The sequence below is a fragment of the Pogoniulus pusillus genome, chromosome 26, assembly GCF_015220805.1.
Source record: "Pogoniulus pusillus isolate bPogPus1 chromosome 26, bPogPus1.pri, whole genome shotgun sequence".
NCBI lineage: Eukaryota > Metazoa > Chordata > Aves > Piciformes > Lybiidae > Pogoniulus > Pogoniulus pusillus.
In genome coordinates this window covers 4,743,962-4,807,500 of record NC_087289.1, presented here as the reverse complement: position 1 = coordinate 4,807,500, position 63,539 = coordinate 4,743,962, and the positions used below count along the sequence as shown (strand labels likewise).

Here is a 63,539-nt window from a genome sequence, read left to right as displayed (position 1 = left end):
GTTTGCCCAAACTTGTTACCAGCTCGTTTGTCCCAGAGGAGGGCAGAGAGGACAGGTAAATCAGTGGCAGCCCATCTGACCTCACACCAGCCTCAAGTTCCATTTGAGCATGAAAGTGAGCACAAGCTGAGTATTTCTCTGCAGAAGGGGAGAACACTGCCTGTGCTGAAGGTGCAGACGGAAAAGCCTGTGCCATTTCAGGGGATCCAGAAAGAGGAGCAGACCTCAGGCTCTTTACACCCAGTGGAGTGCACAAAGCAAAGGAAACATGCAGGAAAGTAGAGCCATTAGAGACAGACATTTCCATTGTCTGAAACAGGCACTAAGGCCTGGCAAAGGTTTGTAGGTGTGCATTACAGGCATTGGAACTAACTCACATCTACACATGCAGCTGGTTTCAAAATCAGGGCTTGCTTTAGGTATGTTGGTGAGGAAATTGAAGCTGTATAATTAGATCATTTTTAACCTGTCTGTGTTCTTTCAAATCCAGGGTGGTAGATTTCTGGGGCTCATTTGTGTAGTGCTGTCACTTTCTCCATCTCTTCATCATAAAGCTAAGATAATAGGAGCTGAGAAATTTGGATCAATTTGTCTTTCAAGCAGAGTGAGGTTGAACATGTCCTTTTCTGTCAGCTTGTCTGAAACCTCAAAAATGTGTGAAGGGAAAATCTGTTTCTCCTGTTGTCAGAGTACATGTACGGGGCTGGATGCTCAGTTGGTGTAAATGGGTATCACCTCCTTGACTCGAACAGGCCATTTGCCAGTGCAACTCTCTGCTTTCCTTTTAAGTGTGGAAAGAAAACAACACCAAAACTTCTTTCCCATGCCAGGAATGTCTTGGCCTCATGTAAAAGTGATAAACGATGACGGTGTGCATAGAAAGCTGAAGCCCATGCGGCATGTCCAGCTTCTCTCGCACCTTTCGCCCATGCACCATGGCGGAGCACACGCCCAGGCTGCATGCCCATCACCCGGGGCTGCCGCTGGCTCTGCCGGGATTCCGGCACACAACCCGGGATGCCTGCACACAACCCGGGATGCCTGCACACAGCCCGGGATGCCTGCACACAACCCGGGATGCCTGCACACAAGCCGGGCTGCAGCACAAAGCCGAGCCGTGGGTGACGCCTCGTTTGCTTGCGGCTGGGGAAACCGAAGCCACGGCCATCAGAGGGAAACCTTCCCTAGCCAGATGGTCCCCATGCCCGGCTATGCCCCCAGCCCATCACGTGCGAGCCCCCGGGGCCAGCCCGTAGCGGAGGTACTCACCTCATGTTGCTGCTGGGAGGGTTTGACACAGAGAATCGCTGGCTGGTTTGCGAGGGACGGCTTTGCCTCCCTCCAAACGCTCCGCTGTCCGCCTTATCTCTGTCCGGAGCTCTGTGAGCGTGTGTGTGCCTATGTGTGTGTGCGTCTGGAGTTGTCTGGCATTTTCCATGCAGGTCACGCCTTCCGCTGCCTGCAACCGTTCCCCACAGCCCCGCAGGCACGCATGCAGACCTGCCCGCATCGGAGCCGTCCTCCCCGCCGCCGCCCGCCGCCGCTCCCGCCTCTCCCGCCGCTCCAGCAAACGCGGGGGCATTCAGGGAAGTTTTTGTCTTCCCTAATCTCCGGAGTTGTGTGTGTGTGCCCATGCACATTGTGTCTTCAGTCCCTTTCTTCCCCCCCCTCCACCTAGCCTGCTTTGCCAGATGGCTAAAATTTGCCTCTCAATAGGGTCGGAGGCTCCAGCAAAAACAGAAGGCAAGAAAGTGTGAAATAAAAAAAAACCCAACCCTGTGCAGGGATAAAGAGCTTTAGCGGCGGTGCTGCAGCTGGGAGTCGTGTTTGGGACTGGGTTGCAGCTCAGTGCCAGGCAGCGTCTGGGATGGGAATCTGGTTTCCAAGAAACTTTCGAGTTGTGACAGTTCAAAGACCTCGTTTGCAGCGTCCTGCAGAACTGAGTAGCTGCTGGGTTCATCCTTTTGTCCCAGGGGAAAAAACAAAGTAGGTTTAGATGTGGACTCTGCTCAGAAGGGAGAACTTTAAACGCTGAAGTTACAGGCTTTGAGCCTGACTTCCTCCTGTTGAAGAAACAGGTAAAAACATGAACACTTCTCACTAAGCCACAGGAGATTCCTCCCCTCTCTCTGTGCCAGGCACGAACCAACCCCAATCCCTCTTGTTTGCATAGCTAAGTGGGAAGAAGATCTATCTGAACTGCAAACAAGTTAAAAGATCTGTTTGGGTTGCCCATAGGAAGCCAAAGGGTGCAAGTGTCTCCCTTGTCCAGAAATGACAGCCTTAGAGACACATGAAGAACAAAACTTGAATAGCTGTTTACCAACTTCAGCTTGAGCTCGTTAATGTAAACCCTGCAGACATCCCCTGGCAGGCAGGGATACATGTGCGGCGTGTTAAAAGGCGCACACAAACAAGAGCGGGGAAGAGGCAGAGAGGCAGGGATGTGCTGGCAGCACTCCTGGAGCAGCAGCTCCCAGCCCTCCCCAGGCTCCCCAGCTCGCTGATGTCAGGCTGCGGCATTGCCGTTAAAGGGGCGATGTTAACTCAGCCTCTGCACCTCCAGCCACCCCCGAGGAGCTGGGAGGGGATAGATGGAAGAAAATAGGGTTTTCCTCCTTTCCAATTGCTCATCTTTTGGCTCTGGGTGCTGACGGTTCCTTGGCTTCCAGAGTAGAAGCCACTTTTTTTTTGCTCCTGTGGGTCTCTGGTTCTGCACTGGGGAATAAATGGTACCTAGGAGACTTAATCAAGTAAAAGAGGAAAAAAATATAAGTGGAAAAGCACTAGGAAAAGAGCAGAAACTCTCTAGGCAAGGGGCAGATCTCAGTGTGCCATTATTTGCAGCTCCATTTGTGAAGTTTTAACAGCTCATCACTGTACAAGCTCTCACTCATGCTAACACACCCAGGCAAGCTGATCAAACTAATTAATATGTAAGCAATGTGTCAAAAAAAAAGGCTTTATTTTTGCAGACAAGTGTGGTCTTGTCTGAGCCTGGAATATATTGTGATCTATTTTTTCCCTGCCTGTTCTGCAGGTTGGGTCCTTCATACACTCATTTTTCCATCACAACATCTTTCTATAGCCTTTTTGGAACAGCTCTTCTAAGTGAGGGGCACCTTTCATTCTGAATTGACATTTTCTTTGCCTGCTGATGTCTCCTTCAAGCCAGATCACTGGTGAAGGTCTCAGTTTACACTGTGAGGCTGGACTGGACTCTTGTAAAGTAGCAACACAAGCTCAACATGATTGAGACCACGTTGCTATGTGTAGCATGGTTTTAAAGCATGCACTCTGATCCTGTAGGCTCTGAAGGGCAAGAGAGGGTGCCCAAAAGGTATCACTGTAAATCCCACCAGCAGCTCCCTGAGATGATTCCACTGTTAGACAGACATATCCTGGGAAGTTTCCTTGGCCTGGTGGTTGCCCCCATCCACTAGCTTCCAAAACACCTTGGTGAGCAGAACTGTAGCTCCCTGCATGCTTACTCTGACCAGCCCAGGGATCAGGATTCTTCTGGCCCAGTCTAACCTGAAGAGATTATGGGCTCCTACAGAAGGTTAGAGGCACTAGCTGAGTGGTCACAACTCCATTTCTGCTGTCCCAAGTGTGTAAAGCTATCTACAGCTCCGTGCACACCCATTCCCTCCTGCTTCAAATCCCTGTGCTAGCATCTGCAGTCCTCTGCTAAGTGGCATAGTTCTCTATGCCTAATTAGCCAGTTTGGGTAATTGCTCTGCTTTCTTCAGTCACAACAGATCAGCCTCGGTGGACTCTGGGCCTCTCTGCTGCTGTCCATCTGGGGCTGTTGGGCAGGGCTCTACCCACTAAGCCACAGTGCCATGCAGCAGCCACGTAGATTTGTTACTCCAGGTTGTCTCCAGCCCCTGTGTAGCAATATAAACACAGTGCTGCAGAGTTTGCTGCAGAGGAAAAGAGGTTGCAAAGGGAAGGTGGTGGAGAATCTGCTTTGGCTCTAACACCTTCTGCAGCATCATTCCCACCTGTCCCAGAGGAGGGTCTGCTGTGGCCAGATCTGGCAGTGTGACGTGCTCATCAATGGTAAAGGAGAAGAAAGGTCACCAAGAAGGAGACCCAGTATTGGCAGGGCAGAATGCTGGGCAAGGATAGCTTTGTCCATTTACGTTGTTAGTTGCCTTTTGCCTCAAACATCCAGCTAACACAGAGCTGTATCAGTCATGCCAGAGGTGTTGACTCTTGTCCCCACCTTATTGGAAGACTTGTGAAAATGTTATCCGAGGTCTCACCATACAGGAACAGGAGTGGGCATGATGAGTCTTTCATGTGGAGTGTTTTCTTCCCCAGGTACAGATGGGACAGTGGAGTTTGATTGTGACAAACCAGCAGAGACAGACTTGGACCTACCTTCTCACCAGTGTCTCCCATGTTTAAAAAGGTCATCTCTGGAGTTCTGTTTGTCCGTGATGCTCACCAAGAACTGAGCTCAGCAGTGTTATCCAAAACGTTTCTTTAATGATGGTGTAGCAGTAATCTCCTGGAAACATTATCCTTACAATTGGTGAAGTTAGACAAGGATGGAATAGTTCTGAGGGATGAACGGAGACCTGGAGGGATAGAAGTATGGAGTGAATCCACAGTATAAATGGTCCTATACTGGGCACCAGTGTCCCACAAGAGCTTGTGGCCCTGCTTCCCACTGGATTGGTCCAGCACAGCCTGGACTACAGTCTCTGTCAATCCCAGGTATTGCTTACATTGAGACATATGTGCTGCTTGCTCCTGAGCATGATGTATGTGACAAGAACAAAAGTTTTGGCAGATCCAGCTCCTTGACGGAGCTGTGCCATCTCTCCTGTCCTCCACCCTCTGAGAGATGTGAGCAGTGCTCTTAGCATCTCCTCCCTCCTCTGGGAAATGAACGCTTTGCTCCTGGCATCTCTCCTCCGGCTGAGATGGGTTCCTGGAGCCCCCTCGTGGCCCTTACCATTGACGAGGTCCTACCAAAGCCATGCTTGCCCTTCTTCCCCGCCCTGCAACAGCGTCCTGATGAAAGACTCTCTTTGCAACCCCTGTGCCAGGGTGGCAGCAAAATCCACCTCGCGGATGTCAGTGGGGGACAGGGAACAGAGGTGACAGCAGAGACACTCAGGGTTCTGAACGGGGCCCGTAGTCCCACTGCAAAGCCATCTCCCTGCTTAGGGAGCTAGGGATGAGACAGGTCCTTTGGAGGCTTTGCTGTTATGGGTCTCTGGAATCTACTGCACGGTCCCAAGCGAAGGTGTCCCAGACCTGGAAGCATGGAGAAAGATGTACGGGCGTGGAGCGGGGATAGATGACGTTGGAGCAAAGAAGGCAGACGGGGAAGCGAGGGTACACAGAGGCTGGACCAGGAGGCACAGGGGGGCTCTGTGGAGAAGAGGGGGCTGACGCCTGGAGGCAGCCCTCACGGGCGGGCAGGGAAGGACTCCCGGCCGAGAGGCGGTGACTCCTGTGTGCCCCCGCACGCCACTAGATGGCGCTCGGATCTCCGCCTCGGCAGCGGCGGGGCCGCGGCAGGAGCGCGGTGCCGCACGGGGCGCTCCCGGGGCAGCTTCGGGCAGCGCCGGGTGCCAGGGAGCTTCCCCAGCTGCTCCGGGCAGGCAGCCCTCAAGGACAGCTCCAAGTGCCGGGTGTAATAGCTCCAAGTGCCAGGTGCTGCACTTTGGCCACAACAACCCCATGCAGAGATACAGGCTGGGGTCGGAGTGGCTGGAGAGCAGCCAGACAGAGAGGGATCTGGGGGTGCTGATTGATACCTGCCTGAACATGAGCCAGCAGTGTGCCCAGGTGGCCAAGAGAGCCAGTGGCATCCTGGCCTGCATCAGGAATGGTGTGGTCAGCAGGAGCAGGGAGGTCATTCTGCCCCTGTACTCTGCACTGGTTAGACCACACCTTGAGTACTGTGTTCAGTTCTGGGCCCCCCAGTTTAGGAGGGACATTGAGATGCTTGAGCGTGTCCAGAGAAGGGCAACGAGGCTGGTGAGAGGCCTTGAGCACAGCCCTACGAGGAGAGGCTGAGGGAGCTGGGATTGGTTAGCCTGGAGAAGAGGAGGCTCAGGGGAGACCTTATTGCTGTCTACAACTACCTGAAGGGTGGTTGTGGCCAGGAGGAGGTTGCTCTCTTCTCTCAGGTGGCCAGTGCCAGAACAAGAGGACACAGCCTCAAGCTGTGCCAGGGGAAATTTAGGCTGGAGGTGAGGAGAAAGTTCTTCACTGAGAGAGTCATTGGACACTGGAATGGGCTGCCCGGGGAGGTGGTGGAGTCGCCGTCCCTGGGGCAGTTCAAGGCAGGACTGGACGTGGCACTTGGTGCCATGGTCTAGCCTTGAGCTCTGTGGTAAAGGGTTGGACTTGATGGTCTATGAGGTCTCTTCCAACCTTGTTGATACTGTGATACTGTGATACCGTGATACTGTGACAGCTCTGCCCAGCAGGCTGGATAAGGAGATGTGTTAGGGGTGAGATAGCTTTCTGGGACAGATGAATTGTGCCTAGGTTTTCATCCCTGCCCCTGTCTCCTCTGGCATCTTGCCTGTGGTATGGCTCATGCCACAGTCCTTTGCAGAGCTGCCTTGCCGAGGGAGCACACAGCATCGACTAGATGGTACCTGGAAAAATAATTTAGTGCACTGTCAGCACAGCCCAGTGGCTGTTTGCAATAAATCAATGCTTTGCTTGGCTGCAAGAGAAAATCAGATCCATAACACTGGATGGAAATATCGAGCCCTCTTTTCCCTCTTCTCAGCCCCCTCCTCTGCCTCTGTGTGCACACCATGAGACACAGGTCATGAGATGCACCCTGACTATCTGAGCAGGTTCACAACGACACGAGATGGTTGTGATTGTTTCATCAGCCTGGCATTTCCTCCTCTGCTGAGACTAGGGAGCTCCTGAGGGAGCCCAAAAGGGTTTACAGGGGGAAAATAATGCATGTAACACTGAGAGAAACCAGAAAAATCAGACTGTTGTGTCATATATTGGCCCAGCCAAATATATCTTCCATTACTGCTGGGTCCCAGACACTACATCACACCTGACAGCTGGCAGAGCTGTGAGTTTGTGTCAGCATTTAACCATGTGTGTTGGCTCTGATTTAGATTTTTTTCCCCCCTCATTGCTCCTTTTTATACTTCCCTGGAAGAGAAGCCCCTAAATGCATCATCTACCATGATGGGATACAGGCTTGGATGTGCCCAGGCTGCTGCTGGAGGTCAGGCACAAGACTTGTGAAGGATTTTGGTGTTCCTTGGACACCTTTTAGAGGAAAAGTCCTCTGAAACTTTTTTTGCTTAGGGTTAGAGTTAGGGTTAAAGGTTAGGAGTTAGGGTTAGGGATAGAGCTAGGGATTAGGTTTAGGGTCACAGGGTTAGGATTAGGGTTAGGGTCTGTTTCAGGGTTAGAGCTAGGGATTAGGTTTAGGGTCACAGGGTTAGGATTAGGGATAGAGCTAGGGATTAGTTTTAGGGTCACAGGGTTAGGATTAGGGTTAGGATCTGTTTCAGGGTTAGAGCTGGGGATTAGGTTTAGGGTCACAGGGTTAGGATTAGGGTTAGGGATAGAGCTAGGGGTTAGGTTTAAGGTCACAGTTAGGGTTATATTTAGTGTTAGGCTATTAGAATTAGGGTTAGGATTAGTGGTACAGTTAGGATTTGATTTAGACCATTAGGTTTAGGGTTATGCTGTTAGTGTTAGGTTTAGGATTAGAGGTAACTTTAGCATTAGAGTTAATGTTAGGATTAGGGCATTAGGGTTATTGTTAGGGTTGGGTTTGGGTGTTAGGATTAGGGCTAGGGTCAGACTAAGTTTTAGGTTTAGGGTTAGGGCTTGGGTTAGGGTCAGTGCTCCTGGGGCAGGAACAGCCTTCGAATTCTGCAGTCCTGCCTGATATTCCACATCCTCCCTAGCCCATGGGAGCTTTGGGCATGGAAAAGGATTTGTTTTCCATCCACAAACATCCAGACCCAGCACCATTAATTTGGCCAAACCCTTTGCTCAGTGTCGACTGCATCACTAGGGAGCTCTAGACCCTACAAGCTTCCTACTGTGGCAAGTCCCTCTCTGTGCAAACCAGCATCCACTGAAAAGGCACTGCACAGTTTTAATGCTTTCAGACAAGCCCAGATCACTGAGATTTCCCTCTGACTGAGCAGGCATGAAATTGCAGCAGGGGCAGAGCGTGGCGTGACTAAAGCGATTACGCGGGTGGCAGGGGATGATAGCGAAGCCGCAGGCTTGGAGGGGACTGCATGCCATGCTGCGCTCCCCAGCACAGATAACGTGAGCCAGCTGAGCTCCATCAACAGTTTGTTTGCAGGATCTTACTTCTCTGGGCAAAATAAAGCAGAAAATAGCCAGAAAAATATCATAACATTGTTTCCTTGTCCTGTTTAATTTCCAAAAGCTTGGTCTGGCTGAAGCTGGTGGGTGTTGGACCATGATGTGTGCTGTTGCTGGCCCTGACAGCAGCAGCCTCTGCCCAGGGTTCACTGTGGTTCCCTGTAGCTTGTAGCTCCCAGCATCTGAGTCTACAGCTCCTGTTCTAGGTGAATTACTCTGCCCTGACTGCAGCCTGTTTCTCAGAAGCTTTGGGAACCTAAGGCTGCCTCCTACTGAAGATCATAGAATCATAGAATCAGTCAGGGTTGGAAGGGGCCACAAGGATCATCTAGTTCCAATCCCCATGCCGTGGGATGGGACACCCTACCCTAGACACTGGCCACAGCCTCAGCCTGGCCTTAAACACCTCCAGGGATGGAGCCTCAACCACCTCCCCGGGCAACCCATTCCAGCCTCTCAACACTCTCATGCTGAACAAGTTCCTCCTCATGTCCAGGCTGAATCTCCTCATCTCCAGCTTTGCTCCATTCCCCCCAGTCCTGTCACTCCCTGATAGCCTAAAAAATCCCTTCCTAGCTTTTTTGTAGGCCCCCCTTCAGGTACTGGAAGGCCACAATTAGGTCATCTCAGATCCTCTTCTCCAGACTGAACAGCCTCAGGTAGACAGATGTTCACCTTCTCTTAGGATCAGTAGAAGTTTCCAGCCTCCACAAAAGGGAAGCCCTCTTTACTGAGCTTCTACAAGCATTTCTAGATGTGGTTGTGACAGATGCTGTGACAGATATGGGAGCCTGAATGTCTCTGCTAGCTCAGTGATGAACACTCCTATCCCTGCTGCTGCTGAGTTGGATCCACCTGCTTTCCGAGGTCTAGGTTATGGTGGTACCAGGAAGGATGGAGTTAGGGAGCATTTTACCATGATCAGGGGCCCCTCTTGTTGCATTTTTGTCCTTGGTGGAGCTGGGGCAGGCAGGCAGTTTGTTGTGTGTCACTGGATCTTGGGACAGGAACAGGACACAATCCAGAGGGATACCAGCCAGAGGGACCTGGAGACGCAGGAGAGGTGGGCTGAGGAGAAGCTCATGAAGTTCAATAAGGCAAAGTGCAAGGTCCTGCACATAGGCTGGGGCAGCCCTTGCTATCAATACAGGCTGGGAGATGATAGAAGTGGGAGCAGCCCTGGAGGAACAGAAGTGGGGGTATTGGTGGACAAGAAGTTGGCCATGGAGACAAAAATGCACCCTTGCAGCCCAGAAGGCAAATAGCATCCTGGGCTCTATTGAAAGAAGTATGGCCAGTGAGCTGCACGCAGCAGACATGGAGGGAGAGGACTGAGGACTGCAAGCAGCTTGCCTGCTGCTGTGCAGTACTGCAAGCCAGCCTAGCAGCAGTAGCTCTTCACGGGGACTGAGTGAGTCTCGCTGTAGAGCATTAGCGACCCACACCAGCTCTGCTCTCGTTAACAACCTGTTAATCATCTGCCACCTGCCGTTAGGAGGCGTGCAGAGACCCTGCTGTGATGTTTTGGGAGTTCCCCGCCGCCCCCACTCTTATGAAATCACCCAAACTAGACTCAGCTGGCTGCAGGTTAAGGAATGAAGCTTTATCTTTGCAGCTTAGCACAGTATACAAGCAGGCATTTACAATCTATTACAATTGTATACAGCTGCATACAGAAATACACAAGTTAAAAGTAATACAGAAACACAGTACCCCCCCCATAAACCAGAGTCCCCAGGAAGGGAACCCTTTCACCTTCTTCCCACCCCTCTACCTTATCCCAGAGCATGCCTTATGTGCAAGGTGATCAGAGGATCAGCAAAGGAGGTTAGAAGCAGAAGGATTAGTTACACAGAAGACCAGAGAGAAGCACAGACTAGGACAGAGACACATAATCTCCCTTATCTATGTTTGTGTTCTTGCTTTTATGCATCTCAGCAAGCCTGTGAGTGAGGCAGACATCACCATCGTTTTCTTTCCACAGCCTATAATCTAATTGTTCTCATTAAAATGTTCTAATTAGCCTCAAACTAGCACACCTGTGAATGGCAGGCAATGAGTAACATGTTCTGTAGGCTGGAGGGGGAGCACAGCTTATAGATCCTACAGCTGAAGACAGGAGTGATGGAGGTGTTTATGAGACCCAGCACTGGACCAAAATCTGCTGTGGCTTGTCTTTTTGTGCACAGCCACATTTATGTGCCATTCTAGTCACATTTTGGTTCTTACTCATGCCCCAACCAAGCCCTAAAACTGAGCTGATGATAAGCCATAGGTTTGGAAGAAGCAGAAGATTGTTATTCCTGAGGGCAGCAGTGGGCAGAGAGGGATGGTGCCCTGGGCTGTGTTTGTGGAGAGCAATTTCGGTATTACTCATTCATGAATGAGATCTTTGGGGGTGTATTTGAGCATGAAAATTGATACAACACAAAATGATTTGCACATGATTTCACTGTCAGGATGCAGCCAACTTCTGTGGCAGTATACAGGTGCTGAGAGCACACGACCAGTGCAAGAACAAAGTGAGGACATGAGGGTGAAGCCTGACACACCACCTGGCAGCACCTCAGAGGCCTTTGCATTCTTGCTTACAGACAGAAGGAATTTTAAACACCAGGCTTACACACTCAGACAGAGTCTTGGGACATGGCTCAGGACTGTGCTTCCACTACAGAGGTGGGTGCTGAGGGTAGCTGGAAACCAGGGGTTAATGCTGCTCATTGGTCTGACTCAGGTGGATTGAATTTGTCTTGGGGCCAGTTAGAGAAAGTTTGAGAATTGTATAAATAGCTGTGGAGCAGCCATGGCTTGTGTTGTTATGCTGAGCCTGGGGAGGGCTTTCTTTCTCCATGATACCTCTGCTCTTTTGTTCTCCTCTGTTGTTCCACCAGGGTCAGAGCACGCAAGAGAGTGAGTAGCTGCTGGGAAAATGGAGGGGTGCAGTCTGGGTGAAGTGTGATGTGCCTGGTCCTTAGGAAAACCTGGTGGTGTGGTCAGCATCACCTGGGACCTCCTGCAGGAGAAAGATGTAGGCTGATATTGATATGGAGGATTCTCTTGCAATCTACCTAGGTCTGTTTTCTCCTTTACAGTGCTTGTCAAGGCTGAGCTGGGACACACAGACCTTTGCCCATGAACCAGCTGCACACCACCCATGGGCCACATGCATGGCTTTGCTGGGCTGTACGAAGCAGGAGGTGCTGACCCTTTGAGTTTGCAGCAGGCAGTGAGGAGAGCAAGACTGGGCTGCGTGTGACACCATGAGAGCAGTCAGCCCTGCTGTAGTGCTGCCTCAGGCTTTGCCTCAGCTGGTGGAGCATTGAAATGGGCTGCTCAGAGGTTCCTATCCCTGGAGTCATTCAAAATCTGCCCTGATGCCTTTTTTTGTGCAACCTATTCTAGGGGAACCTGCTTGGGCAGGGGAGTTGGACTTGATGATCTCCAGAGGTCCTTTCCAACCCCTATCATTTTGTGATTCCAGCTGTATAACTTCATTTCTGAACTGCTGAAGCCTCAGCTGGGATGGAGTCCTGCCTTTCATTTGCTGTTTCTTCTCACATGAATATTGATAGAGTATTTATCTTTCTTTAATATTCATGATGATAAAGGACTTGGAGCTGTTCAATTTTAATTACACTCTTCTCCAGGAAGCAGTTAGTACAACCAGAGACCTTCCAGTCCATGAAAGAAAAACAAGCAAACTTTGTGCCTCCACTTCCAGCAGTGCCAAGTAGGGTTCCCAGGGGGTATCTTCTTCTCCTCTGTTGTGATGGGAATGGGAACTGTAACTTCTGTATTTCTGTGCACTGTGCCACCTACCTGCTGTGTTGATCAGAAGCCCAAGTCTGCAAAACTTAGTGACCATCTGCAGCCCTCTGATGTGCTCTTTTTGTACCACCAGGCCACAAATTGCTACACTACAGGCTTGGAGAAGAGTAGCTGGAAAGCTGCCTGGCAAAGAAGGACCTGAGAATGTCAGCAGCAGCCAGCTGGATTGTGTCAGGAATAGTGTGGCCAGGAGGACTAGGGCAGTGATGGTCCCTCTGTACTCCACACTGCTGAGGCCACATCTTGAATACAAGGTTCAGTTTTGGGCCCTTCATTACAAGAAGGATCTTGAGGTGTTGCAGCACAGTCAAAGAAGGGTAACAAAGGTGGTGAAGGGTCTAGAGCACAGGTCTTATGAGTAACAGATGAGGGAGCTGGAGTCATTTAGCCTATAGAAAAGGAAGTTGAGGGGACACCTTTTTGCTCTCTACAACTCTCTGAAAGGAGGTTGTAGTGAGGTAAGGGTCAGTTTGCTCTCTCAGGTAACAAGTGAAAGGATGAGAGGAAATCACCTCGAGGTGATTCACAGGCTGCTTAGGGAAGTGGTGGAGTCACTGTCCCTAGATGTGGCAGAATGATGAGATGTAGTACTTAGTAACATGGTTTAGTATTGGGCTCGCCTGTGTTGGGTTGATGATTGGACCTGGTTATCTTAAATGTCTTTTCCAACCTAAAAGATGTTCTGCTTCTATGAAATGCACAGGTCCAGCAGGTGAGGGTAGATGGCTTGGATAGGAAGGAAAAACAGTTGAGGTTCCCAAGTTGGGGGGGGGCTGTGAAATGGGATTTCTATTTCTACTCTCAGAACAGCCTCCCCCTGTGACTGTAAACAAATCACTGTCTCTCTGTGCCTCAGTTTCCTCAGCAATGATGAGGAATTGCACTTCTTGTGCTGCCTGTCCTCCTGTTTGAGTAGAAGCAGTCTTCCTGCCCTTAGAGAATCTGTCTGTTCTCCTGCAGCAGCAATTAACCATTTAAAGCCAATCTGGCAAAATGATCAGGGTGTGATGCTTTGATGGCAAGACAATGACCATTTCTCCTTTATAGCACTCAGGCAGTGCTGTTTCTCCCTTCCCTAACATTATCCACAAGAAAACAGTTACATTGAGCTGTTCAAATAGCCTAGGAACTTCTGCTGGCAGCCTGAACCTTCACTGACACATAAAACCAGCCTGTTTGATTGTGTCTGATCAAACTCTGTCTGGTGAGGGGATGAGATCTCCCTTATCAGCATCTTTTTTGCCTGCTAGGGCAGTGGTGACTGCTGCTCTTTCTGTGGTTGGTGACAGGAGGCAGCAAGCCTGGGGACTTGCCATGGATCACAACGACTCTCCTGCTGTCTCAGAGCTAGGTTGTCATGAGGCTTTGAAAATGGGACCCGTTAAGGGGCAGATGTCAGCACCCCACACAGAGACATCCCAAGTTTGCAAACTCTGTTTGGAGGCTCCTATGTCAACCAGCTTTCTGTTCTTGAGCTGCCTTTTGATGAGCATTGTTGGTGACACAGTGCTTAAAGAAAAGCTAAGTGCTGCTTGGGGCTTTCTCACATTCAGTGGTTGTTTACAGCAGTGATGTCCTTTGGCTGAGGCAACACCTTAGTGAGATGCTCTTTTAATGTCTCTGTTCTGCTCTGTGCGGCTAGGGCTGACTGGTGCAACAGGCAAAGCATTTTCATCTTGTGAAATATACATCATTCTATTTTACATAGGGGATGATCATTGCAGAAAAGAGCCTTTTCCCCCCCCCCCCATCCTTTTCCTGCTGTAATTACTGTCTGCCTGCACCAGTGTCTGTGTGTGATGAAATGAGTGAAAATTTAAACTGCCCTGGGTGATGGGACATAGACCTTTGTGAAAAATTTAAGTATCTCCCATCCAGAGGAGGCTGGCCCATAAATAAAGAATGAAGTCTCCACTGCAGCAGGGGGAGAGCTAGTACAGCTCCAGACTTAACACCTTCCTGCCCACCTCCAGCTGTGCCTAAGGCTGTGGTTCTGCCTTCTGGCATCTGGGAGAAGGTAGAAGCCTCAGGGTGTCAGGGGCTGGAGATCCAGGACTAGGAGCCTTGGCTGGCTCACTGTGTGTCAGAAGGAAGCCTTGAAGCTTTGATTGAATTGAAAGCAACCATCCTGATCCTAACTGGGGATGTGGATCCATTTAGTATAAGAGCTGAAGCCACTGGTAGCTGTGGAGCAGGGAGGCTTGGCTAGGGCAGAAGCGGGAGGTCAGTTTTCTGCATTGGAAAAGGTGGGTTGCAAGTAGTTAATCTCTTTGAAACAGAGGAGATGCTGGGGAGGAGAGATTATAACATGCTATGACCACTAGCATGAATAAACCACTACCCCTTAGAAGGTGAGAGACTTTAGTTTTCCTGTGGAGGACAGGAGCACAAATGTCAGACCCCACCTGGAGTACTGTGTGCAGTTCCACAGCCCCCAGCACAAGAAGGACATGGAACTGTTGGGATGAGTCCAGAGGAGGCCATGAAGATGCTCGGAGGGCTGCAGCAGCTCTGCTATGAGGACAGGCTATGAGAGTTTGGGCTCTGGAGAGGAGAAGCTTCGAGGAGACCTTGGAGTGACCTTTCAGTATCTGATGGGGACCTACAGGAAGGCTGGGGAGGGACTGTCTACAAGGTCTTGTAATGACAGGACAAGAGATAATGAGTTTAAACTGGAAGAGGGGAGATTTAAACTGGATGTTAGGAAGAAGTTCTTTACAGTGAGGGTGGTGAGACACTGGCACAGGTTGCCCAGGGAGGCTGTAGCTGCTCCCTCCCTGGAGGTGTTCAAAGCTGGGTTGGATGAGGCCTTGAGCAACCTGTTCTAGTGGAAGGTGTCCCTGCCTATGGTGGGGGGTTGAAACTGGATGATCCTTGAGGTCCCTTCCAACCTAAACCATTCTGTGTGGTGCCAGGGAACATGGTTTAGCACCAGACTTGGTAGAACTAAATTGGTAATGGCTGGACTCAGTCATAAAGGGTCTCTTCCAACTGAAACAATGCCTCCATAACGATTTCTATTCCCACATCTCTTTGGAAATATTTCACAGCCTTTTGCAGATCAGCCCAGAGAGTCACAGATGAAATGACAGCTTGAAAAATCTCTCCCAGTAGTAAGTTGCTATTTTGGTCTGTTACTGACTGTGCTGCTGAGTTCACTGTGGAGCACAGGGGTTAGAGACCTGTGGCATCATCAGCTCTGACTTGCTTTACTCACATCCACATCACAGATTTTGGGGATCTCTCCATTTTTCTGCTGGTGGCAAGGGCTTGTCCTGCATGCAAACAGGAGGCTCAGCCTCCCCCTGGACCTTTGCTCTCAGTCTGTGCTGATGTAAGTAGTTGCATGGAGGAAGGAATTGTGTGAGATGGACCACTGTTTTGGGATGAGGCAGTGCCACTTCTTGTTTCCTAGGTGGTAATTTTCTCTGGATGTGAAAGCTCTCATTTTCCAGCCTTATGTCCCAGGAATGAAATGTTGAGCTTGGCTCTTCATTTCTCACCCCAGCCCCAAGCATTTTGAGCCAATTGTCCCATTTTCAGCCAAATCTGTCGTGGTGCAGAGTCTCAAAGATGCTAAATTCCTTTTCAGTTAGACAAAAGAGGAGAAGAAAGACTGAAAGTGGTGTCTCTAAGGGATGAGCTTGCCAGAACAAACATGTGAGAATCTACTGGAAAAGCTCTTGAAAAATCACCTTTGTGGGCTCTGCTGCCTGTGGAAGAATGGATGTAAACAAGAGATGCAGATGTAGGCAGGTCAGAAGCTGCACTTAGCTCTGTGGCACCTTCGCGAGGGTAGAGAGAGAGAAGGATGGAGAATAGACTTCCATTAACATGGATAATTGCTTTGTGTTTCCCTTTTCACAGCTAGGTTCAGTGAGCTGTGCAGAGTAGATGGGAACTGCACTGGCACAATTTGGGGGTGATGTAGAAATTAGCAAAGCTGCCAGAGCATCCTTTGATGGGGTCCCATGGAGGTGGGTGCCTTCCTCTGCTGTGGGTGTGCAGCAAGAGCTAATGAACCCTCTGGAGGTTGCAGATTACGGGGTGGGATGGGGCAGCAATGATTGGAGGAGCTCATTCCTGGGGCTTGCTCCATAGGGAGATCTGTGTGGTTTCTTCCAATTAACCCGCTGTGCTTAATTAGCAGAAGCTCCCTGTGGAGGCAGATAACTAGGTAACAGACTTGAGGATTGGTCCTTATTAACTCTGTGTTAGGATATTGGATAGGGAAGCACAGAGTACTCTGAAATCTGCTGTCTGAACTACAGAGAAACTCAGCTCGCATCTCCTCAGCATCCCTGTCCCAGAGGTGGACGGTGTCATGCAAGCCCTGTGAGCACTGTGTTCTCACAGAAGTGTTCCCTTGAGTCGACCCATCTGCTTCCTGTGGGGCTGGGGGGGTCTGCAGGGTCACTTCATGGCAGCAGATGCCTGTTTGTAGGGCTTCTTTAGAGTGAAGCTCTCAGAGAACTGCCCTGAAGGTGCAACCAGCAAAACCTTCTGTTGTTGGCTTGGGGCCTCCGATGAGGAGATCTGCAGTAACAGCCTGGTGCAGATGGCCAGAGACCCTTGCCTGTCCCATAGAATCATAGAGCCAACCAGGTTGGAAGAGACCTCCAAGATCATCCAGGCCAACCTATCTCCCAGCCCTAGCCAATCAACCAGACCATGGCACTAAGTGCCTCATCCAGGCTTTTCTGCCATTAGCTGGAGAGCTCTGACTCACCAGTAAAACTGGGATGAGGCAGGGAGTGGGGATGTGCTGAGGTGAACCCAAGTAGCTCTTGGAGTCAGCCAGGGGGATTTTCTTGTCTCATATGGCTTGTCCTACTCATTATTATGTTCTGTGGGAGGAGAAGGTGAAGGTCTGTGACAGAGATGCAGGATAGCTGCAGAGCAAGAGCTTTTGATATGGGAGACAAAGGTTTGATGGCAGAGGTGCAGGCAAGACAGCAAAGGCTGAAGGGGAATGTAAAAGAGAGTTGGACCTACAGCACCATGCTCTGCAGTCCCCTTACCAGGGAGGTGGTGGAGTCACCATCCCTGGAGGTGTTCAAGAAGAGTGGATGAGGCACTTAGTGCCATGGTCTGGATGACTGGCCAGGGCTGGGTGCTAGGTTGGCCTGGATGCTCTTGGAGGTCTCTTCCAACCTGGTTGGTTCTATGATTCTATTCTAAGGTTTGCACCCTATCCAGCTCTACTTTGCCTGTAGCAAGTGGTCAGTGAGAGCTGCTGCAGCTAACAGCATCTAGCCTTCTAGTGCCTGTCCCCACCTCCCTCGGGGCTGGCCCATCCTCCTCCACGCACAGCGAGGCAAGCCTTTCATGTTGCAGCTGCATGGGGGAGGAAGAAGCAGCTCTGGGGTTTTTATTGAGTTTTGAAGAAACAGATATTTTGATTGTCAAGTCAATCCTGGCTTATTTTGGGCGAATGCAGTTTGACACATCATTACTTTGAAGGCACATGGATCATTTAACCAAGCCTAATTGCCTCTGTATCACAATTAGTCACTGGGGCTGAGAAGGAATTGGTGTCACCATCATTCTGGATTGGGAGCCAGTGACTAAAACTAATCAAAGTGTTTGAATCAGAACTTTGATGTAGGTGCATTCATTATACTGCTAAATTGGCCCCATCTCTTCGTGAGGCTGGGGGAGACTGAGAGACCAGGGCAGGTGTTGCATGGCTGACATGAAGTGTTGGAGGGTTGAGAGAGGCAGGAGGGGAGACTGAGATTTTCAAGTGCCTCCTTAACTGGACCAATGCAGGTCTGCTCACACAGGTATGGTGAGTAGTGATAAATGCAAGTCTTGTGAAGCCCTCTGAGATACAATTAACCTTCTGATGGGGGTGATAGGATCCTCTCTGCAGGACAAACCCAAGGCATGGAGTAAAGTACTCAAAGATCTGTAGAAGGAAAGGGTTCAGGATTGATTGGACTGCTCCATCACCTGGCAGAGTCACCTTGAAAAGGCTTCTACTCAGGATAGGGTTCAGGATTGCTTGGACTGCTCCATCCCCTGGCAAAGTCACCTTGAAAAGGCTTTTACTCAGGATGGGGTAAAAGAGTCCGTCCCCATTAATTTCCAGGGGGTATATGATGCAGTGGTCAGGATTACACAGCAGGAGGAAGGGCTCACACTCCTCCACTCATACCACCATAGCACAGGCTTGTGTGATGCTGAAGGTGGTTTATTTCCTAATTGCATTCAAGTGTCTGGGGTGAATGTTGCCAAAATTTCAGTGTGTCAGTCACCTGCTGTGCTGGGTTCAGAAATGGGAATCATAGAATCAACCAGGTTGGAAGAGACCTCCAAGATCATCAAGTCCATCCTAGCACCCAACCCTAGCCAGTCAACTAGACCATGGCACTAAGTGCCTCATCCAGTCCTGTCTTGAAGACCTCCAGGGATGGTGACTCCTCCACCTCCCTGGGCAGCCCATTCCAATGCCAATCACTCTCTCTGGCAGGAACTTCCTCCTAACATCCAGCCTAGACCTCCCCTGGCACAACTTGAGACTGTGTCCCCTTGTTCTGTTGCTGGTTGTCTGGGAGAAGAGACCAACCCCACCTGGCTACAACCTCCCTTCAAGTAGTTGTAGATAGCAATGAGGTCAGCCCTGAGCCTCCTCTTCTGCAGGCTGCACACCCCCAGCTCCCTCAGCCTCTCCTCACAGGGCTGTGCTCCAGGCCCCTCACCAGCTTCATTGCTCTTCTCTGGACACGTTCCAGTACCTCAACATCTCTCTTGAATTGAGGAGCCCTAAACTGAACTCAAGGTGTGGCCTGACCAGTGCTGAGTACAGGGGCAGAATAACCTCCCTTGTCCTACTGGCCACACTCTTCTCTGGGCTAAACACCCCCAGCTCCCTCAGCCTCTCCTCATAGGGCTTGTTGTGCTCCAGGTTATGAGAAGGAAAGCTGTGAGCCTAGTGCAAAGCCAGGAAAAAACCCTCCTGTGTTCTGAGTACTTCCAGGCACTGGGATGCCAATGCAAAACTGGAGCATGGCAGGAGAGGTATTGGGGATTTGCCCTCCTGGTCCAGCAGAGCCCAAAGCTTCCAACATCTTTCAACTCCTCAGAAAACACAGACACCGTCAGCTGAATGTCATGAGCAAGTGAAGGAGCCAGGAAATGAACTTTTCCATGAAACAAAAATCAAAGTGACTCATTTTGTTTTCAAGGTTTTCTACCCCAGCAAAATGAAAGCCATAATCATGCAGGGGAAACGGGAAGATAAAGTGGGTGTTATTTCGGGTACCGCTGGCTCGCATCGTTTCATTGTGATGTTTGGAAGAATGGGCATTTGTTCTGAAGCTTTGGATTCTGGAGTCAGATGGATTCTTGTGACTCTAGGCTTTTAGTCAAAAAGTGCTTCATAATCATGGAACAAAGCTTGAAAATCGTGGCCTGAGTTAAACTCCAGCAATTCAGTGACCGGAAAGTAAGGAGAAGACAGAGGATGCACTTCACTTGGTTTGGACTAGGAGCTCTTGGCTTGGAGCACCTCTGCCCACAGTGCAGTACAGACAATTAATGTGGAGCCAGTACAGACAATTAATGTGTGTCCAGAGAAGGGCAACGAGGCTGGTGAGAGGCCTTGAGCACAGCCCTACGAGGAGAGGCTGAGGGAGCTGGGATTGGTTAGCCTGGAGAAGAGGAGGCTCAGGGGTGACCTTATTGATGTCTACAACTACCTGAAGGGTGGTTGTGGCCAAGGGGAGGTTGCTCTCTTCTCTCAGGTGGCCAGCACCAGAACGAGAGGACACAGCCTCAAGCTATTCCAGGGGAAATTTAGGCTGGAGGTGAGGAGAAATTTCTTCACTGAGAGAGTCATTGGACACTGGAATGGGCTGCCCGGGGAGGTGGTGGAGTCGCCGTCCCTGGAGCTGTTCAAGGCAGGGTTGGACGTGGCACCTGGTGCCATGGTGTAGCCTTGAGCTCTGTGGTAAAGGGTTGGACTTGATGATCTGTGAGGTCTCTTCCAACCCTGATGATACTGTGAAATATGCTGTGTCCTGATGTCTAGAGATATCTAGTTATTGGATATGTGAATTGATTGTGACAGAACCAAGCTTCTGGGAAGCTTGTTTGCCTGCAGCATCTCTGCAGGTTGAGCTTACTGTGAATTGTGGAAAAGGGTGTTTGGGTGATTTGTTTCGCTGTTGAGAGGGGAAGAGTTGGCCCTGATAGCAGGGGGAGACATTGTGGGAGCTGCCAGACCCTATGACCATCAGCCTTCTGATTTTATTCTGCCCTGATGCTGTTGTCAGGTGGATAGAATGAGCTGGATGCAGCTTCTGCTCCTCTTCTGAACAGCTCTGACAGCATCTTGGATGAGAACAAAACTGTGTTGCTCTCTTTCCTATTTGGATCAAGATAAAATGTTCTGTACTTTCAAACAGCTGACCCCAGGCTTGGAAGGAGTGCAACTTTTGTATCACAGTATCATCAGGGTTGGAAGAGATCTCACAGATCATCAAGTCCAAGCCTTTACCACAGAGCTCAAGGCTAGACCATGGCACCAAGTGCCACGTCCAATCCTGCCTTGAACAGCTCCAGGGACGGCGACTCCACCACCTCCCCGGGCAGCCCATTCCAGTGTCCAATGACTCTCTCAGTGAAGAACTTTCTCCTCACCTCCAGCCTAAATTTCCCCTGGAATAGCTTGAGGCTGTGTCCTCTCGTTCTGGTGCTGGCCACCTGAGAGAAGAGAGCAACCTCCCCCTGGCCACAACCACCCCTCAGGTAGTTGTAGACATCAATAAGGTCACCCCTGAGAAGGATGATTGCTGGCTCCCTAGGTGCAAGGTAAGGTGAAGGATGTGGCTTCTTGCTCAGAGACCTCTTTGCTTAATTTCTTGCCCCACCTATTTTTCATTTTGGGATGCTCTAGAAGTAGAGCTGCTGCCTGAATTATTGACATAAACTGTGTTTAAATTGCTTGTATTGACAAAGCAGCAGCCAGAGGTCAGCCGTGCCCTTGTGCTGATGCTGTGCTGTGTTACTGGTCATTGCCCTGAAACACAGGGCAGGAAAAGATTGTACAACTCATGACAAGTAACCATCACACACCAGTGTTGAAAGAGCTCATCACCTGCTTTATCTGCTACCCAACTGACTTACATGTCTCTCTGTTTAGGCATCTGTCTCCTGTGTCCCACAAACAGACTGGTCTCTGGCTGCTTCTCTTACCTCCATGCTCAGCCATTAGCTGGAGAGCTCTGACTCACCAGTAAAACTGGGATGTGGCAGGGAGTGGGGATGTGCTGAGGTGAACCCAAGTAGCTCTTGGAGTCAGCCAGGGGGATTTTCTTGCCTCATATGGCTTGTCCTACTCATTATTATGTTCTGTGGGAGGGGAAGGTGAAGGTCTGTGACAGAGATGCAGGATAGCTGCAGAGCAAGAGCTTTTGATATGGGAGACAAAGGTTTGATGGCAGAGGTGCAGGCAAGACAGGAAAGGCTGAAGGGGAATGTAAAAGAGAGTTGGACCTACAGCACCATGCTCTGCAGTCCCCCTTACCAGGGAGGTGGTGGAGTCCCCATCCCTGGAGGTGTTCAAGAAAAGCCTGGATGAGGCACTTAGTGCCATGGTCTGGATGACTGGCCAGGGCTGGGTGCTAGGTTGGCCTGGATGATCTTGGAGGTCTCTTCCAACTGGGTTGATTCTATGATTCTAAGGAGGCGTTGGTGGTTGTGGCCATGGATGTGATGCTGGGAATAAGGCTAAGTTTCCAGTTCCTGACAGTCTCTTCCCAGGACAGGTCTGGGCAGCCTTCTTCTTCATGCAGTAGAGGCCACTGTGCATCTCTCAGAGCCAGAACACCCTGCAGCAGAAAAGGCTGTGCTTCTCCAGATGGGACATTAATACATTTGGATGGATCCACTGCCAATAGTCAGCTCCAGCAATTAGAGACTGCAGATCCAGTGGCTAACCACAGTCAGCTGCATGGACAATCTGTCCTGAGGCTGGACCCATTTTCAGGGCTGCTAAAGAGCCCCGAGACATGTGTCTCTTGGCACCTATGACTGCATGGGTAGAGCACAAGCCCACAGGCTCAGAGGTTTTTGGGTGAGCAAATGGAAGCAACGTGTGAGTGATGGCAGCAGCAGCAGCGAGGAGAGGATATAAACCAGGGAAGGGGAGTGCAAGGACTACAATGTTTATGGGCCGTGAGGCAAGGCAATAGCACACACGGGCTGTGCTTTATTCAGGCTGGCTGCTTGGAGCGAACGTTCCCTGAACGCTCTTTTGGGGACCAGCATTTCCTGGCTTGCAGCCACTAGAGGCTGCCCTGCTCCAGCACCTAAGCCTTTGCTGCTTGGGGCTGACAGCAGCTTGGCTGCCTGTGTTTTGGACACTGAGAGAAGGTAGCAGGGAGAGCCCCCTGAAGTCTTGCTTTCTTTTTTCTTCTGTGAGCGGATTGAGCAGGTCCCACAACAAAGCTCTTCAGGGATGTAATGATGCTCCCGCTCAGAGAAACTGAGGCACAAGGAGTTGGGTGGAAATGCCAGACCCAGCAGATCATGGGGAGGGGATTGTTAACACAGGGAGAGCACAGCACTTGGCTCTGGCTGCTGACACACAAGGAAACGGGAATAAAGCCTCTGTGTGTGTGTAGAATACGGGCAGAATCTGTGCAGCTGCTGGTTCTGGGGGCAGAATCTGTGCAGCTGCTGGTTCTGGGGGCAACTGGACAGACCTGATGACATGCAAACGGTTTGAAGTAGCAGAGCTCTGGGTAACTGTAGTGTCTCCTGGTACACATCTACCTTCAGTCCTGCATTCTTACACCTCTGCAAGCCCAAAGCCCATGTTGGTGTTTGCTGAGTTCCTCTGTGCTCGGGGGGAGCTTTGCTGCCTCTTAACTCGGTAGGTGCCCACTGCCAGTACACCAGCTGCAGCATCCTATTCAAGGGAGATCTTACCTGTATGGTGCTGAGCATTTGCTCCCCACACGGTGGCAGAGGTACAGATGTAGATGTGCAAAGGTAAGACTTTGGCTGTGCTGATCAGGCTGAATACATCCCTGACACAGTCCTGCTGCCCTGAGGTAATTGTGTGTTGTATTATCTGTCTATCTGCAACAGAACAAGGGGACACAGGCTCGAGTTGTGCCAGGGGAGGGTTAGGCTGGATATTAAGAGGAAGTTCTTCACAGAGAGAGTGATTGGCATTGGAATGGGCTGCCCAGGGAGGTGGTGGATTCTCTGTCCCTGGAGGTGTTGAAGAAAAGCCTGGATGAGGCACTTAGTGCCATGGTCTAGTTGACTGGCTAGGGCTGGGTGCTAGGCTGGACTGGATGACCTTGGAGGTCTCTTCCAATGTGGTTGATTCAATGATCTGTCTATTTTTTCTTCTCAGTTTATCTAACTCTTTATCTTAACTTGGAGGGGTTTTATGTTACTTTTCCCTGATTTCTGTATTGGAGGGAAATTGGAGGGTTAGCCTGTTATGTGGTGATGGAATAATGTATTACAGGCAGAGTGCAAGAGCTGATCCCATTGGGATGCTGGGTGCCAAAACAGGTTATCCTGATATTCCCTCACAGCCTTTACATGGCTCAAGTGCTTCTGAGCTGGCATCACCAAATGCTCAGCACCAAACCTTCTTCTCTGCTTTATTTCTTTCACAGAGAGGTGAGGATGGTGTCCAGCTCTGCTTGCCAGACCTGCTTTACATGATGCTACATGAGATACTGGGTTTGGCTCATAGGATAGACCTTGGCTTGTGGGATAGTGTCATGGAGGCAATGAATTAAGGTGGCTGAGTCAGGAATTTGGGGTACCCGAGGACAGGTAGACCTTGGCTCATTGGATTTGGAACGTTTCTTTGATGTCCCAGACAGCCCCAGCCAGAGCTGTTTTCAGATAGCTATGTGCATCACTGCTGTGGCAGCAGGCACGGCAGTCCTGGGCATGAGGCAGTACTTAGTGCATCAGCCAGGTTTGGTGGTGTTCATGGGTCAGAGGCCCCCTTTCTCCTCTGCTCCCACTCATTGCTGCTCTTCCCTTTCCTCCCTGTCTTACAGGGATGGTCATAAATATCTACTTCTTCCCTCTGCTAATGGGCTGCTTTGTCTGGAGCGACCCAAGGTCCTTGGGTGATGTAACTGCTCTGTGATCAGGGCCCTGGCACTGAAGTAGTCCGAGTCAGGATCTGTTCCCTGATCTCTATTTCATTGTTATCAAAGCCCAAGCATTGTTTCCAGGGTCTGGAAATCACTGCCTTCTGTCACATTTGGTCTTTGGCAGGCCAATGTGTTGGCAAAGATGTCTTCCTTTATCTTCTCAGTGCATCCACTGCAGCCAGATGCTTCTCTGACCCTCATGTTTTCAATAGTCTTTTCCCTTCTTCCCTCTGGCATTACAGAGCCTCTCATTCATTTGAGAGATAAGTATTTGTGCATGCATTGGGGAGAAAAACTTAATCAATAATGCCCATGAATAACATTTCTTTGTGGTCTAGATCCACCAACTCCTCCCCCCCTTTCCCCTGCCCCACACTGCCTTTGTTTCATTGGGGTTTTGTTGGAGCTTGGTTTTACCTTTTCAGACAGGATTCACATTCAGGGTTTGGCTTTATTTTTTTTGGTGTGTGTGGGGTTTTTTTTCCCCTCCCAAGTTGAACTGTAGAGAGAGAAAGTGAACTCCAAGCAAAGCTGTAATTTTGGAGAGACCTCAGTCTTACCCTTCCCCTCCAGCCACATTCTGCCTGTCCACAGGGTTTGCCCCAGCTTTGCTGTTGGGTAGATGCTTCTCAATTCTGCAAGTTCTGGAACTGAACAGTGTAATGCAGCTGCAAAATCTTTATGCACAGATTCTCTCTTTTTTTCCTCCTGGTGGAGTTGAAAAAGAAGGGACAAATGGTACCTTCCATTCCAGTGCAGGGCTCTCGTATGAGCCTTCAGTTGCTCTCTGTGCAAGTGATAGGTGTTGTGGCACTTGTATGCCTGAAATTAGCAAGCACTGACTGTGGTGGCCATCAGCATCCCATGGAATCCTGCTTTGTACCCCCCTGGATACAGGTGAGCTGCTTTTCCTCTGCCCCCAGAGCAAGTGTGACCACTACATGTGTAGTCTGCCCAGTGCCTCTGTGAGCAAAAGGGAAGCCCATACACCATGCTGATGTGTTTGTGTCTGGAAGGAGCTGCTGCAGCAAACTAATGGACCATGAAATTATCCAAGGGGAAAAAAGAGACTGATAGAGCAAACTCAACTGCATCCAGAACACTGCTCCCATCTCAGCCAGCTTAATGCAATGGAAGTAAGATAGAGCAGCTTTATGCTGAAGGCAGGGGGGGTGGCAAATGGCTCTTTCCAGGTTATCTGGGTGACCTAGTGAGAAGCTATGCTGGAAAGAGCAATTACCTTGGGGAAGCTACAGGGAAGTATTATTGAATTAAGCACAAATAAAATAGAAGAGGCTTTGGAAATTGCTAGCTTGGCTTTCAGGGGAGAACAGGATAGTCATTGGCAACCTTGTAATAGTAAAGTGCACTGATCCAGGAAGCTTTATCCCAAGGGATCCCAATGGGATGCCAAACTAGGTGTACAAAAGTTCCCCCCTGTTTTTTTCTGAAGCTCCACCTCCAGCAGGGAAAGCACACACAGGAGCAAAACGTGCTTGAAAATCAGTGCTGCAAGGAGAAATTGAGAGAGAGAAGCACCTCTGCTGTGAGCACAGACTGAAAGAGTTGGGGCTGTTCAGGCTGGAGAAGAGGCTCTGAGGTGACCTCATTGTGGCCTTCCAGTATCTGAAGGGGGCCTGCAAAAAAGCTGGGGAGGGACTTTTTAGGCTCTCAGGGAGGGACAGGACTGGGGGGAATGGAGCAAAGCTGGAGGTGGGGAGAGTCAGACTGGCTGTGAGGATGAAGTTGTTGAGCATGAGAGTGGTGAGAGCCTGGAATGGGTTGCCCAGGGAGATGGTTGAGGCCCCATCTCTGGGGATAAGGCCAGGCTGGATGAGGCTGTGGCCAGCCTGATGTAGGGTAGGGTGTCCCTGCCCATGGCAGGGAGGCTAGAAGGAGGACCTTGTGGTCCCTTCCAACCCTGCCTGAGTGGTGCAGCTACTTAGAGCAGAATTCAACAATGGGAGAGCATCCCTGGCTGAGGGGGAGAGGAGGCTGCTAACAGCCCCAGATAGGTAGAGAGAGATCAGTAGCAGCTTTTCATCACTCAGCTTCCTATCTTATCCAACCTGGTCTAATCGTTTCTGCTTTCTACATTCCTGCCACGGCAGTGTCTGAAGCAAAGTGGCTGGCAGTAGCTGGAGCTGTCTGGGAAATGGGTTATTTCCTGTCCAAAAGAGTCTGGTGAGAACATATGTTTGTGTTGAAGCAAGGGAAAACCCCTCTGATTTTTATTTATCTCTGTCTGCTCCAAGTCTGAAGCTCAGGGTTTCATGTTTCTGGAGTGTCTATTGGAATTGGCACATTGCTCCTAAAAAGGACGAGTCTGGGGAAGCATAATTGTCCATTGATCAAACCCCTGTCACTTCTGCACTGCTGGAGGAGCAGAGCACAACCAGTCTGGTTCTGCCAAATAAACAATCTGAGCTCACTCATCCATGCTGCTGCAGGCTCTCTGTGAAATCGTGGGCTGTTATGGCTGCACCTTTCTTCACACCTTCATGGAATCTTAGAATGCCAGCTTGGAAGGATCATCTGGTCCAACCTTTCCTTGCAAAAGCACAGTCTAGATGAGATGGCCCAGTAGCCTGTCCAGCAGGGTCTCACAAGTGTCTGGTGTTGGAGTATAAACCCTATGAGGAGAGGCTGAGGGAGCTGGGGGTGTGCAGCCTGGAGAAGAGGAGGCTCAGGGGCGACCTCATTGCTGTCTACAACTACCTGAAGGGAGGCTGTAGCCAGGTAGGGTTGGTCTCTTCTCTCAGGCAACCAGCAACAGAACAAGGGGACACAGTCTCAAGTTGTGCTGGGGGAGGTCTAGGCTGGATGTTAGGAGGAAGTTCTTCATCAACAGTGTGATTGGCCTTGGAATGGGCTGTCCAGGGAGGTGGTGGAGTCACCATCCCTGGAGATGTTCAAGAAAAGCCTGGATGAGGCACTTAGTGCCATGGTCTGGTTGATTGGCTAGGGCTGGGTGCTAGGTTGGCCTGGATGATCTTGGAGGTCTCTTCCAACCTGGTTGGTTCTATGATTCTCTGGGGAGATTATTCTAGTGGCTGATTTTTCTCACTGTAAAGTTTTCTTCTTGTGTCCAATAATCTTATTCCTCCCCTGTTGTTTTTGCATCACTCAGGACAGAGGCTGTAGCAAGGATCCAGCCCAGGGCTCAGCATCGAGCCCCAGCTCAGCTGCAATTCCTTATTGTCAGATCTGAAAAGGATTTCAGGGTCCCTCTGCTGAAGGAACTTTTTTAACCTGACAGAAACAACTGGAAGTGGAATTCTGAGTGATAAGAGAGCTGAGAGATGAAAAGGAAACTCCAGGGCTGTTTTGTTCTGCTTGAATCTGGGCAAGTTTTCCAGGGCAATGTTAGTTCTACACCCGCTGAGGATCTGAAGTGTGTTTGCCGAGTTAATTCGGGGGCAAACAAGAGATAAATGAAACCCACGCTGCAGCTGGAATGCTACGTGAGAGAATGGAAGCACATGTGAAAGGGCAAACACCCAGGCAGAATAGAGGATGGTGGCTGTGTGTTCTGCTAAACACAGCCCTGGCTGGGATGCAAAAAGGGGAAACGTGTAAATAGAGGGGTGGAATTGCCTGGCGTGGCTGCTTTGAGTTCTGCACAAAGGGCGCTGTGGGAGGTGGATGGGTGATCAGCACATGTGAGTTTCCCTCTACCTCTGCTCTGTTTTCTCCTGCAAAAGGTTTTGTGGCAAGAACAAAACCAGTCCAGAAGTGAAGCTGTGCTGGGGGTGTGTGGTCCTGCAGTTGGATGAATTTCTTCTAGAACACTTCTGCCTGATGCCCTCTCCTGTCCCCTGGCCAGGAATGGCACCTTGAGCCTGCAGAACCAGCCCAAAGGCTCCCAGCCTTGGCCACCTCCTCTGCCCTATTTATATGCCAGCCTGAAGGAGATGGCTCCAGCTGATCTGTCTGAAGGCAGCGATGCCTTGCAGATATCAGCTATGGCCACGTCCCTTGGGTGCAGATGAGCTCTCTTTGCCTAAGATTAGTCCTTGAATTTGAATAAGCAGTGGGTCCTGCTGTGCCACCAGGCTGGAAGCAGCCTGGAGCGATGCTGGGCGATACCAGCCCGGCACTGCTCAGCCAAGCGTGGAGCCCTGCTCTCTGCTCATGAAAAGAAAGTTACATTAGAAGAGCCTTTTACCCAGATACTTAATTAAAATAATATTGAAACAAGCAAGACACACTGTGTGCTAAGTGTATGGTCACAGCTTCCCACAGCTCATTTGCAAGAGTGCTCAATAATGGTTGTGGGTAATTATTTTTCAATCAGGCAGTGTAAAGAAGGACTGGCATCTTAACAAATGGGGCCTTTTCTCTCTTCTTTTCTTTTGTCCATCTTACTCTGATGGAGAAGATCACAGGCTGTGTGGTGTGAGCCAACAAGCATTCCCTGGCAAAGCAAAGTCCCTCCGTTTGCGGTGGCTGGTTCTTGTGTTTGGGGATGCAAAGACGTGGCTGGCATTTGGGAATAGCTGGAGGCAGGCAGGAGCAGGCTGTGAGTGTGGGACAGCCCCCAAACCACCCAGGTGCTCAGGAATGAAGCTTTTTGTGCAAAGACAGGGGAAGGACAGCTAGGCAATGGTGTCTTTGCAGCTCCTAGGCTCTTATCCTCCTTTCTGGTCAATATCTGGCCAGGACTAATACTTCAGTCTGGGAGAATTGGGTTGGTTTCCTCGTTAATTGGCTGAGATGTCACCAAAGCTCAGATGTGGTCTTGAGGGCAAGAGCAGAGTTGCCAGTCAGTGGTGAGTGCTGCCCCTTGTGAACACTTAGCCCTTCCTAATTGCCTGCTGTCCTGCTCCCTGGAAGCCTGGAGTAATCCAGCAGCAGAGCAGCCCTGAACTGGTGCAACTGGACAACTTCCTCCCTTTTCAAGCTAAAGTGCTGCGTGAATTTTTTCCCTTCCAAAGGGAAGAGTCATTGAGGGGGCATGGGACTTCTTCTCCAAAGTTTCTGCTTTTTTTCCTTCTGCCTACCTCCCAGGACAAGCTAAGCCCTGAAGGGTGTTCAGTTCTGACTTTTTCTTCCCTAATTTGTCAGCCCTGCTTTGACTCTCAGATGCTTGTGTTCCCCACAGCGCTTGGGTAACTTTCAACATTAAGAATTCTGCTTGTTCTAAAACCACACTGTGGGTGCCATAAAAATTAATGAGAGAGCCTCTGCAAATCAATTTCCTGCTGCAAAATTTCCTTTCTGGAGAGCTGGGTGCTGTGGGCCTTTGGGCATTGTTCTAGGCAGGCAGTGTCCTGTATCCTCGGACAAAGGATGTGCTGCTTTGGTCTTCTGCTAGGGAGAGATGCCCCTTGTTTACCTGATGTACATTTTCTGCCTCCTTCACATGTCAAGGCAAAGTTTGCCAAGCCTTGCTCCAACTCTTCTGCCGTGCAGTCCTGTAAACCACAGCCCTGGAGGCTGGAGAAAGTTCAAAGATTGTTCCTCACTTGGGAACTTCACTGAGAGAGTCATTGGACACTGGAATGGGCTGCCTGGGGAGGTGGTGGAGTCGCCGTCCCTGGGGCTGTTCAAGGCAGGATTGGACGTGGCACTTGGTGCCATGGTCTGGCCTTGAGCTCTGTGGTAAAGAGTTGGACTTGATGATCTGTGAGGTCTCTTCCAATCCTAATAATACTGTGATACTGTGAATCTGTTGTCATCACCCCAAGGGTGGCTCTGAAATCTTCCAGACGAGATCTCAGCTTCTCAGCAGCTGGCTGCATGCAGCCTTTGTGTTCCCATGAGACTGTGTGGGCTCATCTTTGTCTCTTCTTTCTATCTGCTTGATTTATTTCATTAAGTTACAGAATTGCAACTGACACATCCCTCCCACAATTGAGTTGTTTGTTGGTTGGGTTTTTTTTTGGAGGGGGGTGCAAAGGAATTGTCATACCACCCAAGCAGAGCCACTGTAATTTTCCCATCCCAAGATGTGCTTGGTGCCTCTGGAATTCCAATGTTCACGTTGCAACTGTTACAGTTTTACATCAGCCTCTCTCTCTCTCTCCAACCTGCAGAGTGGTGTTGAGAGGGTGGAAGCTGGGAGTGGAGATCTCCCATGCTTTGGAATGGGCTGCCCGGGGAGGTGGTGGAGTCGCCGTCCCTGGGGCTGTTCAAGGCAGGATTGGACGTGGCACTTGGTGCCATGGTCTAGCCTTGAGCTCTGTGGTAAAGGGTTGGACTTGATGATCTGTGAGGTCTCTTTCCAATCCTGATGATACTATACTATGATACTATGTTTAGTTTGTTTTCACTGATGTTGTTGCTAATAATTTTGTCTCTTTCTTCAAGTGCTCTCTGCTCTCTTGTTCTCCCTTCCTTGCCTCCAAGCATGGAGTATGACCCCAGCAGGGAGCTGGCTTAAAGTGATGCTGAGGTCTAGCCTAAAGCTGTACCCACTGGGCATGAGCTATGGGCCTCCTCTGGGGCCATCATACCTTGAGATGGGTTTGAATCCAACTTCACCACCTAGCAGATGATCTGTCTGTTCTCTCCCCTCCTTAACTTTCCACCTTCAGAATGAGACTCAACTCTGTTTCCACCTGTTTTCTTTCCTCTGATCCAATACATCACACAGTTTGTGCCCTCATCTTTGAGGTGCCCAAGGGTCATGCTTATCAGAGAGCTTTTTCCTTTCTGCTTTTTAAGAACTATTTGATTAAAATGGGTCTCTGAACTGTACCCTTGTCCAGGCCCAGGAGACCTAGCCAGGGCTGCTGTTCTTGAAAATTGCTTTTCCCTCCTGCTCAGTGCATTAAAACACTTTTCCCTGCCAGGGCTGTTCTGGGTGAGAGCACTTTGCTTTATTAACATGGCCATTGTTTGTTTGGGAATTGGAGAAAGGGGATTTCAAAGTGGATTTCATCCTTTGAAACAATTCAGTGGTTCTGACTGCATGAGGTTTGTTTTCCTGGAGAGGAGATGAGGTGTCTTTGCTGGGGAACTGACCCATTAGGGCTTTGCTCAGTATGCTGGCAGTTAGTATTTTGAGGTTGCAGAGTTGCTGGTCCTGGCCATACTCACTCCATCTAAACCACAGGGAAATGTATCCAGGCTGTCTCCTTCCAGAAATGGGTTTATTGAGGTGTCCCTTAGCAATTCTCAACTGCATGGAAAAAGAAAGGTAGGTCTTGACTCATTCCATGCTGAATGTGCTAACAGACACATGTTGAAGGGTGCCTTGTGCTCACCTAGCTGTTGGGGTGAGTGATGAAGGGGGAGCACCCTTGGCAAACCGTAACCACAGAGTCCTGGGTGCACACAAGGATGTTGTGTGAGCATGCACACCCCCAGATCCTTGCTTTAAAGATCACATGGGCAGAGAGCTGCTGCTCATCAGCCAACACTCAGGCTCTTAGCAATGATCCTCCTCTTGTCAGTGACTATTGCCACAAATTTTTTCACCAGGCAGCTAAATCCTGTTTGTTTTCCCAGGACTTCAGTCCCACCAACCTTGACTGTGTTAAAAAGTGTAACTGCTCTGCCTTTCCCCACCTCCCTCCACTCTTCTGTGTCAGATGACGAGCAAGGGGGAATGTAAATGCCTTGTTTGAAGTTAAAAAAGCAAGATAATGTTGAAATAACTGCTGTCAGAGGAAGACACATTTTCCAAGTGCGTTCTCTGTGCTCAGCGTGAGGCAGTGGCTGCCTGTGCTTCAGAGCACTATGGTACATTAGCCTCTGCACACAGTATTGCCTGCTTTGCTTAGTATTTTAGTTTCCCAGTCTCTAGCAGGGGTAGATGGTGCTGAGGTACCAGCAAGAGAGGAATAAACCTTTCTCCTTCACCACACCGTGGGGACAGGGGCAGCAGAAGTAATGCCCCATGCCAAGGCAGCTGGCTCAGCAGGGAGTGAGGCATGGCCAGACCACAACCAAGATGGCAATTTCTCCTCATTTGGCTGAAAAACTGATGGACCAGAGCCTCCAAACCTTGAGAAAACGTTTTCTTACCTACTCTGTCCTATCTAATTCAGGGCAGGAGCTGGCTTGCTATCAGAGTGGTAAGGTCAGTGCCTGGCTGTGGAGAACGATTTGGGTGAGCTCTGAAGGGTGGTTTTTCCCTCTTTATGAGAGCAGCTTCCTCTACTTCCTAAGTGAACACAAAGATAGGCAAAATGTGGTTTCCAATCAGCTCCTATCTTCTACTGCAGATTGCAGTTTGTTTGTGTTTTGTTTCAGTGTCTCCAGAAAATAAGGGCAATTTTTGGAGGGAAAAAAAAAAAAACCAAACCACATTACTTTGTAACAGGGGGGGGAAGAGAGAAAATGTTTTGACATTCACTCTCAAAGCACCCTCCTTTTGTCTCCACTAAGACTCCTTGCTGCATTTGACCTGAATTCTCAAATAGCTCCATCCCTACTGAAAGTCTGGTTTTCAACAAAACCCAGCCTTTTTGATTCACCAAAGCAGTGCTGCCCAGTTCAAGAGGCTTTCCCCAGGCTGCTCTCTGAGTGTTCTTGAGGTGCCAGCAACCCATGGGGTCTCTGGCTTCCCCATCAGCTAGGGTAATTAAACTGAGTATTTGCAATTGTGCCTCTGCCCCCAACCCTGGGCTGTGCTATTGGCTGACAATGCCATCTGTTGTCCTCCATCCCCTAGAGAACCTCAGAAGCCAAAGCCCCTCAAGACCACCAAGTCCAACCTAGAACCCTACTCTACAACATTCACCTTCAACCATATAGAATGGTTTAGGTTGGAATGGACCTCAAAGCTCAGCCACTTGCAACCCCCTGCTGTAGGCAGGGACACCTCCCACTAGAACAGGTTGCTCAAGGACTCATCCAACCTGGTCCTGAACACCTCCAGGGAGGTTGTGGAGCACAGAAGCACAGAATGTGATCAAAGATCACATTCTGTGCTTCCATGCTCCACATCCTCCCTGGGCAACCTGTGCCAGTGTCTCACCACCCTCACTGCAAAGAACTTCTGCCTAACATCCAGTTTCAATCTCCCCTCTGCCAGTTCAAACCCATCACTTGGGTGATATCTTTCTCCTCTGAGAAGCTATTTACAACTATTTACATAAAGCCTATTTATATGCATTCAAGGCCAAGAACAGTTAAAGTGAGTTCCTCTTATCTAATGAAGGATTAAGAACGTCTCCCAAGCCCTGGTGAGCTCAGGAGGGAGCACACAACATCAGACAGTGGGCAAATGGGGAGGAAATGTTGGATTCATTAATGGCACTTTGTGATTTTCATAGGGATTATGGTACCAGCACAGATTTGCAAGGGAATGTAGTAAATGAGCAGCAGAGATGCTTGGGGAAAAAAATAGTGTCTGCTTGCTTTTGCAAACATGGAAAGGAAGTGTAAATCAAAGTAAACCAATCCTAAGGGCTGTAGAAAGAGATTTGATTTCTGATAACCAAATGAAACTAGAAGGAAAAAAATCTCTTCAGGGCCAAATAGTCTGGGAGGAAAGAGCTGTCCAGCTCTGGCTCTCAGCTAAGCAGCTGCTGATTTGTTGACCACTCCCTTGTGCTGAATGGCTGATGGCACTGGTGTGCTGCTCTGGTCATTCCCTGTGAGCTCCAGCTGCCTGGGGGCATAACTGTGGTCATTTGGCCTGACCTCTCAGTCTCACAGACAGCATGGTTGTGGATTCTAGACAAGATCCTGCTCTCTTGAGTTCAGGCCTTGATAGCAAAGAGTTTGATCTAAACTGGTCCTGGGAGATGATGGGAGAAAGTAGCTTCATGGGGCACTCATCATGCCACCTGCCTTTGAGCTTCTTCCTGCAGGGGTGCAGAGCATCGCATAGAAATGCCTCTCTCCCCTCTGACTGCAAGCAGAGCAGGACACCTCACAGAGACAGCATGCTCAGTTCCAAGGCAACTGAATTTCTCCCTGTTAGTAGCTTTTGTGTGTCTCCAGAGAATAGATAGGAAGGGGATGTAGGGCTACCAGTGTTGAGGTGCAAGATCCATCCTGCAGCGTGGTGCTCAGCTCGCTCTGCGTGCTGCTGCTGCCAGCTGCTGAGTGCTGGTTCATAGCAACCACTGCAGCTGAAGAGATGAAGAAAAGGAGCAAGAGGATCATTGTGAGTATGCAGCACGTGGAGAAACACTTGCTAACAAAGAGTGCTATTGATCTCATTTACTACCTGCTCCCATCAGCTGGAGCGGGGAAAGCAACCGCTCAGTCCCACTCCTAAGAATTGTCTGCTCTGAATATTAGCTTCAGCTCATCCAGAGGAGCTGGAGAGTGATGAAACAACTTGTGTGTATGTAGCCTTACTGTGGTGTTATTATATAGCCCATAGCTGGGACTGTGGAGCAAATGCCTCTAGTTCAGACAGGAAACGTCCTGTCTAACCTCACCATCGTACTTCACACCCAGAAGGGACAGCTCTGTCCCTTCTTTATTTTTGGTAGGGCTAAAATATGGAAAGATGAAGTGAAATCACATGGCCTTGCCAGACAGCTGACACTCAAAAATAAAAGCTGTGTTTCCATGGGGAAAGGGGAGAATTTTTAGCCAGTATATTAAGGTCTGCAAATCTTAAGCCTCTGTTTCTCTTTCCTCACAAGGCCACGTAATTGCAGAGAGGATCTGGAGGAGCTGCAGCCACTTTAGATGAGTGATTTGTAAGTAGAATCTAGTTTAAATGTCACTTTTTGGAATTGATGGTGAAGGAACAGGGCTTGATGGCTTCTAATGCAGTGTTTTCCAGGTATGTTGTGTAACTTTTTTTTTTCCTTCCAAATCTCCTGAGTGGTCCATAATGAGCAATTGTAAAAGGCTAATCTCATTAAATGGAAAAATCTCCTCATTCATTTAATTCTTAAATATCTTTCTGTTGGGAGGGGAGTATTTAAATGAGCTTCCTCCCCTTATAAAGTTACTTCGTGGTCTGTTTTTCATCACAGTTAAATCAGAACAGGGGCATGAGGTGCTTTTATTTTAATCTGTTTTTAATCTGATTTTCCTTAAATGAAGCTGGATCATTTCTGGTGCAGAGTCCTAGAAACCAGAGAGACAATGACTAACAAGAGGTCATTTATTCTGCTCTGTGGTCCCAACAGGGACCCTGAGGTTTCATTAATGATCATTGCAGTCATAAAGAAACCAGTTCATTTTACCCATTGGCAAATAAATGCTTTGGAGTAGTTAATGGGAATCTTCTTTGCTTAAGGATAAGCTAGATGAGGGTCCTTTGTAGAAGCAGGATCCCAGAGCTGGCATAAGGGAGGCTGTCAGCAGGGATGAAGGCTGTCTGCAAGCCATGGGGGACTGAAGAAAGGAACCCAGAGAGATGGAATGGCATTTTGGTGTCCCTCAGAAGCCATGGCTGGAAATGGGGATGCTGGCAAGTAATGGAGGGGAGAGCAGCATCCTGACATCACATGGGAGGTAGTCACAGGCTGTGCATCCTTGCTCCATGATCTGGGCTATGCACTCCATCAGCTGCCAGCCTGGGTGACCGGATAGTGCTTCATTGTCTGGGCCAGTTCTGTCACTCAGCCTTTCTTCTGATCTCCTTCCATCCCTTATCAGCCTTCCCTGTGGGTGCCTTCTGGAGACAAGGCTGTACCCTCACGGCCACCCCCTCTTCTCCCCAAGGCAGGACCTGGCCTCTCCATCTGCTTGCAGAGGAAGGCAGAGCTCAACAGGACAAAAATCAATCCTAATAATAAAGTAACAAACTGCTCCAGGAGAAGTACCTGGAATTACTTTTAATTCAGAAGTCAGCTCAAGATAAGGTGCCAGCCCAAATGCCAATATGTTAATGTGTCTCCTTCAGCAATGTGCACCACCAGTATCTCTCCCCAGCTTGTTCCACGTTTGTGACAACCTGTCTCTCCTCAGCTCCAGAGATACGTATTTTTGCTTAGAAATTAGAGTAAATCATGCCAATGTTTGAGGGTGAATGATTAAAAAAGGCCAGACCCTTTATGACATCCTCTTTTGTAATGCTCTCTCTCTCTCTCTCTCTCTTCCTGCCACTGCTGTATTGCTGAGCTTACCATCACAGTGTCTTTGGATGTGACTCTACTTTTTTTTGGCTTTAATCCTTGCCTTGCAGCCTCTCCACTTTCCTATTTTCCAAAATGAAACTTCCAGAGGTTGATAGGGAGGGAGAGAAAGTGTTTTGCTAAGGAAAGGATAAAAAAAAAAGGTTTGTTAAAACAGAAAAGAAAAGAAATTTCACTACAGTGGGGACATGATTTGAAATGGTCCAAAGCAAAAGCTGAGTTTGAGACATTGTCAGAAAATGCCCATCTAAAACCTGGGACCTTGATTAAAGCATTGCAAATGGTTTCTGTGGCAATGAGCCAGGGCTGGGTGCAGCCACCCTCTCTTCTCAAGGAATCCAGGTGCCTGGTGATGGGCAGGCCTGTACCCCTCCAGTCCCCTAGCCTTGCTCTCTTCAATTGTATGGGTTTTATTCAAAGCTTAAGCCCCTCTTCCTTCCAAGAGCAGGGTTTTGGCCAGACTGCCTTTTCCTTTTTCTGTATTATTTCATGTCTTAGGCTCCTCTTCCTTTCTGCAGGGAGAGACAATCTGTGGATGCTCTGCCCTTGTCCCCGTAGGAAGAGAGGAGAGTTGTGCAGAGGCCAGGTTCAATCGTTATCTTGTCCAAAAGCATTTGCAGACAGCCAATCCTGCCTCTCCACAAATGAAATATTTCCTCTCCACTTTATCTCCCTGGACTCCAGCAGCCCAGATTGCTAATTGGCAGCAACCTTTCCCCTTTCTCATTCATGGATTGTTCTACTTAAATTCAGTCGTGACAGAAGTGGAAATCCATTTTTACACCTCTCATTTTATCTAGGAGAAAATCCTTTTCTGTTGGTGAAATGAATCCTGGTTTTTAAACCTGCAGGCAGATCTCCCTCCCTTTTTTGGGCTTAATTGAAGCTAAAAGTTTAGGTGGGTGGTTCTTGATTGCAGGACAAGGTTGGCTGTGGAGTTTTGTTCTCTAGGAATCGTCACACAGAGCATAATAAATAAGACCAAGATTAAATACAACTGAGGAAATATTGTGAAACATCATCAGGAGATCCTCCAGTCATGTTTTCATTCTGGAACCAACAAGGAGCCATTCCTATTGCAAGAGTTGCCTTCATCAAAAAATCATTGTGACAAAACAGATCTTCTCTTCCTCTTTCTTCCATAGATCAACTCCTTGTATATTATCTGGAGTCCAAAATGCTGACATTAGTTAAAGAACAAAACCTTGGAAATTATGGTGGGTGATTTTTTTCCCCCTTTTCTTCTGAAAATGATGACTTTAATGAAGAGGGAAAAAAAGAACAAACCCAACAAACCCCAAAGGACACACACAGAAGGAAAAATTCCACTGAAAAGTGCAGAAAACATTCTTGAGTGAAAATTACTCAACGCTATAAAAGGTCTGAGCAAACCTGCAAACGTCACTTCCCTTTCTGAATGGAAAGATGTGATTTATTTGTGAGGAATGCTGCAGCCTTCTGAAGGAGCCTACTCCTTCAGAGTTCTTTTAGAGCACCAGTCTAGCTGCCTGACCTCTTGGTGACCGTTCAGGCTTGGAAAAGCTGAAACCCTCCAGGTTTGCCCAGCCTAACTCCCACCAGCACAGGCAGCAGTGAGAGGACTCTGTGTTAACCCTTCTCTAGCTTGCTAAATCCAGATGAGTGTTATGTAGTATAACCTGTTTCTAAAACCCTCAGGGATGGGAGGAGGGAGGGATAGGGCAATGGATGTGGATGGATGAATGGACAGACAGATGAATGTTGAGTCATAGAACCATAGAATAGAATCATAGAATCAATGAGGTTGGAAGAGACCTCCAAGATCATCCAGTCCAACCTAGCACCCAGCCCTAGCCAGTCAACTAAACCATGGCACTAAGTGCCTTATCCAGGCTTTGCTTGAACACCTCCAGGGACAGTGACTCCACCACCTCCCTGGGCAACCCATTCCAATGCCAATCACTCTCTCTGCCAACAACTTCCTCCAAATATCCAGCCTCTACTTCCCCTGGCACAACTTGAGGCTGTGTCCCCTTGTTCTATTGGTGGTTGCCTGGCAGAAGTGACCAACCCCCACCTGGCTACAACCTCCCTTCAGGTAGTTGTAGACAGCAATGAGGTCATCTCTGAGCCTTCTCTTCTCTAGGATAAACAACCCCAGCTCCCTTGGCCTCTCCTCATAGGGTTTGTGTTCCAGGCCCCTCACCAGCTCTCTGCAATTGTTATCTCTTCCTGGCCAGCCAGCAATATTCCAGCTGGATGTTGTCACAGCAGCTATAGGGCAGGTCCTAGTTTTTGATCACCAGGGATTAAAGCAAATATAGCCTTGCCTAGAAATCAGAGCCTAGATTGAGCCTCAGTCCAAGAACCTTCAGCAGGATAAGGGCTACAGGTAAGGAGAAATCTTTGCTCCTCTCCTGCTCAGTGTCTCAAGGACCACAAGTAAACCTGGGAGAACGTAAGAGATACATTGGTGAGCCAGTGTTGAGGTAGTAGGACTAGGATGGCAGAGCCAATCCTGCCTGTCAGTTCTCCCTAATGCTGGAGCAACATCTGGGGCTGCTGCTGTCACTCCTTGCTTCTGAGTGCAACAGTGCTCACAGAAACATCTCTTGTTTTCATAAGGGTGCAGCTTTCTGGCTGCTGGTTTTGCTGTGTCTGATCTGCTCCCATGGCATGCTAATATCCCTGTTCTTTCCTTTACAGGATCTTCCCTGGTAGGGTGCTCAGTGCCTTTGCAAACCTCCGTAGCTGCAATCTCCCTTTCTCCATCTGCTAAGGAGAGAAACTGAGGCTAAGAGAAGAGCTGTCACTCAACCATGCTTACTCAGGGAAAGTAGGAGGCTTCAGGAGCCTGGCTCTGTGTTCAGAGCTTTACCAGCAAGGCTGTCCTTCCCCTCTGAACTGCGCCGCTTAAGGTTGCCTCCAGGGTTTATTATGTGCAGGATTTTCGTCAGACGTGCAAAGTAAATTAGCGCAGCATTCACAGCCATAATCACCTACCAATGATCTCATACATGTGGCACAAAGGGAAAGGATCTGCATGGGATTCTGTTCTGCAAGTATAATCCGCCCATAGCCTCCTCGTTAATTAGCTCCTCTCAAGCATCCAATCTGTGGCAATTATAGCAATCAAAAATGCATTCAGCCCCCCCCCCCCCGCCCCCTTCTCCTGCTCCCCATCAGCACCTGACAAGCCGGCAGGCACATTATCCCAAGCCATGGCAAGCACACAGTGATGGGACACAAGCCTCCCTGCTGCCTGATGTAGGATTCATCACCCACAATACCAGCACAAGGCCTCACACATCAAGAATTATTAAAAAAAAAAAATAAGAAAGAAAAGAAAATGAGAGGGGGGGAAAAAAAAGGAGAGAAAGAAACAGAGACAGAAAGAGGCAGATTCCAATTTTCTCCCATAGTTTTGAGAGCCCATAGAGAGCAGAGTGAAAGACACTATTTAGCCCCTTGGGCTCAGTTGGCAGCCTCTTCTTCTGCCTTTTTTTTTTGCTGATGCCAATGGAAAAGTGAATCTCTCTCATTTTTAATGTTGCCTGATTGAAAGCGAGAACTGCTCCCGACGCCGTGCGGAGGGACTGGGGTGGGATGAATGCCTGGGGTGATTGCTGTATTGTGTCATCCTCCTCGCTCTCAGAGGAGCACTTTGGCAGAGCAGCAGCGAGATTGCTCTGGGGGAATTGGGCAGCCTTGAGTGAAGTCTTGCTACAAAGATCTGCAGCTCCTTCCTCCTCCTGCTGCTTCTTAATCCAAGATCTCTGCAGTGTGCAAAAGCAGTTGCTGGTGGGGACCTCAGTTTGAACCCAGCCCTATGGGCACCCTTTGCTCTCTCTGGAATCAATAGCAATGTACTTGTTGAACACCCTCTGGTTTCCAGTAGTACCTACTACCTTAGCAACCCTAGAGGTAAATTTGTTCCTTAGCTTCCTGAATGGGCTTTTTGATTTGCTGTCCAAGTGTGCTGATGAAATGGCATCCTAGGGCATGTAAAGGATGCTCTAGACCTAACATTCATCTCACCTTCATTGGAACCTGGGCTGGACTTCACTGAAAAAGCTGTGAAAGCAGTGGTACAGGATGCTGGTCCACCTTGTCCTCTGTCTGTCTGCAGCCCTGCTTCAGGGGTATTCAGCATCTTCTGCCTGCTGTTGCTGTCCCCTGTCCCTCCATCATACTGGTATAGGTGTTCAGGGCATTTCTTCTCAACCAGCCCCAGGAAATTATCCTGATCAAGCTAAAAGTCCTCTGGAATCAGGACACAGATCCTATAACTGACTGGCACACAATCGGTCCTGGTGGCTACTCATTGCCATGTCTCAGAGCTGGGCTCATGGGATACCTGTGTGAGTGCTCCTGTGCCACTGCTGTGTAAAGGTAGATGGATGAGCTGAAGCCAGAATGCTCACAAGTCCCCCAGCTCAGCTTGGCTGTGGGCACATCATCTTTCAGACAGATGTATCCCATGGGAAAGTTGAGCTCTCAGCCTGGTGCTCCTAGATGCTGATGTGAGAGGCCACAGGGCCAACTGCTTATGCCATTCTAGGTCCTGTAGGCTGCACGATGCTGGCAGACTTTTAGCTTTGAAGTGCTAAGTCAGCCAAGCTGAGAGATTGTTCAATAAAGCACAGGCTGAGCTCAAGAGACACCTCAGATACCTGCCACATCCAGAATTACTTGCCCTTTGGTTTCCTTAAAGGTCCTCACAAGGAAGGAGTTACTGCTGTTGTTTGCAGACACAATGTGTTCTTCAGATGCCCTTGAACTCCACTGCTGTGCCCTGCCTTGAAAATAAACATCAGATAACCCTCTTCCCCACACAGCTACGTGGAGCAGAGGTAGGCTTTCAAAGGACAAACTGGAAAAACAGACAGGGAAAGACAAGAAACACCTCCCAGGTATCTGCATGACTGTATCATGACTGTATCATACCTTCTTTGTCCGTCACAGCACTTGAAGCATGTCTCAGCCTTGTGCAAAGCTCACATTGGACCAGCTCTGCTCTTTAGGTTTCACTGCAGTATGAGGACTCGGTGTGGACAGAGGCATGTCTTGTACTGTCCAGGTCCTGGTTGTGGCACCTGCTGTCTTGCAGGGATGGTTCAGCAGGGATGATGAGGATGAGGTGGGTGGAAAGAGGAAAGAAGCTGTATGCATAGCAAGCCAGTTGCTGCTGCAGTCATCAGAGAGCTTTTCCATCCCTGTCTAGCCAAGACATCCTGGGAATGCATCCCCAGGCAGAGACAGCCCTGCAGGCAGCATCTGCCCTGAGTGCACATGCAGGCAGCAGTTCCCAGCTGCTGCCTTGGAAGAACTGCAGAGTTCCTGATGCTGGCCTGGTAACAGTGGCCTGGTGGAGACTGGCTTTGACACAGCTGTCACCTGGCCTTGAGCCCTCAAAGAATTTCCTCTTCTCTGACATTGCCAAGCCACTTTTACCTTCCCACCAACCCCACCCTGCATTCTGGGCATCCCTTTCTCCTGCCTCCCTGCTTCCCAGCCCATTTTTCTCTAATTACTGGACTTGTTACAAAACCATCCCCACCTCAGCTCCTGCTGTGCCTGTGCTCTGGTACACAGGCCAGTGCCCAGTGGGGGATTAAGCCCCTGGTACCAGTTTTGGCCTCCCATTGACGATGCCATTTTCTTTTTGGTTGCACAGTAAATAAAGACTTTGCACCAACAGTTCCATCACTCAAGGGGGCTTGTTGCAATTGGATTTCTCAGAGAGGGTTTTTCTGTGACTTAGGACAGCATGGTTACCTCAAAGCCCCTGTCTTTCTCCATTTATTTAGGGGTTTGGGAGGGGGTCTGTGTGTGTTTCTCTCCTCTGAGCACAAAACCTTTATGTTTTTTTTCTCCTCCTTTCATCCATTCAGGACTGGGGAAAGAACAGACTCACATCCAGAGCTGTGGCTTCCAGAGGAGCAAGGGTTGATGGGTCTTACAGTTTAGGACTAGGATCCTAATTGTAAACAAAGCCTTCCAAAGAATTCAGGGAGAGCCCAGGGGATGGAGTGTACTCTCAAAGGGGCTGGACAAAATATAAGGTATGTGTTTATCCATCCAATTGGTCTAAGAAAATTCTAGCTGGTTTGGAGTTTAGAGTGTTCTGGCTCTCTTGGTTGCTTGTTTTCTCCCCTGTCTATCCCTCTGGCCTGGCAGGCTGTGGTGTCCAGGGCTTGGTTTTGTCCAGGATGGGTATCTGGGGTTGGTTTTGTCCAGGGTGGGTATCTGAGGTTGGTTTTGTCCAGTGTGGGTTGGTTTTGTCCAGGGTGGGTATCTAGGCTATTGTCTAGTTGTGATTGGTTAGGGCTGGGTGATAAGTTGGACTGGATGATCTTGGAGGTCTCTTCCAACCAGGCTGATTCTATGATTCTATATGTATTTGGATATGTTTACTACCTTTTCTGTTTAGCCTACTTTATAAACAATCATTTCATCTTACTTCCAAATTCTGAGCATCGTGCTAATTTACCTTTGAAGGGTAAATCCCAAGTTCCAAGTGGTGTAAAACCACCAAAATGGGATAAAGACCCAAGCAGCTGCAGCCTCCCTGGGGTGGATGCTGAGCTGGGGGGTGTGTGTATGTGTGGGGGGTTAGTGAGTGCTGCCGCACAGAGGTGCAGACACCTAAGCCATCGGCATGGAAATAACTGGAGAGTGGAAACTAATTAGTATATATGGCAATAATGGGAATATTAGCTGAATTGGCTGAGCTGTTATTCAGCTTCCCTTTTTCCTTCCTGCTTTCTTCCCTTCCCAAGCCAAAAGAGCTGGTTTACATTCTAATGGCTTTAATTACTTGGCGAGGCTGTGAGCGGATGGGGAAGCGCTGCCACCAACAACGCTTTGATGGTCGACTGAACGCAATTGGAATTAATTTGGCTGAGATGGCTATTAGTGCTAATACTCCAGGGCCTGTCTCGATGGTGTTGCTCTAACTTCCCCTGCCCCTGACGGAGAGAAGACTTCCAGACGCTTGCTCAGTCACCTATCCACCAAGGCACTTGGAGAAGAGTCAGAAGTTGCCCTGTCTTTTGATTGTCTCCCTCAGATTTGACTTTATTTCTCTTGGTTGTGTGTGTGTCCTTGGTTTGGAAAAGACTTAGAGGTAGGTTTGAGCCTGTAGAAACTCACACAGTTGTTTCTCCTGTGCTTCCATCTCTCATAATTGCCCTCTCTGGCATCCAGAGAGGTGAGAGATCTACCCAAAGTATGTCCCTGCCTGGCACTCTCTGCTGTCTGCCGAGGGGTTGTGCTCCAGCTGCTGCCCCTCTGTGGACAAAACAGGGTCTCCTTCCTCCGACAGTCACCCAGCTCACTTGTGAGGACTTCATCTCTTCAGGCTCTCTGTGCCTCCGAAAGGCGTGCTCTGGAAATGGTCTGAAGGTTTAAAAGCTTCAGAGGTGAAGGGTGGAAGCCCTCCAGAGAGCATGGTACTCCCACACTCAGCAGGTCCCTATCAGTCTCATCTCTTTCAGAAGCCAAAGGGAGAAACAGCAGCTCCGTGGGCACTGTGGCAGCAGCACTACTCTTTCCCGTACTGAGAGATTCCCTTTTCTACAGCCCCTGGGTGCAATTAAACCTCAGTAGCAGCCACAGCTGCCTAGGCTTTCTCCTCTCCCTGCCTGCTGAGGATCAGCCCATGAGTGCCACCTTGCAGGCAGTACTTGAAGGCTACTTGGCTGACACAGCCATGTTCCAATAGGTGATGTACACACCCGAGCAAATGTGGATGGACCAGAACATTGCAGCTTCTCCTATTAGCAGCTCTCAGGGTTGTGTTTGTAGCAGGTCACTTAGATCAGCCACAAGAAGCAGGAGCTGTCACCAGTCCTTTATTCTGTCCCCATCCCTCACACATTCCCTCTAGCCCCCGCTCTGCTTTCAGGGCTGCCGTGAGAGATGTGGGATGTGTAGATGCCTTGGTCTCTCTTGCCCCTCATTTGCACCCACCTGCCATCACATTTAGCCTGGCCCCTACCACTGCTGCAACAGCCAGGGAGAGAGATCTGGCAGGGTGTTAATAAAGAGCCTGAAGGAGAAGGAGATGAAAATCATCTTCTGCTTTGTGTTCTTTCCTCTACCCCCACTGTGCTCCCTCCTTCCCGTCTCACACACAGACTCTGCTTCTCCTTGCAAATGCTCTCTCCTGGGATGGATTTTCTTTGATCCATCTGCAACCAAAACCTTGCAAATGCCATCAGCTTCACTGGCTTACAAATCTGTCATGCTGGTAGGGGTTGAGAAGCCTGCCACTGCTTTTGATTTCATATCCCTTTCGTGAACCTCAGGTTCCAGCAAAGGAGCATTATCTGCAGTGGCTGTTATCTGGTTTGTATTTGACTGGAGGTGAGACTGGCAGTGCTGAGGGTGGAGATGCTGCTGAGACCTACCCTGATGGGTGCCAAGGGAGGCTGAGCTTACTCCTTTAGGAGTTTTTAGGTGGGTGCATCACCCTGGGTCATACTTATCTTCAGGCAATGATTCCCCAGACTCTCAGACCACCTGGTCCAGCCCATTGCCTCCATCTGGCTCTACTCTTTTCCCACGCATCTGCAGTAGCCAGGCCATTAGCAGAGGCTCCAGCTGTTCCATAAGCACAGGCTTGTCTCACCCAGCAGCTGGTGCAGACAACTCACCTCTTGCCTTGTTCATGAAAATTTGATCTCTGTTCAGGAGTGTTCAGTTGAGGCACCTTTCTGCTTTGACACTGCTATGATGGGAGAGGACACTGCTACAATGAGAGAGAGTTGATTATCCTAACTAGCACGGGCTCCCTTGCCTGAAGAAGTGCCCCAAACTTTCTGTCTTAGCTCTGTCCCCCATCACTTTAAACCTGTTGCCCTCAGGCTGTCCCAGAGCAGCTGGGGAAGGACAAGTGTCCTTAAAGGGGTGCACAGCTCTATTTGGCTCTAGCATCTCTAGCAAGGAGTGAGATCCTGAGCCTTGGGCAGCTGAGACATCCCTGTGCATGGCAGGGAGATTGAAGTAGATGATCTCTAGGGTCCCTTCCAACCTAAACCATTCTATGATTCTGTGACACAGGGTCTTTGCAGCATCATGGATCAGTGGGATAAAAGTCTTATATACCCTACTGTGAAGGAGGGCAGTAGGTGCACATTGAGATCTTTGCATGCCTCAGTGCTCAGTGTGAGGCATCTTCTTGGACTCCAGACTAAATCTGAGACCAGGCAGGTTGCAAACTACAGGGCAAGTTGGTTTGATTCCAGCCCCACAACTGGAGATGCCAGAATACAAAGAGAACCATCCAACATTAATATTCATCCTTGAGTGCTGGTGATGGACTGATTATAGCTGCAAGGAAGATACCAGGCTGCTCACGGCAGAGACAGCTTTCTGAGGTATAAAAGAGATTATTGTATATCTAAAATACAGACTTTGAGAAATGTTTGCTCGACTCCAAGAAGAAAAGCTTCTTTATTTGTGGAGTTAATTTGCATTTACTGTAGCTTGCATTAAAGTTACCCGTTTCCCTTCATTCAAGGGACTTCTCTTTTGTTCACATGAAAGCAGGCAGATTAACCATCTGCAATGCACGTGTTCCTCCTGCTAATTGCCTATGGGATGTTCCACTTTCCACTCCCCAGCACAACTTCCCAAAGACTAAGCCAATGTCACCGCGACTTGCCAACAGCATTACCTAGGAGGAGAGGCTCTGCTGCTGCAACGGGAAAAATCCAGGCCTGGACAGGCACTCAGTAACACATCTAGTGGCCCAAACCACTGAAGTTCTCTGTGCTATAACAGCAGTCAAAGGCTGTGCCTGTCAGGCGTTTCTCTCCTGCTTGCCCTGTTAGCATCCTGCAAAGAGATCACAGGGCACCATCAGGTGGCTTTAAACGGAGCTTGTGACTCCTTGGGCACACATGCAGCATGGCATGGAGTGTGGCAGCTCCTCCAGCATCCCTGCCTGGCTTGCTAATGAGAGCTCCTTTGATTCAGCATTCACCTTTGCCCTTTGTGGTATGTAGCAGAGCTCTTAATAATGTTATCAAGTGGGCCCTGTGATGCTAGGCACTGTACATAATAAAATAGACTTTTTGCTCTAAAACATGTACAGTCTGAAAAGACTGTGAAAAATGGAGGCTGGAAACCTCTGGAAATGAAGACCTAACTTAAAAAAAGGTATTTAAATACCTCAGGCACTTACCAATGCTAAGAAAGATCCCCAAAGCCAGAGCAAAACTGGCACAGCTCCCAGTTGGGTATCCCATCAACAAAAGGGGCATTTTTTTCCTTCTTCTGAGCAATGCTTGGGAAAAACTGAGCAAGGAAATGACTCACTACAGTACCCACAGCGCAGGGACGGGGCTTTGCACCTTGCTCCTGGGTCTGAATGTTCCTCTGCAGATGTCCCACAGAATCACAGCACCTACCATGGCTGGTAATTGACATGTTTGTGATCTGTCTCTCCATCTTGAATACTCAGCCCCCCCCTTCTTACAAGGTTTGATGATGCATGAACTATGGGTGTGTATCACCACTGTGCCCTGGCACTTGTACAGGGCACAGCAGCAGAGATAGCTTCTTTCATGGCGTGGAAGAGACCTGGAGGTAAAATTGCTGAAAGCAAAATTGTCCAGCAGACATCTCTGCTGTCCATTTTCAGCAGGCCTGTACATCTGTGCACTAGCTAGGAAACAACCCTTAGACCCCCTCCAGATGTCCATCCTAGAGAACATCTGGTCACTACTGGCCCAGGGGTGTTTAGCTTGCAGGGATTCAACACTCAGATTTGTACAGTTTAGCTAAATTGTGCCAGTCATTAAAACAAGGCAAAATAAGAGCAAGTGATGCAGCTAAGCAAAGGCTTTCAGAGGAGCCAAAGTCTGAGAAGTCAGAAGGAAATCCTCCTGTCCTCCACTCCAAGTTAAACTTCAGGTCTTTTTATGTTTCTACTACCAAAAAGGAGGATTTCTGCCTCTTTCTGCTGGATTACAGAGACACAGCTTTCCAGGTCCAAAGGAAGAGATGCAGAAATCATGGGAGCTAGAGCATCACAAATCCCTCAGACAACGTGGTACCAAATTCCAACATCCAATGTCATTAAATCCTCTGTGAGAAAGGATTCTCATCTCTCCTCTGAGAGGCTTGGGATGAAGATTTCACCTAAAGCACCACCTTGCTTTTGCACAAGGAGATTTGTAGGGAACAAAAGCTTTGAATAATCCTCATCTTAATAAAAGCTAAAGACAAAGTTACAGACAGTCTGGAGAAAATCTAGTTAGGCTTCATGTTTAGACAGGCAGCTTAAGGCAGGGAGATAAAACACTTTGACAGTCAGAAGCATTTGTGCCTTCTTGAATTGTTCTGTGGGCAGAGGAAGGCAGTGCAGGTTCTTAGATGCCCCTGGCACTCCACTGGGAACAGCTGCCCAAATTCCTTGATTTCCTTCCTGTGAGCAAATACTGGTTCAGACCTTTGGCTGGCACAGACTGGCTTTTCCCCTCTGACAGCAGGGGAACTCAGCCAATTCGAGCCTGCTGAGCACTTGGCTTGCTTTCTGAGCTCCAGCATAGAGGATAAGTGTGCTGGGAGAGCCTTCAGTCAATGAGCCTATGAGCTCAAGAGAGACCATCTGGTTTTACTGGAAACACTACAGATTAAAGGTCTCTTAATGGCATTTAATTTAGATTCCATGAGACCCCCAGTGGATAGCTAACAAAGGATCCAAAATGTATTTTTAAAAGCATCTCCAGCGAGAGGTAACAAAGCTGCTGAAGCTTTAGTGGATGCGAGTGTGTAAACATTGCTCAGCAAGCTCCTAAGCATGAGCTTAGTTCATGCACACACAGCAAAAGCCAGCAAATAGCAAACCAGCTCTTTTTCTATCATCTCAAGGCATTCCAAAAGCTTATGATGATGAGATGGGTGCTGCAGCTTGGTGATGCAAGTTGTTGGCAGGGTTTGTCCTTTGCCTGGAGCACAGTGACAGTGCAGGCATCATCTTGGTGAATTTAGACCAGACAGAGAGGAGACTTGAATGCCTTTCTGGGGAGGAAACTGAGTACCTCTTTGTGGGTTCTCAGTGACTTTCAGGTCCATCTTAGCCTCGTGATAATCAGGTTTGGGATGCATTCTTTGGGATAATGTTTTGCTTTTAAATTAGAGTCTGTGGATCTTTCAGCCTGCTGGATCTCAGCAACATCCATGAGAAGACTGCAGCAACTTGTTTAGTGCATTGTTTGCCTGACTTCACACTGCTGTTCTCAGTGGTCATCACTTCTTCTATTTGCTGCAATCAAGGAGTCACTGCTAGGATGCCACAAGTGGGTCTGGAGCATCAGGCTGGAGTTCACCATAGCAAAACCTTCCGACAGGACACTGCCCTGCAGTACATATCGAAGCTTCACCGCCGTTATCCTGCCTGCCAGCAGCACGATTTTCTGCTCTGCAACCTGTGCTGCATCCTCTTCTGCCATGGTATCATAAATCCTCATCTCGGTGCTCCAATTATCACTCCCAGTGCACATCTGACTTCAGAATGCCATCAGATAACTTCACTTAAATTCTGCTAGCGACAGAGTCGTTAAGTGCAGTCTGGTCAGCCTCATTCACTTAATAATTTGACATGGGCATTTTTTCACCTTTTTTATGCCTGCATGGGGAAGTGATTATAATCAGGGAAGTGACTTGGCTCAAATGACATAATTGATTTTCATATTTATTCCCCCTCACTGATCTCAGTTCAAATGTGCTCAGCTCACAAGTCAAAAAGATGATTTCTTCTAATTATCTGTTCTGCAGAGCTCATCTTGGGCTCTGCAAATCCAGCTGTATCCTTTGTGCCTCTACCATGCTGTCACCAAGAATAAAGTGTTTGCAATCAGGACGCAGTCAGTCATGTTTTGTTGCTAATGTGCAAGGCAGAGCGGAAGCTCATTTGCCCCTCCACCCTGCTACCGGCTCTGTTGAGTCAAGAGGAGAAAAACACATTTCCAGCTGGGGCATGGCTGCAGGAGAGAAATGCAGGGGACTGTGTGTGTGGAACAGCACAAGAGGCATAATCCAGGCTGCAGCCTCAGCTGATGAGCCAAGGCTGACAAAAAACCACGGTGGATGACATGAGTCAATCTCCTTGCACTAAGAATGAGTGGAAGGGTCGTGGCCTCTTGTGTAAAAACTTCCTGTTCTGTGGGCTGGAGGTTTTGCAGAAGGCTCCTGCAGCCTTTGCTGTCTTTTTCTGCAGCCAGGAGTTTGGGTCATACTGACATCCCTCTGATAGTCTCAGAGATGAAACCATACTTGGACTGATTGACATTCAAACAGTCCCTGTAACTGATGTCATGAGCCTTCATCACTGAAGCTGTGGTCTCTATTCATTGAGTTGCTTCTGAACCTTCAGGCCAAGTCATGGCTTCTGATGAGATCCTGGAGTTGGGTTAATTGTGCTGTGGGAGTGGGAAGGGATGCATGAAGAAAGGACTAGGAGAGACAGGGAGGAGGCCATGTCTTTGAGAGAGAGTGATTGGCATTGGAATGGGCTGCCCTGGGAGGTGGAGGAGTCACCATCCCTGGAAGTGTTCAAGCAAAGCCTGGATGAGGCACTTAGTGCCATGGTCTGGTTGACTGGCTAGGGCTGGGTGCTAGGTTGGACTGGCTGATCTTGGAGGTCTCTTCCAACCTGGTTGATTCTATGATTCTATGATTCTATGATTCTTTTTGTCCCTGAAGCTGCTGAGTGAAGCCACTTTTTCCTTATGGATGGAGTCCCTCTGGGCTGCACTCCTGGCAGTAGTTGCAGTCAATCTGACTCTGCAAAGTGTTGCTCTCAATAAAGGAAGCAGTGGATCCATAGCTCTTATGCCATTTTCATCAGTATGTTGGCTTAGCAGCAACTCAATTTGCTTGTGCATAAAGCTGGCCCTGCTAATGGTTTTGACAGACAGCTCATCAAAATCCAGGGCTCAAATGGACCTTTGCTCAGGACCTCGATTTAGTGTGTCCATCTGTTGCATGGATGACACAGATGGCAGAAGCCATATTTCTGCAAGACCTCTGCACAACTCATCACCTGGCAGCCTGGGGGGTGAGCTGATGGAAGGGCAAAGGGGAGAAGCACTAAGTGCTGGAAAGCCTTGTGGGCAGGTGGAGAAGAGTGAGTGAGGATGAAGCAGCTGGTGGCTGAAGGCAAATCATTCAATGGGCCATACATTTTCAGCAAAGTGGCTTCTACCTGGAACAAGCAGCAGAGAGCTGTGGTGCCTTCTCCAGCTTCCAGTGCTTTCTGATCCAAGCTGCTGCAGCAGAAGCCCTGTCAGTTATAAGTGTGGTCAGCACAGAGCACCTGAGCAAAGTCCTCTGGGCTGTCATAGCCAGGGGTACAGAGCTCCAGAGCCCCATCCCCCAAGTCAGTGATCTCTGAATTTCCCCAAACAAACCCTCTGTAATTTCAGACATTTGGTAACACCTTTCTACCTCTTCACCCCTCTGGTAGTTGTGGGTTTGCTTTTTGACACAGCTCCAAGCTCTCAAGGGACATTGGGGTGTTCTATGCGTGGGGTGTGGAGAAGATGCTCTGAGGTCAGTTCTGGATCATGTGGCTGCCCTGGAGCTGCGACTGCTGGCGCTGGGGCTCCAAGACCCTTTTCTTCCTTTCCAGTCTTGTGTGCCTAATTCCTCTGAAATAATCCCAAAAAGGTCAGTCAAACATTTCCATAATAAGGAGCGTTCTGAATAAGCAGTTTCTTGTCTCTGCCTCATCTGTAGGCTTTGCTTAAGACAGCAAGTAGTTACTTTTGAAAGTGAGAACAAAACCCCAAAGAAACCAAACTGAATTTATTTCCTTTGAGCTGCTGAAGGAGATTTTAATGTCGGCGATGAGCTTGTCATACTCTGTGCTTCTTTCACTGCTTCTGCTTGAATGCTGCCTACTTCTAAAGTATGGGCAATTTAATGCACATATCTATCTGTCTATCTAACCATCTACCTGTGCTTTCCTCATCTTGCCTACAGCCCTTTTGAAGGAAGCTTTGTGTTAGTCTTGCAGATGTGGAAGGGGATTACACCACTAAGCTCGGTGTGCGGTGCAGTAGTTCTGCACCGAAAATAAAGATAAGGGGGAACGATTCCTTCAGCTCTGTTAATAATTTTCCCAGCAGGAAGAATAATGTTCATCTTCTCCTCCCCTCCAGACTGGTCATTTTCTGCAGTATTATAAAATATCAGTCACACATAAAAAATCCCCACCAAATGAAAGATTGCTTTTCCCTGACTTGAAACAAAAAGGATTAATGCAGAACACAAATGCAAAGCTGACAGATAATGACATTTCTGTTACTTTCAGATTCCCAATCACCTGGTGGACACGTTCATTCCAAGTGAAAGGAGCAGGGGATCCCATTTGTTTACCCCTTTGGCATGATGAAGGATATCTGTAAAAGCTTTTTTCTATCTATCTCTCTGAGTTTGAGACTGACAAAGCAGATGGGCACAGTCAGTTCAGAGCAGAAATTACTAAGAGTATTCACATATCTTGTTTCTGAGGATTTGCCTTATTTTGCTCTTTAGTGAATCCATATGTCCATTCATCCATCCATCCACCCATCCATCCATCCATCCACCCACCCAACCATCCACACTGAACCTCACAGCTATTTATGCACTCACATACAAACAATAGATTTGCATAAACACATCAACCCACTCATCCACCCTCACATTTATCTCTGTCCTTCTAGGGCTGCAGAGGGTTGCATTTCTTCAGCAAATTTTACATTTCTCCTCCCAAGGTCACCTCTCTGATAAAGCAAACACAAAAGGGTTACCTTGGATTCTATCTAACAGCCTCTGAACAGGCTATCACGTCCCAGCACTGCAGGAGCTATCATCATGCTGTGAATGAAAGAAGCACCCTGGGGTTTCCACATCAGGCGTATGGTTACGAGCCAGCTCCTAGCAATATTTGGGAGCACAGGGAGCAGGCAGATAGGGGACAGGAGAGCTCATCTTGCCAATAATTTTGTCTCCCAGGCCAGCTGGGTGGGAGACAATCACTGCTCCTTAATCTGGATAGGATGCGATGCTGTCCGCATCACCAATTGCTTTTGTCTGGGAGATGGGAGACTGGGGAAGGGGACAGCTGATTCATGGCTTGCAGTCAAGGAGGAGGGATGGGAATCCATGTCTATTCAGAGGCACCAGCCCAGGAAGAAAGGTGATAAGTAAGTATCCCTCCTTTGCAGGAAGTGCCAAGCAACTCATAGAATCAGCCAGGTTGGAAGAGACCTCCAAGATCATCCAGTCCAACCCAGCACCCAGCCCTAGCCAGTCAACTAGACCATGGCACTAAGTGCCTCATCCAGGCTTTTCTTGAACACCTCCAGGGATGGTGACTCCACCACCTCCCTGAGCAGCCCATTCCAATGCCAATCACTCTCTCTGGCAAGAAATTCCTCCTAACATCCAGCCTAAGCCTCCCCTAGCACAACTTGAGACTGTGTCCTCTTGTTCTGTTGCTGGTTTCCTGGCAGAAGAGCCCAATCCCACCTGACTACAGCCTCCCTTCAGGTAGTTGTAGACAGCAATGAGCTCTGCCCTGAGCCTCCTCTTCACCAGGCTGCACACCCCCAGCTCCCTCAGCCTCTCCTCATAGGGTTTGTGCTCCAGGCCCCTCACCAGCTTTGTCGCCCTCCTGTGGACACCTTCCAGTACTGCAACATCTCTCTTGAATTGGGGAGCCCAGAACAGCACTCAAGGTGTGGCCTGACCAGTGCTGAGTACAGGGGCAGAATGACCTCCCTTGTCCTGCTGACCACATTCTGTTGTGATTGCCAATGAGAGGGACTTCTGTCACTACCACAAGTTCACCCCTGTGATGCCCTCTTCTTGAGGACTTAGTTTCCAGGGCATCCTCAACCTTGCATGACCAAGACTTTGGTCCATCATCTGTGTCTAGGCCCAAAAATCTTGCTTGTGCTAATGCACAGCAACAGGCAGCTCTCATTGGTGACAAAATTTGGAGGGCTCTGCAGAATTTTCCTTTCTGTGATTGGCAGCAGCTCAAGCTGAAGAGCAGCCCCTCTGAAGAGCAGCCCCTCTGAAGAGCAAGCCCCTCTGAAGAGCAAGCCCCTCTGAAGAGCAGTCCCTCTGAAGAGCAAGCCCCTCTGAAGAGCAAGCCCCTCTGAAGAGCAAGCCCCTATTTTCCCATGGGCACTTGACTTTGGTGCTTTGGTGCACAGGAGAACAGAGTGTCCCAGTCCTCAAGACAACTTGCAGCCTGGCTCATCTGAGAGCCTGCTGATTGCAAAGTGTTCCATGTCTTCGTTGAGGCCAGCCCACACCCAACCCAGCCATGACAAAGGTTGATGTACAAAACCTGCTGCCTGTCCTTTGTACCGAGGCAGGAATGGGACCTCAGAGGGCTCTGCTGGCTGGTGTGCACCTCAGATAGCCCTCAGCCTCCCAAGCCAATTAAAATCCTCTTCAAGTAGTGTATCTCATCTCCAGACTCCTCTGGGGAACTTGCACACTTCATTAGTGTAATTGGAAGATATTTACACTGTGGCAGAGCCCACCCAGCCGCTGAACTACCACAATGATTGTGGGAAAGAGCCCCACAACAAGACATGGCAGGGTGAAGGGGCCCATCAGCTCTGACATCTCACAGGAATCTTCTATAATTGCTCCTTGAAGGGCTCAGCAGGAGTGCAGCAGCATTTTTGTGATGGCATCTGTTGTTTCTGTTCAGAAACACACAGAGGTGTGCCGCAGTACCTCTGCCACTGAAGCTCCATTCACTTCATCACCACTTTCCACAACGTCTAGGTACCCACTGGCTGGCTACAGCTTTGAACACCTTCCAATTTATCTGTCCTTAGGGACACCTGTGTAGTTATCTAACCCTCACCTTTTTGTGGGGGAAACAAACAGAAAGCTGTGAGTTTGAGCACAGAGTCTCTGTCCCTGGAGAGGTGTGGGGTTAGTAAATGAAGATGTGAGCAGTTCCTTAGGTGTCTTTTCCTCCTGGGGTGGTTTGGATATGTCTGGCCACCATCAGGCATTGTTTGGGGAAAGAGTCTTCTTGGTGCAGTGGGGGCAAAACTGACTTAAATTGGACTGATGCTGGAGGGAAAAGCTGGGGAGGCGAGGAACAAGGTGGGAGATTAACACAGCAGCCTGTGCTCTGCTCTTCTCTCTTGTGGGTGGGGAGTTGAACACACTGAACACGTTATCCCCACTGAGTTTGCATATGGGAGAGCAGCATGGGCAGGCGTGAGGCCAGTGCTGTGAAGGGAGGAGAGGGCAGGTGTGCCAGCTCCTGCCCTCTGTTCTAACACATGGCCCTGGTTTCCAGAGGGATGCTGTGCTCTTTGGCTCTGCTGTCCCGGATGCTTCTGCACCAGCACAGGTGCAGGTAGCATCGCTGAGATCCCTCTCCCAGCTGATTTCCAGCGAGGCAGATCAAACAACTTATTTAAGGAGAAGCAGCAGGACTAAAAGGCCACATGCTCAGCACAGCAGTAAGTCCTCCCTGGTTTCCACTTCGGGGAGCAACTGTAACCAATACAGCTTTGCTGTTTCCCTGCATTTTTTCTGCCTGCAAGGACCAGCTTTGCTGCCTAATGCCACAGACCCAGACTGGGCCAGAATAAATGCTGTGACGATGCGAGGACAGAAAATTTTGACAGAAGCTGGCTCAAGGAAAAACAAATTTGCACAGCATTTAAGAGGTCTTCTGCCTCCTCTAAGTATTGGCTCCAAACTGATATAGAGCAGGACCTGTATGGCAGGATTCTCCTCTTCCTGTCTTAAAAGTATTATGAAAGATTAGTGCCTGCTGTCATCATGGTTTGCAGGCATGTTATTGTTATTAATTACAGTTATTACTGCAGCCCAGATCTACCCAGCATCTGGTGGACAGGCTGCCTGCAGAGCCAGGGCTGCTGGTTGTGAAGAGGCAGCTCATGCTGTCTGGCCAGGTTGGTAGCCAAAAACCCAGCAGTTGCCCTAAAGCAGCACAAGCTTACCCGTGCCATGGCCAGCTGGCTTGTCAGGGAGCACTTGGTGCCAGCGAGCCTGGTGGCACACAGGAGCTTGGCTGCCTGCAAATGCTGCCTGCTGGCTGCCAGCAAAGGTGGGAGACTGGAGAGCTCAGGGAAAGGAGCAACCCATTTGGAGGAGAGCAACCATGTCAGGGTATTGGACAAAGTTGGGCATGAAATAGGAAAGGGGTTTTGTGAGTAATGCTTGGGAATGCTGGAGAGCTTTCTGGAGCCATTTTTGGAGGTTCAGAAGAACCTGGGTATTTTTAGAGGCTCTCTATCATCTCTGTTGTCTCTTTCTCTGCTTGTAGGAGAGTGGAGAGAGGAAAGGAAAAAAATAAAAAGGAAACACTTTGGATTGAAACAGGAGGGCTTGAAGATTTGCTGGAAAGCAAAGGAGAAGAAACCTCCCCCGATGGCCCTTCCCTGGGGGAAAGATGAAAGGAAATGTGGTGAAATCAAAGTATTTGTGGAAATGCAAATTCCTGGTAAATGCCATGGGTGAAGGAAGCTGTCAATGTTTGAGTAATTCTACTTGGTTATATCAACAGCAGCTCTAACCTGGTGGGAGGGATGCTACCTCTCAGAGCCTTGTGGCGTGGGACCCTTGTATGCCCCACGGCAAGTGATTCATGGCTGCCACGGAGAGATGCTCCCTGCTCCGTGGGAGTTTCTATTTCTGCCATGCCTCACAGTCATCCTTGCTCTAATGGGAATGGCCAGGTGTTGATGAGCATCCCCAGATGGGATGTCTTGGCTCGTTGCACATGACAGCAGGGTGCATGAGACCCAGCCAGCCTTGTCAACCCTGGAGGTGGCCAATGGGCCACAACTGGACCTTGTGTGCAGCTTGGACAGGAGAATTAACGAAGGCATCCAATTTACTCACAAGAGGAGAAGGTTATTTACTAGGAGAGCTACTGCAAAAGGAGCAAAGAGCAGCACAGGATGAGTCTGTGAAGATCCTTGCCTGGAAATCTGTGTTTGTGGGAGAGAGGACTTAGCAGAGACAGTGCTCTTGGCAGACATCACTCTAGCAGACGATTGCTAGGCTGATGCCTTCTCTGTGTTGCATAGCAGCTGAAAAACCTTTTCTTTCTAGGAGGACCTTTTAGCAGTGAGCAGCACTGGTCCACATACGCTGGGGGCAGTCTTGTTCCAGACACTCACAATAGTACACAGAGAAACCGAAAGAGCCTTGAAAAGTGATCAGGCAGAGCCCTGAGGCTGATGCATGAGCAGCTACTTACTGGCATGGACACAAAGCCTGCAAGACTCAGGGCTCCCCCTCAGTTGTCTCCTTGCCATTGCTCTATCCCAGCCCAAACCAAGACACTCCCCAAGGTGATTCCCAGCCATTTCAGGGATATCTATTGCTGCTTAAAGGCAGAGTAGGTGAATTCCTTGGTCTGGTGCCCTCCCTTTTGGCATATCTCTGTGCTCAGAGATCCCCTCCCAATAGAGTCCTTCCCAGAAAAACGACAGAAGGCAGTCATAGGTTGAAAAAACAGGACAGAGCCTTTGAACTATTTATTTCAAGCATCCTGACAACTTTCTTCTCTAGACCCTGGCCTTGCTATGATCATGGAAGTTTGGAGCATGGGCAGCACTCTGGTGTGGTAGAAAAGCCATTCTTGAGGCTCTTTCACTTGCTCCCTGTGATAGGACAAGCAGCAATGGGTGTAAGTTGCAGCACAGGAGGTTCTGCCTCAACACAAGGGGGAACTTCTTTACTGTAAGGGTCACAGAGCACTGGAACAGGCTTCCCAGGGAGGTTGTGGAGTCTCCTTCTCTGGAGCCTATCAAGACCTGTCTGGATGTGTTCCTCTGTGATCTGTGTTAGACAGTATTGACCTGCTCTGGCAGGGGGGTTTGGAATGGATGATCAACTTGTGTCCCTTCCAACCCCTAACATCCTGTGAGCCTATGACTGGAGACAGTGGACCTGAGAAGCACATGGCCATGGCTCCCAGCTAGACCCCAGGAGACAAAAAAGACATCTAGGCAGAACCTTGTTCCCAGTGGGATGTCTTCGCTCCCAGTCTTTATCCCTGGGGCTGTCTTCACCCGGAGGTGATCTTTTTAAGTGGCCCATGGATGATCAACTTGGGTGCCTTCCAAGCCCTAGCATCCCAGCAAAAGCTGGGAAATGCTGCCTAGGCCCAGGAGGCGCCAAGGGTGCCCAGGATATCCCACGACAGTTCTGGCAGCCAGCACATGAACTCCTCTCTGGCCAGGGAATGCTGGTCACATGTCCTCTCCCAAGACAGGGATGGAGGAAAAGAGTAATCAGGAGCTCCTCGAATTGGCTAAATTAGTGTGGAACTGGTAGATGGTGGAGGCAGAAGAGAGCAAACTGCGTTGCTGAGTCCTCAGCAGCATGGAAATGTGGCTGCAGTTCAAGAGCCTATTAAGGAGCCGAGACATACACAGACTTTATTAGCCACATGTCAGAAAGTGCTCTCTACAGTAAATCCTACCTAATAGCCCTATGCCAGGAGAGAATTAAATGCTTTTTAGCTCTCAGACAGTTATGTAAACTTGAGAGAGGAGGGGGGGAAAAAAAAAGAAGATAACAAATATCAGCAGAGGAGCTTTCAGTACACAGTAGTTATTAATGTATTTATCTAGACCATTTATTTATTGAAGAAATGCATTTTTTTTTTCCCTGGGACAGGCCCATTAAGCCTGACAGCTTAATCAACACCCAATGGGGAAAAGGCCATTTTATAAAGTAGTTAAATTCACATTGATTTCAAGATAAGCTCCATTTTTTTTGGTTGCTTTGTTTGAGGGTTTTGTTTTGGTTTGTTGGGTTTGGGGTTGGTTTTTTTGAACTCCCCAGCCATCACAGTCTGTTTGACAGACTCATTCACAAGATATTAAACTGCCCCACTCTTATTTTGAGGACAATAAATTACTATGGAGAAAGATGCTGTTGTCTTAACAGATGCTTTTCACAGTGTAAACATCCCTTGACTGATAAGCAGAGGAGAAAGCAGTGTGCAAACCAGCCTTTTCATGCTAAACAAATAGCAGGACTGGGAGAAGTGGCACTGAAATCAATGCTGTTTTGCCTCACAAAGAATGCAGTACTGGAGGACAGGATGGTTAAGGAGATGGATAATGGGATACAGAGTTTTTTCCTTGGTTGTGGTTTTCTGTGTTCATCCATCCTGCCTAGTGGAGAGAGATTTGCAGCTGCCTGGGAGACTCTGCAGGGATGTGGATGGTGAGAGCTGTGCTGTGTGGGGGTGATGGCCCCATACAATCAATCAGGTTGGAAGAGATCTCCAAGATCATCCAGTCCTGTCCAATCAACTAGACCATGGCACTAAGTGCCTCATCCAGGCTTTGCTTCAACACCTCCAGGGACGGTGACTCCACCACCTCCCTGGGCAGCCCATTCCAATGCCAATCACTCTCTCTGGCAACAACTTCCTCCTAACATCCAGCCCAGACCTCCCCAGCACAACTTGAGACTGTGTCCCCTTGTTCTATTGCTGGTTGCCTGGCAGAAGAGACCAACCCCCACCTGGCTACAACCTCCCTTCAGGTAGTTGTAGACAGCAATGAGGTCACCCCTGAGCCTCCTCTTCTCATCTTCCTCTGCCATGGATATGAGTCAGAGCAGATCCTTTCTCTGCTAGGTCCCTTCATTTGGGTGATGGGCATTGCAGCAGGAGCCAGCTGACCTGCAGATCGAAGGGCTGAAGGGTCTGTTCTGTGGTGACACTGGGTTTGTGGCCCATGGGCCAAAGAGAGCCCATGTTGTCACATCACCTGACAGAGGAGCCCCTGCAAGACACAGCACTGTGTGGATTTGAGCATTTGAGAGGTGCAGCGGGTCGGTGGTGGAAGTACTCTGCTAGCAGGTGGATGAGAAACACAATCGTCTGTCTGGAGGAGAAAGGGGGCTGCAGAGCTCACTGGCAAGGGCCCAAGCCTGCATGTCAGCACTGAGCAGGACTTTCTGGATACCTTGTCCAGGAGACATGGGGAGGACAGACCAGCTGGTGTCTCTGCACAGGTACCAGTCCCACATGGACAGGAAGATCAGGGAGTGGCCAAAAGTGTGCTGCTGCAGGCAGTGGCTCAGCATCATGTGGTTCATTTCAACTCCTCTCTTAGGTCTCTCCATGACAGACATTTCAGGCTGGGTTCTTTCTTCGGCAGCAGTTCCTCCCAGAGTGATGTCATGAGGATGGCAGCTCCTTCTCTCCCAGGGAACAGATGTCTGTAGTCAGTCACACTCTCACAAGCTCTCTTTGAGAGGCTGGGGCTTGGCCAAGCCACCTGCAAATCACTGCTCAGATGCTCCCAGTGCATTCTTGTCTTTACCCTGAGTGCTGCTGGGCTGCATTGGTGACTCTTTTGCAACCATAAATGAAGGTTCTGCCAGAAGCTGAGATTCTGCCAGATGAGGCAGAAGCTCTTAGAAGGGCAATTCTGGATCTGGCTGTAGGGCATGGGCAAGCTGCTCAGGGAAGTTTCATTCACACCTGAAAGTGATGGTCTTGACTGCTGTCACGCTCACAATGTTTGATGCTGGAGTAGCAGTAGAATGTCACAGCTCCTGCTGTCCTCCTGTGCCTGCCATGCTCTCAGGGACAGACACTGGCCGTGCCTAAAGCCCAGTTAGCATCATGCTGGGGAAGCAAGGAGGAAATGACAGAGATAAGATGTGCCTTTAAAATAAACACTTGCATTTGGTGCTGCTTAGGCTTCTTCTCCTCTAACCACCACATCCAGATCTTTTCCTCTGGCTGCTTTCCCAACATCCCTCCTAACTGCTTCATTGAGTCAAAAAGTTGCTGGCTTTCCTGGCATCCCCTTTTTCCCTCCCCCACACCAACCAGCCCTCCCCATCCAGTACATTCCCAGCTCAGAGCACTGCATTAATGCTCCATTTTACAGCACGCTCTTAATGACGCATCTGCAGACACTTCCCTCCTGTAACTGAGCAAATCCTTGCTGGGATGGAAATTTCAAAATGAGAGTCAGATTGTTTCCACATCATAGGGCACAGCCAGGCTTTAAATACAACAAAACTCCTGAAATCTGTTATCCTGTCACCTAAGCATTTAAATAATTAACTCCAGAAACATCCCACAGGCCTGGCTAAGCAGGCGAGAGTGTTTGCATTCTAATTGATCACTAAACACAGAGCAAACAGCTCATGGATCTGTCAATAATTACTTTAGAACAGGCAACTGTGGTCACTAAGATGAACTTAATCTACTCAAAGGCTCAGCAGCAGTTACAGGTGTAAGCCTGGGCTCTGGCTGTTCACTCTAATGACTTTATTATCCCAATGTCATTATTCCTGTTCCTCTCTAAGTTTTGTTAATGGGCCTGCACATAACCATCCTTTGCTACTGAATCATTCTCCCACTCCTTTATTCATTCCTTTCACTCTGTGGGGGCTGCAATTGATTTCTATATCTATCTATGTAATCATATGGATCTTTTCCACATTCTTCTTTTTCTTTTCTTTCTCCCCCCCCCCCCTCCCCCCTATCCTAATTAAATCTGGAAGGACAATTTTCTTGCTGAGGGTGGCAATCAGAGGGGAAGCACAGTTCATTTCCGAGGGGCTCCCACCTCCAGATCCCCAGCACATGCTGTGCATCCTGGGCTCCCTTACGTAAAGACACATCAGTGTGAGGAAATGAGCCTGGCTGCTGTTTAACTGTTAGGATTCTGTCACAGCTCTTCTCTAGGAGCCCAGGCTGAGAAATGAAGCCAGACCATCCTTTGTGTCTTGCTCCTTGAATCCGTCATGCCCTGGCTCCTTCCTGGTCTCTCCCTAAGCCTCTCTCTGGGAGCTTGGCTGAACAACACCCAAGTACACTTGTTCTTTCTGTCTAGCCTCTTTCCAGCATCCCTTTCCTTCTCTGTTGCCTCAAAGCCCCCAGAGCCCCATCTTAGATTGGTAATGCTGTCCTGCCTGTACCACAAAGCTTAGGTTTGCTTGAGTGAAGCAGCTGCCTCTTCCATTCAGCTCCCCAAGCTCTCCCCCCAACCTTGCAGCCTGCCTCTGCATCAGGGGCTTGGTAAAGCCTCCATTAATGAGGGCTGGTGCAGGGGACTCTGAAGCTCCCACAGTAAAATTCTCCCTGGGACTGACCCAAATCCATCTCAGAACTCTAGGGCAGCTGTTTGTTCAGGATTTTCCATGAGATGACATAGCAGCAGCCTCACTCCCATTCGCCACAGGAGGGAGATGGCTTCGAGGGAGGCAGTTAATTTTATGCTTTCCAGATGATTCTTGAGTGAGAGGAAGGTGGAGGTGAATAAAAAGGTCTTGGAACTTTACAAGCTCACTGAGTACTGTTGACCACCAGCAGTGCCCTCCACTGTACACCCTGCAGCTGTATTTGGGGCAGCACTGATTAAGCCTTATTTCACAGTCCATGACCCTCGTTAAGAGGTTGAAGGCCAACTCTGCCTCTTCTCAGAGACCACTTCCATCCTGTCCATCCTTTTCTTGGAGTGAGCTAAGCTGGCCTGTGATCACAGTCTCCCCTTCAGCTGACACACCACCAGTCTGCCTCTGCCTGCAGCAATGGCCTTTAAAAAAGCTCTTTCAGAGGAGTTTGTCTTGGGAAGCAGCAATCACAGCCCATCATAACATATGTTTGCACTGGAAAGCTGCTCCAGCCCTGGCTCTCTGCAAATTACTGCCCTTCAGAAAGATAAGTGCAGATATATGATGCTGCACATCCCAAGCACAGGGTTTCAAGAGGAGAAGCTCTGCCTTCTGCACACAGACACCCTGGAGGCGACACAAACTGAAGGCTTAGGGGATGGTATCGACAGACCAGGACAGGGCAGAGCTGTGGGATTAAACTGATTTGCACACCTGAGCTCTGGAGCAGACAGCCCTGGTAATGCCAATGAGGCTTCAGTGCTTTCCTCTCCCTTTGACTTTCTGTGGGGCCCAAGATAGGGACACCATGGCTTAAGAAATGCTGAATTCCTGACCATTTTAGCCAGAAATGGCCTTAGAGGCTCTGGGACTTGTTCTTTCTCAGCTGTTTAGAACAGTAACATGGATGGGATGGCATCCACTCTCTCTTTGAATTTATGCCAAGGCAAGGAGTACAGGATCCCCCTCGCTGCTTCCACACCAGCTGTCTCTGTGCCCCATGGCAGGTGTGCATGTGCCTTTCCTCCTTGCCTGCTGGGACAAGGGCTCTTTCAAACAGCCACCACTGCATTTATGCTGCTCATAAGACTCCACAGGCTGTTCAGGGCAGAGAGGGGAAGCCTGTAGCTTGATCCCTTTATAAAGGCATCAGTGTTTCTTCATCCAGCAAAGGGCCTGCTTTCAACTCAAACCCTTGCTTAGTGCAAACTCTAGTAGGACAGAGGCTCCTTTTTGAAGCCAGTCAGCTAAAACGTGGGAGGAAAGCTTCCCTGCAGGTGTACCAGCATTGCCTGGAGATGGTGGCCTTGTTTCTTTGAAACATTTGAAAGTCACCCAGCCCCAGGCACAGGACTCAAGTGGCAACCATGTCTGACTCTGCCATCCCCTGCCTTCCTGAAGACAAAGCAGTGATGGAGGCTTCTGCTTTTAACCCATGGCAGGCATCTCTGACTCTGCCATCCCCAGCTCTCCTGAAGATGAAGCAGTGATGGAGGCTTCTGCTTTTAACCCAGAGTGAGCTTCTCACTGACAATGTGAAAAAGTGCCTCATAGGTGGATTATTTGCCTTGGCATTAAGCTTAAATAAACAGGCAGAGGACACTGGGTGAAGGATGGAGGGCAGCAAGCACAGAAACACACTAATGAATGTAGCATCCTTGAGTATGTGAAGGAAGGGAAGGCAGACAGAGCTGTCTGTGTGGGAGGCCTCAGCACTGACAATACACTAATCAGTACAGCTTCTGCCTCAGCCCTGCTATTGCTCATGCATTAGCTGAGCTGTTATCATAGAGCTTTCCCTTAGCTCACCCCTGAATTGGTTTGAAAAGCAACCTTTGGTCTTCTCTGAAGCATACTGCTTGTGAGGCCACCTATGGCCAAAAAGGGGCTGGGGAGCCCTGTACTGCTCCCACATCCACCAGCTGCTTCTCTAATCTGGTGAACCCAGCCTGGTGGACCCAGGCTCCTTTTTCCAAGGCAGAGATGCAAATATTTATTCAGCCACCCTGCCCAGAGCATCTTCATTTGGGAGAGACAGGATGTTGATAGGATG

The 63,539-nt window shown here is 49.2% G+C and overlaps 1 protein-coding gene and 1 long non-coding RNA gene across 5 annotated transcripts in view; one reads left to right on the top strand and one right to left on the bottom strand.

Moving 5' to 3' along the window:
* Nucleotides 1-1,350, bottom strand: part of MASP1 (MBL associated serine protease 1) — a 31,213-nt gene extending 29,863 nt beyond the window's left edge. For all 3 annotated transcript variants that reach the window (XM_064165543.1, XM_064165545.1, XM_064165546.1), the window contains exon 1: nt 1,270-1,350. In XM_064165543.1, coding sequence (XP_064021613.1) covers nt 1,270-1,274 — 5 coding nt within the window. In that variant the 5' untranslated portion in view covers nt 1,275-1,350. The remainder of the gene's footprint in view (nt 1-1,269) is intronic.
* A 9,833-nt stretch (nt 1,351-11,183) lies between these two features.
* Nucleotides 11,184-41,830, top strand: LOC135186925 (uncharacterized). 2 transcript variants are annotated; one of them, XR_010307149.1, is made up of 3 exons: nt 11,184-11,271; nt 34,886-34,942; nt 41,025-41,830. It is a non-coding gene; the product is annotated as an uncharacterized LOC135186925 (long non-coding RNA). The 2 variants fall into 2 exon arrangements; XR_010307148.1 differs by lacking the exon at nt 41,025-41,830 and adding an exon at nt 39,017-39,463.
* Nucleotides 41,831-63,539: the final 21,709 nt, after the last annotated feature.